Below are 72,089 nucleotides of genomic sequence, written 5' to 3'. Positions count from 1 at the left end.
AAATGTTACCTCATTGTTCTATTGCATTTAATATTTAAGCTTCATTAAAAACTGCTAACCACTGAAAAGTACACTATTATTCAGAAGAATTACATGGTAAATATTGGAAAATTATACCATAAGTCTGCATTATGAGGTGCCACCAAATTATAAATAAATAAATAACAGTGTGTCTGGTTATTTTTGTCAAATGAATACAAAGAAGAAGAAAACATTAGCCCGATTACAGTAACTAAAGTTATGTTTATTAAACAAATTAAACAACACAGAGCTTTTAAAATAAAGATCCTGAAAGCTTTTGTTTTATCACTGACTGAAATTAATACAAGATTAAAAAACTAAACTACTAATTAAAAATTAGACTACATAAAACTTCCATCCATCCGTTCTCTTCTGGTTATCCTTACCAGGATAGGGCGAGAGGCGGAGTACACCCTGGACAGGTGACCAATCTGACGCAGGGCTCACACAGAGAGGTAGACGTCCATTCTATGGGCAATGTAGAATCACCAATTACTAGTTAACCTGATCCCAGTTAACCTGATCCCACTCCTTCTTGCTGTGAGGCAACATTTCTAATCAAGATGCCACCAATTAATACAACACTTTGATTAAACTCTGAATGGTAGTGACCAGGATTAACTCCTGCCAAATAGATTAAACTAACCAATGGAATTAATTGCTTCATAATCATGGAAAATACAAAGCTGGAACGATCAAATGAGTCAAAAATGATCTTTTATTCATGCACAAATTTGATCTGTTTTTGCAAATAGCAACAAAAAAACAACTTTGACACAAAGCTTTGTTCATTTGTTTATTTATTTTTTTGGCCACGCGATTTGTTTGGCATTGAAACGAACCCACAAGCAGGAGAACTATGTTTATTAAAAATGAACAAGCACCGAACAAGTGACGGGCCATTAAGCCATTATTTCTAATTACTTTCATGCAAAATTTGTCACCAGTAATCAAAGATCTTTAATCATAGATCAATAGACATTAATATGCCCATTTAAGTCTCACCAAAACTAACATGAGACAATCAAAATCAGCTTGCAGAAAGGAAAGTGCAAGCACAAATAATATCCACTTTTGGCAAACTGTGTGTGAACGCAGGTCCTGTGTGTTGTATATGTGCAATATGTTAACAAGCACAAAGCATCCGAGGTCAGGATGAAAACAAAGATACACAGTCACAGCTGTTGGTTGATGTAGCATAAGGTCTGAGCAGAGCTGCTGCTTCTCTCAGTTCTGCCAGGCTAATAATATCCTGCTGAAGCTGCTGATTAGGAACACGAGGTGAGAGTACCTCACTGTCCACGCACGTCAGCGAGGTTTGCAGATTCTAAAAGTAGAAGAACTTTTCCCCAGATAGAAACACAGCCATGGGTTTTAAGTATTCTCGGCACAATAAAAAAAAAAACTCCCACGCATTTGCTAAAGTCGAAAAAGCAAATGCAGAAAGCAGTGACGTTAATAATGTATTTTTACAGCGTTTTTTATACCATAGCTGCTTACTGCTGTAAGTTGAAAATACTTAGATCTTGAGACATGCACTCTGACGTCATGACCACCATGGAGAAGTTTAAAAGAGAGGATATTATGTTCTCTTTTTTTCCCATGAGGATTTGTTTTTACAGTGGGACCAGATTTTCTGTACTAATCTTGGATTGATGGAAAAGAATCCCAGGCAGATCTGTAGTCCATTGCTTTCACTCAGATTTTAAGAGCTAATCCACATAATTTATACTGTCTGAACAGAAATCATAAGAAACACATCTAAAAGCATCATACACATCATCAGCCCATCCTCTGTTCTTTCTGTGAATTAATCAGGCCACCAAACTAACCACGAACTGTGAATTCAACAAGTAAAGGCACAGAAATCGGGAGGCGTACATTATAGACTGGAAACGATATTTGAAAAAAGCAGGAAGTGACTAATGCAAAAAAAAAAAAAAAATTTAAGGGTTTTTGCTCCATTAGGAAGAAAAGTTATTAACTCCCAGATTCAAAATGTCACGTCTAGTATTACATCCATTATTTCCTACATGCTCACTATCATTGAATGTGGCTTTAATGAACAAAGCAAGCACAGGTACCACATCATTGTCCTTCTCCACAAGCCTGGTGTGCGCATCAGTGTCGGGGTCTGCAGCAGTGCATCGTCTGTCAACACCAGGGTCTCCTATAGCTCAAAGACCCAGCTTACCCACGACCACTCATTTATCACTTCCCTCTTTCTCTGATAGCTTGCAGGTTCATTGAAGCTCCAGACGGGGCTCTCATCATGAGCTAACTCTCCTCTTTCTTTTAGTTATGAACTTGCAAAGCTCTGTCTCATTGGATTTTACACTGCTTCCTGTTTTCATCACTGGAAGCTGCCATATAAGATGTTTTAATCTCATTCACTAAGTACCCCAGCTCTTCCCTTTTATATTTGTACCTGTGTCAAACCTGAAATGCCATCATAGGTTTGACACAGGAGAACCTTCCTTCATGCAATAGTCTGTCATCTGTTGTTTGCCATCTCAGAAAGATCTGAGACATTTTGCCAGGTCTGCCCTCTGAGGCATTAGGCCACAGTGAGTGAGAAACCCAGTCAGGAAGTAATGACCTTTTCTCCACTGAGCAACGGGAAAGAGCAGAGAGCTGGGAAGCAAAGGGGTTTAATCGGATCAATGTGCCCTTTGTCATCTCACTGTCTGCCCTGTCAGTCTGTATGTCTGTCTACCCGTTTGTTGTTTGTTGGCTGAGTGTTTATATTTACTCTGCATGATCCATCTGCCTATCTGCTGGCTGTCTGTCTGCCCATCTTTCATTTTGCTTGATCTGTTTTGCTTGTGAAACCAGAACTATCAAAGCAGCCCCATTTCTACGGTATCTTAAAATGTTTTTTGTATCTCTGCTCTGAAATGAGTCAGCCAACATACAGCATTGTGCAAAGGTTTTAAGGATTTTAAATGGTTAGAGTCACATCCATCACATAATGCCACCAGGGAGATGTTAATTTCAAATTTATTCTGCAATGTGATAACGACCCTGTACATAGAGTCCAGCAACAGATGGTGTGGCCCTTTATCTAACAGAACTGTTGCTGTTTTAAAGGCACAGGGTAAACTCACAGAGTACTGATTTGATTTCCAGTTTTCAGTAAAATCTTAACTGCAGTTTATGTGAAGTGTCTACAACAAGAGTAGCAACTCTGTGAAGCTGCTTTGACCTTATACTACTGTCAGCATGCTCAGAATCACAATGAAACATCTAATGTTTGCTAATTAAGACGCAAATGTTTAATTTAGCCTGATAATGGTGCTCAATTAATAAAAATCAGAGGCTCAGCTATTGCAGTTCAGGCTAAGGGGATGCTTACTTACACTGGCTACCCTCTTCATTAGCTGCTTGTTAATGCAAATATCTCATCAGCCAATCACATGTCAGCAACTCAGTACATTTAGGCGTGTAGATGTGGTCAAGATGATGTGATGAAATTTCAAACTGAGCATCGGAATAGGGAAGAAAGGTGCTTTCAGTGGCTCTGCATGTGGCTGTTTGTGTCCGAGTGACTAGTTTAAGTGTTTCAGCTGATCAGCTGTGATTTTCCTACAACCATTTCCAATCTTTACAGAAAATGGTCTGAAAAAGAGAAAATATCCAAAGGGTGGGTGTTCCCCGAAAGAAAACAACTTGTTGATTCCAGAGGTCTGAGGAAAGTGGCCAGACTGCTTCAAGCTGATAGGAATGCAATGGGAACTTAATGTTCATGTTGAACCTTTAAGGAGATGGGCTGCAGCAGCATAAGACCCCACTGGGTGCCTCTCCTATGAGCTAAGTACAGAAAACTGAGGCTCCACCAAAATTGGACAATTGAAACCTGAAAAGAATCTTCTTTTCTACTTCAACACTCGCATGGTAGAGTCAGAATTTTATATAATTAACATAACAATATGAATCCATTCTGCCTCATATCTGTGATTGAGGCTCCTGGAGGCAATGTGGGATATTTATTTGGCACAGTTTGGGCCCCTCGGTACCAAACCAGAGCCTGCCTGACTACCCTGCTTACAGAAGGATAACACCACATGTCACAAAGCTCAAATCATTTCAAACCGTTGCCTTTAACGTAACAACTGGAGAGTCACATCATGAATGTCAACATATCTGCAGAAACTATGTGATGCCATCATGTCAGCATGGACCAAAATCTCTGAGGAATGTTTCCATCTGAATCTGTGCCACAAAGAGTTGAGGCACCTTGCTAGTGAGATGAGTCCATCTCTCATTAGTTTGCTTAAATTAAAAAATGTCAACCCCATGGTGGCACCACTGAAAACTTTTTTAAAACTAAGTTGAAAGACTTCAGACCCCAGGGGGTACCCTGCCTCTTGTCCTATGTCAGGTGGGAAGGGCTCCAGCTCCCCTGTGACCGCGAACTGGATGAATGAATAAATGGATTCAATGAGGAAATGATGGTTGGATACACTGATGTAACATGATAAAAGACTCTGTTTTTTAAAAGATTTTTTTTAACACAGTAAAAACACTGCTGTGGTTAGTGCATGCTTTGTCTACTACAAATATATCCAATTATGCAAGAAGCGTTTTTCATTTCTTTTTCAACAACAAGCCGTCTACATGCAGTGTAATGTGATATGTATGTTAACGTGTCATCTTGTGAGTGTTCTCTGTGTCATTTTAAATTCCTCTGTATCTGCTTTTCTCTCATGTTGTCTCTCCATCTGTCTCTGTTACAGGCATTAAATGATGGAAAGCTGCAGCACAGGGCAGACCGTGCTGTCTATGGGACAGACGGACTCTGTCTGGCACTTTGGCTTCACATTCAGTTTCACCAAGCTGCAGTAAATCACTGTTCTGTTCTGTGACACTGTTCTGTTGTTCCTGCAAAGGACAATTGTTCCTGACGTTCATAGTTTATAGAATAAACCATAGTGCGTTTGCAAATATGAAAAGGAAATCTGTTGTCAGCAGATAGGTAGTTATATCTTGACCTTGAAACTGACAACCTCAATATTTCTCTCTCCTTTTCTCTTTGCAAATAAATGCTGAAATTTGTCTGGGTAAACAGAGATGAACAGGCTTCTATCATTCATCGCTGAGCCTCTAGAAGGATAATGTGTAAGCCGGCCAAATCATTCATTTAACTGCCGTAAAGTCCACAACAACAGAACGACATACATTCATTCACGTATACCCCTATGCTACTGGAACTTATTTACATAACTCTTGCAAACTCTGCAGTTACGGTAAGTAAGTCTCCCTGGGGTTAGTGCTCTAAAAACTGGACTTAACACATGGATGGATAAAAGTGCATGGATAAATGGATGGTTGGAGTTGGGTGATCCGCTGACTTTTAAAGGGAAAAAAAACCCCATACCCGCTCCTACAGATGATACATCAACCTGTTGTCTTTTGTGATTACCCTAAAATATTTCAGTTTTCCCATGTTTTGCAGTCATATCCACAGGTCTACTCCACACCGTTTCTTCAACCTGCTTCTCCTTTACCTCTCAGAGAATCAAACCACTCTCTCCTCAGCCAACTGGAGAGCACAGGAATCTATTAAGCTCCATATGGGAAATATGTCACCGGAGAACCAGTGTTAGAAGTGATTTAGTAGAGAGGAAAGGGTGGAGAAGAGGAGAAATGGATGAGTAAGGTGTGCTGCAGTTCCAAGGTGAGACAAGGTGGAAATAGGCATGGGTGTCACGTAGGGAGAAGGACTTCCCACTTCTCTCTCTCTTGTATCTACACCACATATACAACCACACAAAGTGTAGTTGAATCTTAAGAGTCGACACGAATGCCATTATTCTCAGGGGTGATTCTGGACCAGTAATGAGATTGTAGGACTGCCCTGTTAGAGTTATATCACCCCTTACAACACCGTAAATCCCCCTGCTTACACTGCAACAGTCAGACTGAATAAAAGTGATCCATTTATTTTTCAACTGACTTGTCCACTGAAAATCCTGCAATTCTGTGCACGGGATTTAACAACATCTAAATCGCCATCGGATGAGAGTTGTGGGGTTGCTGATTATTCACAGGAAAATGCTGATCTTTCTGATGAAACCATAGCCATGCAGAGTTGTTGGAGGCGATAAACTGGCAAATAAAATGCATACCTTTATTGTTGCTACATGTTGGTTTTAGTGGCCTTCTCAGTTTCTGAGATTCAATTCAGTTTTATTTATATAGCGCCAAATCAGGGAGGGGACGAAGGCAAGACAAAAGTAATGCTGTAGGAGAAAGACAGAGATTAATAATAAGTTATGATTAAATGCAGAGCGGTGTATAAAGCATGGTGAGTAAAAAGGAAACAGTGCATCGTGGGGAGCCCCAAGCAGCCTAAACCTATTGCAGTATAGCTAAGGGAGGATTCAGGGTCACCTGATCCAGCCCTAAGTATAAGCTTTATCAAAAGGAACGTTTTAAGCCTAATTTTAAAAGTAGAGAGGGTGTCTGCCTACCAAATCTAAACTGTAAACTGGTTCCACAGAAGAGGGTCCTGAAAGCTGAAGGCTCTGCCTCCCATTCTACTTTTAAATACCCCAGAAACCAGAGCTAAGACAGCATGAAGTGCTCTATTGGGGTGATACAGTACTATGAGGTCCTAAAGATAAGGTTATCTGATTATTTAAGACCTTGTATGGAGGAGCAGAATTTTAAATTCGATTGAAAGCGTTTTATGAATGAGTGCATGTGGCTTGTACTGTAGTGTGGTCAGTAGGACTGGCAAAGTGGTACACGACTGCCAGTCAAAATGTATGAATTAACAGGCTGTCAAAGACCACTGCAGAGGAAGGTGTGACACTTTGACCTTCTAGCTGACGGAGCAATGCTCTGACACTTCTGAGCTTTGCAGTCTGAAAAAAAGAGAGTGCCTGTTTTAGTTCTGGAACACACAAATCAGAGGGTTGATAGTAATAGCAGCCTTAGTAAGATAAAGAGCCGCGCCATCACTGTCAACACCATCTAGAGCTGCGCTATGCAGTGCTCACACTGCTGCTAAAGTGATTCACTGTACCAAGAAAGAAGAAAGGAAGAAAATCTTTGTATGCAGCAAGTGTAGTGTCCACAGCATCTCTGAAACACTTAAAATCATGACTTGCCTGTAGGAATGGCAGCTATGACTGGTGCAAAATTCTCAATCCTGTCTCATTAGTAGGTGCGGGTGATGAGTAGCCTACTGACAAAACACATCGAGACCATAACTGACGGGTGGAGCATGATGTTTTAAATTTTGGCATTCCCTGTGTTGTGGTTCCTCACGTCATATGATTGAATAAAGGCCTTTAATCCTCCCCATCATATCCGGGATTCCATAGCTCATTTATTGCAGCAGTGTGAATGTCACAGGGGAGTGGGTGGATGATGTGTCCACGGGATTCCCGTTATGCATGGTGAATGCAATTACCATCCTGTGATGGAAGAGAAAGGACATTGAGAAATGGTGGGTGAGTCACTTGGAAAGAGACCACAGTTCGGCCCTCTAATGAAGCTCATGTCTACTGGTGATAGATAATAAGGGCTTGCCCTGACTCCCTGAGGAGGAAGTGGAGGGGGGCCTCTGTGTGTGACGCAAGCTCGCTTTTTGAGATGCTGTGTACACATGTAAGAACCTGATATACAGATCCCCTTTGTCAAAGCTAGTAAGAGTCTCTCTATCTTTTTATTTAATGTCTTATTTCATCAGTCAGTTTCATTTCCCCCACTGGTCCTATCTACCTCTATCTATTAAATTCCCGTCTCTCATCTGCCCATTTACTGTCCTCTATTTTAAAGCCTGTTCTCTTTTGTCTGTTTTTCTCCTTGGGCTCATTTAGGGTCAGCCATCTTTTTCCCAGACTCTGCCAAATGCTCTGTCTAGGTCATTCTGAACATTAGTATTCACAGCAGTCATTTTCCTCAGTTAGTTCTCCTTCAAGTCTGGATAGTGTCTGCTGTAAGCAGTATGAAGAGCTGCACAGACTTATTTTCTAAATTCAGGAAAAGAAAATTATTCACTATATGAGAACACTAATATCCAGAAATCTTATGTAACTTTATTTTTTTGCAGTTTTGGTGATCATTCATGTAAGTTTTTAGTAAGAAGTCATGTGTGTTTCTGGAATTTTGAGATTCAACTTTTTAAAGGAGATGCAATCACAGCATTTTAACTTGGTTACTAGAGGTGGGAATCACCATACATCCCATGATACGATATTATCACAATATTTAACGCACGATACGATATTATTGCAATTTTTTAAAATATTTTGCGATATTCAGATTCTGTACATAAAGGTAAACTTTATCAATATTCATTTTATCTAATATCAAAGTCTCGCACTCAGTCTTTCTCTCATTTCAGTCAGTTTTATTGTTGACAAACTGAACGGTTTGTATTACAGTCTAGTCCAACTTAACTGAATGCAACCATCTGGTACAATTATAGCTATTCTGAACTATGCAATTTGTGAAAACTACACTGAAAAAAATAATCAGTGGGATAAACATAAAAAAATTATTGTAAGCGGTTGCACGAAATTAAGTTATGTTTGGTTAACCTTAGTTTTTTATGTTATACCTGCACACATTTTTCTGGTAACACGAACATGACTTTTTTTATGTTGTTGTTATGTTTTTCATTCCGGTCAAATATTTATAGAAACCACTTGTTTATCAGACATGAACTTTTTGTGTTAATTGTATTGGACTACTATGTGTTATATTGACAAGATTATTTTATGGTAAGCTTATTTTATTTTATAACAAATTTCTAATATATAATATATAATCTAATATATAATTGAGTGTTCAATAAATAAAACTAAATTAAGGCTGATCTTACTGTATGTACTGTACACTTTCTCTCAATCAAAGAAATAAGCAAAACATTTTTGAACAATGACCTGTATTTTTGAAAATACTACACAGTTGTAAAAATGGACTTTCAATTCAGGCTTCCAAAATATACATGAGTCATATTTGTACAATGCATCTCTTGAAAAACATTCCACAACATTCCTCAAAGTTATCTGCTGGAACCTGAATTCAACATTGTGGGGCCTTGTGACATCGCACTTATGTAAAAAATAGTTTTTTAAATGTAAGAACCATAAGGTAAGGTAATATGGCAACAGGGGTGTAATTATTAAAATGACACAAAGAAGAGACTTAAAATAACATTATAACCCACAGGCACACAACCAAGAGACCTAAACTGATTAGTATTGGCTTGCTTCTATCACTAAACATCGCAATCACTAATACTACACGATGCAATCTGTTTGTAGTGGTGCACCTTGGGAAAAAAATTGCAAATTGGTGAAATTGGTGCAAGGCGCCATTTCCATTGAGAAAAATGGACAATCAAAGTTTGAATTTAAAAAAAAGAAACAACAACCATGGCTTGAAAAGTGAAAACTGCAGTAATAAAGGCCCCAAGTTGAAAAGTGCCAGAAAAATAAGTTTCACTATGTACTGCAACTTTACCAGTGCTGGCTTAAAAGAAAGGATGGTACATATTCGAAGAGGTAAACATGTTGTTCCCACATCATAACTGGAAAACTGTTCAATCGTACAGTCTGGTCCTGAGAACCTGGGCCTTCTTTGAAAGGCTGTTCCTTTTGAGCTCCATAACCAGTTTCTATAATACCTCGAAGGTATACTTTTCCAGTGGGTAGGTGAGGTTCAAAGTGTACATTAGTCCAAACAGCATTGCAGCTGCTAGGGTATAGTTATCCAAATCCTGCCAGACTCTCTAGCCTTCAAGGACTATCCCGATGTCCTCAGGGCTGCCATTGGCATCTCTTGACTTTATGATGTAAATTCCCATGGTTGTTTCCTTATTAGATCGTTGGATAATGGCTTCATCTGTGGCCTAGAAAATGCAGAATTCCAAAATTTAATTAAACAGAACACTGGTCAAAGAACATTATACCAAATCTTATTTTAATCTGTGTCACTATTCCAAAAAATGTTAACATTAACACATTAGGTGAACAAAAATGGATTCATTACAGCATGTGATTTGAGTCCTCAGAATGCTTAAAAAGGTAATGCATGAAGTGAAATCTCCATGCAAAGAAGCAGAATACTGTCAGAGCATAGAGAGGTGTTCAACTATGAACTCCACACATCGTTCTGATGCAGGTAAAAGAAAAAACAAAAACAAAAAACGCACCCATGGTAAATTGTGAAAATCCCAGGTGATTTTCAACATACTCCTGGCATAGAGTGACAAGCAGCATTTTGTTAAAATTATTATTTTCCCTAAAGTGTATACACAAATTATTTTTTTCTTACCTGGGCCGTGGGCTCCAGAATGTTCTGCAGTCTTCTTCCTATTTGTCCTCCTCGCCTTTTGAAGACCTTTATGAGTTTGTCAGATAGCACATCTATCTGCGAGAGTAATCTGGACTGCAGTGGCATGGTGGTAATGCGCTTAAACTCTGCATTTATCTAAAAAGACAAGTTGTCACATAAAAATGCTGTCAAAATCTCAAATCTCACAAGGTTACATCCACACAAAGTTGTTATTTTTTGTCATGTTACTATTTATTAGCTATGGGTCCCATGTTGCTGAGCAGTTCCATAGTTGCCCTTACTTCCATACCACCCAAAGCCTGTTTGCAATCACAGCAGTTGCCTCCTTCTGGCCATTTTGCAGTTCTGCCAAATGACCCAGAAACTACATCTATTATTGTCATATACACATCAAGGTCTTTCATTAATACTTAGTTAAATTAGTTAATTTGACCTTTCCAGAAAATTTACCTTACAGAATGTGAGATAACATATCGTTAGCTTCATAGCATAAGTGCCTAAGTCATTTTTTGGTCAAATTGAGATTTTTGCCTAACTTTACTCCCCTACCACTGCTGCATCATCCTGTCCGTCTGCCTATGTCATTGGCCAATCACAACACTCATAAGAGTCAAAAAACATACTTGCCTAAGTCATTCATTTGACTTAGGCAGTTTTACCATTGGACTTAGGCAGTTTTGCTACAATCAATTTGACTTAGGCAGTTTTGATGTATGCAAAATGGCTGATAAGAAGAAGAGGTTGACCGCAAGTGAAGCCCTTGCTCTTCTTTTTGATTCATTTACATCTGGTAAAAGTTCATATTTTTTTAGTTTTTTGGTCACTAAATGTATTTTCATTCAATCAAAGAGGTTATGACCATGTTAAAAGATTACTTTTTTGTTGCAAACAAAGTATGATGGCTAGCTAACATTAGCGTTAGTAGTGTAGCATTAGCATAGTAATGTAGTACAAGCTAGCAGCTAGCTAACAGCAGCATGCTACCAGAGTAAATCTTTGGCAATTTCAAAGGCAATTTGAGCATTTTCAGCAAGTTTGCAAATTATATTATGTTTCAAACATTTGCTTTTTATTAGGAGGAGAGTCTAAGGACGGGGGACGCCCTGGGTTCATTGTTAATTGTTAAATTGGACTTTATATTGACTGTGTTCAAATGACTGATACTGGTTGAACTCTATTGCCAGTAATATTCATGTAGCCCTTTGAGGCGACTGTTGTTGTGATTTTGGGCTATACAAAAATAAATTGATTTGATATTAATAGTACAAATTGATTTTTTTTTTTTTTTTTTACATAGCAGACATTTTGACTACACAAGTAGATTTAGATGTCATCTTGATTTACCATTTTAAGATACTCCAACAGCATTTTATTTTCTGTTGTATCATCAGGAAAGGAAGTTGATGTGAACTTAGAGGAGTTGGTGGATATAGATGAGGGAGAAGGAGGAAATTATGTTGATATGGGGCAACAGACTGATAAGCAGCCAGAGGAAGGAGAGGAAGATGAAGGAGAGGAAAAGAAAGGGGAAGGAGAGGAAGATGAAGGAGAAGAAAAGGAAGGGGAAGGAGAGGAAAAGGAAGGCGAAGGAGAGGAAGATGAAGGAGAGGAAAAGAAAGGGGAAGGAGACGAAGATGAAGGAGAAGAAAAGGAAGGGGAAGGAGAGGAAAAGGAAGGAGAAGGAGAGGAAGATGAAGGAGAGGAAAAGAAAGGGGAAGGAGACGAAGATGAAGGGGAGGAAGAGGAAGGAGGGGAGGTGGAAGCAGAGGAAGAGGAAGCCAGTCCAACCCCCAGCACTTCTGCTGTTCGTCACAAGCGTCCACTGCCCCATACGTGGAAGAAAAATGTCATCAAAGAAAAGCGTCTGAAGGGAGAGAATTACAAGAATACAATGGGACAGGAGAGACCACCAAAGGCCATGGGCCCACCATGCACATCACAGCACTGCTTCAAGTCAACGAAAAGAAGTTGTGAGCTACTGACTGAAGTTGAGAGAAGAGGAATCTTCAACAATTTCTGGTCCATGCCTTCCTGGGAGACACGCAAGGTGTATATCCAGACTGTTGTTGAAAATGTGCCCATAAAACAGAAGAAAGGTGGTGTTGATTCAAGGAGAACAACATCTCTGCTATACCACCTGCAACTCTCAGATAGATGCAAAATACCTGTGTGCAAAAATCTTTTCTGTTCCACACTTGGTATTGCCCTGAGAACCATTGGATCATGGTTAACTGCAGGCATGAAACCCAACACTCATACCCAGCCCAACCCCAAGATCAACAAGACTGGTCCTCATATGCCAATATCAGATGGAGACCAGGCCTTCCTGAAAGAGTGGCTCTCTGGAATACCTACAGTCCCATCCCATTACTGCCGCCAGGTTCCCTCTTATCAGAACAAGAAGTTCCTGGAGCCAGGAACAGTTTTGAGAGAGCTTCACAAGGAATACCAGAATGCTGCCAATGAGAATGGAAAGCGTGCTGTGAGTGAGACATACTTTCGGAAGGTTTTTGGAGAGCAGGATTACTCTGTGTTCATTCCAAAAAAAGACCAATGTGACATCTGTGTAAGCGCCAAGGTAGGAAATACAGATGAGGATGCTCTTGCTACACACTTGAGATTGAAGAGTCAGGCTCAAGCTGAAAAGGCTGCAGACAAAAATGAATCCAGTGACACACTTTCAGTGTGGACAATGGACCTTCAACGCGTTCTTCTTTGCCCCCAGACAAAAGCAAGTACAATGTACTACAAAACTAAATTACAGATGCACAACTTTACCTGCTTCAACATGAACAACAGAGATGGGTACTGTTATGCTTGGGAAGAACATGAAGGCTCCCTCAGCAGTGAGGTTTTTGCACATCTGCAGTCCAACCACTTTGAGTCTGTCCTACAGGCCAACAGAAACATTGAGAAAGTCATTGTCTGGAGTGATGGCTGCGGGTATCAGAACCGGTGTGCTACCATCAGCAACGCCTACCTTTACCTGGCCATGAAGCATGGTGTCAGCATTGAGCAGAAATTTCTAGTTGCAGGCCACACACAGATGGAGTGTGACTCCATGCACAGTCTAATTGAACGGCGCATTGTGCAAGACGTTTACACTCCACGAGATTACGTTGTCATCTTTGAGGCTGCACGCATTAATCCATCCCCATACAGGGTGACTCAACTATACCACAATGACTTCATGAAGTTATCTGGCACCTATGTCACCAATATTCGACCCGGCAAAAAAGTTGGGGACCCCACAGTCCATGACCTCCGGGCTTTGCAGTACTTGACTGATGGACGGATCAGGTACAAGCTGGATTTTGAATCTGACTGGGAAGACCTGCCTCGGCGCATCAGCATACCCGACAACAAGCCATTCAAGTGGATCCCACTCTTTCCTGCTCAGTTGCCCATCACCCTGAGGAAATACAGTGACTTACAGTCAATGAAAAATGTACTACCAAGAGTGGCCCACAAGTACTATGATGATCTTCCTCATCAGTAGTATACATAGCCTACCAAATAGTACACACACACACACACACACACACACACACACCCGCACACGAAGAGAAAGAGAGAGAAGAGAGAGACAAACACACACAGACAGATACAAACACACATAGACACACGCACACCTCTTTTATGAGCCTACAGGCCTCCTCTGCAAATTAATGGGTGGGTGAGGTGAAGTGAGTAAGTCTCCTTACTCTAGCTGCCATTTTGTGATTAAAATTGAAAAGTTACAGTGTGTTATGGTTACATTATAGTATGTCATGTTCATTTTATAGTTTGAAGAAAAACTGCCTAAGTCATAGGCATAATCTGCCTAAGTCACTTTTATTAGACAAAAGAAATGATGTTGGGTTTTGTTCTTTTTCCATACTTTTCCTCACATATACTTAAATGTTCTGTGAAAATATCAATTAAAAATATGCATGTGATATTTAGAAAATTAGTTTTTTCTTGTTTTCCGAAAACACAAAAAAATGACTTAGGAAATTATGCTATCAAGCTAACGATATGCAAATCTTCACCCCCCCCCCCCCCCAACAGAGCCCACCCCATGGCAAACTAGCTTATTTAACTGTTTAACTAAAACATTTTAGGTACAACCAGTTAACTAAATGGACACGAGTTTGTTAGGCTACGTTCACACTGCAGGTCTTAATGCTCAATTCCGATTTTTTGATCAAATCCGATTTTTTTGTCTCCTCGTTCACACTACAAATAAAATGCGACAGCAAACGCGCTCTAGTGTGAACGCTCAAAGCGGCCCGCATGCGCAAAAGAAGATGTCACAGACAACGCGCTCTGTTTAGACCAAGAACAAACAGTATTGTTTGACTGATGGCTGTTAATATAAAGACTTCGGACTTTACGTTTCCCAATTTTTGCTTTAAGTTATTTTGTTATTTACATAATAATGTAAATAACCTAATAATGATCCTTATTGCTGTTTAAGAGAGGAGCGGTGCTTCAAAGGATAGCTGCAGATTTCTGTCAGAATCTGCAGATTATACAGTACAAATAAAATGTTTACGTTGTCTTCCCAACAGTTTCACTGACATCTACACTGGATGGCTAGGAAGCGTTCGCGATGTCTTCTCGGGCGCTGATAATTGGCTTCAGTCTTGTGTCGGTGACGTAAAAGGCGGATTTAATGCGACTTGACCGTTCAAACAGCAGTCGCTTTCTAAAACATCGGATATGTATCGGATTCAGTACCACATACGAAAGTGACCCAGATCGGATTTGAAAATATCGGATTTGCGCCGTTCACACTGTCATAGCATGATCGGATATGGGTCGCATAGGGTCAAAAAAAATCGGATTTGATGCGCTTTCGCCTGCAGTGTGAACGTAGCCTAAGTCTGTATTCACTGAGAAAAAACAAGCGAATGTGACTGGGCACACACTGAAAAAAAGCTAATGCACATAATATTGTCCTGCAGCTTAAGCTAGCATTATCGTTAGTTAACTTAAGGAATGACTTGTTTTTTCCATTATGTTGCTCAACAGGAATTCATGAGAAAAACTTCCCCATATAATGGATGTTCTCTTCGTTTCCTCTCAAACATGTAGTTTTCAGTTTACCTCGACAAAGTAAAGCTCAGCACCAAACGTAAACGAAACAACGACAAAAAATGGCGGACCGCCACAGTGAATTTTCCCTCGCAGAACAGCCTAACATTGGCCTTTCATGGTTTTCGATAAACAGCCCACATACCTGTAAAATAACAACACCCCAGTAAAAGTCCACATATATAAAGGGTCTACACTCTTTCTCACTGGTGTGTTAGCTTTAAAATCCTATTTACCTTCAAGTGTAAAACTCCAGATGGTAGTAGATTTTCCAAAGCGAGAGACAAAAATGGCGGACAGTGCAGCCGATTTTTCCTTTCCAGGGGGCGGAGCTTGAGGATAAAACACGACTAACTTGTTTCTTTTCAACATGATTTGTTCTAAAAGAATGAATATTCTTAAAGAATAAATTAAAAGACAAAAATATGTTTAGATGTGAAATTTAAATTAGTCATGCTGGATATATGAAGTAATTCTATGCAGATTCAACAACCACCCTATTGCATTTTTTTCAGTGATGCAGCCCCTTCAGCAACTGAAGAATTTGAAAGTAAATTAAAACAAAATATAATTTTACATTAAATAAAAAAGTTTTAAACTTAATTAAAATAAAACATGTCTTAAATGAAAATAAGCAAACTGTCATGTTTATTGCTGCAATAAAAAAAGTTAAACACATTTGGACAGTGAAGGAATGTCAGGATTCTTGCTCAGAAAAAGGATCAACATGCTCTGAAGTCAGAGCATGTTCCAGTCCACAAAAACTTTTTTGTAACAAAATATCAATTTCTGCTGTCCCTGTATCGATACATTATTAGCAAACAAAATATCACGATACTACACAGTATCGATTTTTTCCCCCACCCCTATTGGTTACATGGTATCTCTGACTTGGTCAGCCAAAAAAGATGCATTTTCTTATTTTCATTTCCTTTTGTGTTTGCAGTTTCAGCCAGCCTCAAAGTGCAGAGATTGTCTGACCTGTCAGGTCCACACAAAAGTGATGTCAGACTGTGTTTCATGACTGTGCAATACAGAATGTAAAAATCACATACTTTATACCTATTCTGCTAGATGATTTAATATAAACAGTGTCCCACATCCTCACTTTAAATTGAACAACTTTTTTTTTTAAGCCATTAAGATAATTTACATACTTCAATTACTGCTACTGGCAGTTTTTTCTGTCTAGCATGCAAGGATAACGCACAGAAAAAGTGAAAATTCTTCTGCTTACACTGTGCGAAGCTGAGAAAGTGCTCATAGTGCTTTAATGTTTGCCATTATGATGTTCTCACATGTGCTTCTGTGGCAGACACAGAGGGGGGAAATTTAGGCAGTTTATTTGTCTATGTTAGTTGTAGACTGTTAGATGAAAACGGGTACAAAAATGAGATACTCTACCAGACAAAATGTGTGATTCAGAGTTTTTCCAGAAAGGCTGTGATGCCTGTTGTGTGGTGGAACAATATATCAGACTTGGGTGACAAATAGTTACTCCATGCTACAAGAGCATTTTTTTATATATGTGGAGGCTTCAGGATAAAATGTAACTGATTTTAAATACAACAGCACTTAATTTTAATAATAATAGTCAGACTGAACTGAGACCTGAGCTCTCAGTTTAACTTGATACACACACACACACACACACACACACACACACACACACACACACACACACACACACACACACACACACACACACACACACAAAGAGCAACGTCCCTGCCCACGGATTGCACTATCCATCATCTGCCCATGAAAATCTCTTCTCCTCCACGGCACACTTCATTTCTGTGCCACACTTCCTGTCATTTTACTGCTGCCATCCATCTCTCCTTATCCCCTCCCTTTATCAGGTGAGCAAGGTCCTCACTATCACAGATATATGCAGCAGCTTCTCCAATGCCCTAGACTAGGAAATGTGTAGACTAGAGAGAAAGAAAAAAATATCCGACACACATGTATTTATTAACCCTTTTGTTTTGTCTTATTAGTATCGTTCATGCAAATCATTGTAAGCATTGAGGCATCATTTTCTCCCTTTGCATTCCAGTGTGCTGTTACCTAAGCACCATCTTTATTTTTCCTTGACTCCAGACAGCCATCCTGCCTTCCTCAAGAGACAGGGCTTACTGTAAAAGCTTTTGGGGTTATTATGCCGAAAGATACAAAGTTTGTCTTCATAGAAGCATTGGCAAGATTTATGGGCGAGCCTATTAGCCTAAAGAGTTTTCAAAGGCATCTGCACCTTCCCCTAACAAAGAAACCCAAGGCAGCTCAGTCTATGCTAAACTGAGCGGTAGCAGCGATAATGGTGGTTTTAGCAGTATCATCATTTACATCTTTTTAATGTCCCATAATTCACCTGTTTACCAATTATTCTTCAAAGGAGTTAAACACCTTACATTCATGCTAGCTGCTCTGGAATACTGTAACTAGTGTCCCTTTGAAGTACAAGCTTACATCAGCATGCTTACACGCTCAGAATCACAATGCTAGCATGCTACATTTAGCTGGTTTTCAACATACTCTGCATGTTAAAATTGATGCTAACATCAGCAATAACTGACAACTGATTAGGTGGATGGAAACGGCAGTACTTTTGATTATACCTCCAAAGTGCTGGTATGCAAGGAGCTAGATGAAAATGCTAGATGGTAGAAATGCTAGAAGGAGCTAGATGGTTTTTCATTTCTGTCTGTCTTCACATATGTTGTTGGATATTTGGTGGTGATATAAAAAGGAAATGCAAACCTCACAGTGCTAGAGTAAATAGAATAGAGGATCCCTTTAATCTCTGATTCTAGTAATAAACAGGAGCAAAGTAGCGTGCCTACCAATATAACTATTCCGGTAATAATCTAAAAAATATCGGGGCTAGATGGCCGAATGGATGGATAGATGGACCTAACTAGTCCAAAATATTTTTTTTCTATTGATATGCTTATTTTTCTTAAATAAGTGCTCATAGATAAGCTGCTCTGAAGCACAGACCATATATGTTTGTACTAATCGATGTCTGTACCCATATGGAAAAGAAATAGTAAAAACTTATATGTGATTACTCATGAAAGTGGCCACTTTCTCATTACTTTCATAGATTGTTTTAGTAAGTATCCAAAACATACAAGTTTCATTATATAAATTTTCAAGGGATCTTATATCTGTTTTCACTCTTATATGCTTTTCATACAAGTTTCACACAAGACAGATACAAACTTTGTAAGATTTATATGTATCTTTTCCATATGGGTAATCTTCATAACTGTAGATATTTCAGTCTGAACCAAAGTAGGTGACAAACCAACTTCCCCATACCTAGAGCTTAATGTAGCAAAAAAGCATGCAAATACAGAAGTGATTCTAATGATAGGATAATGGTAGGGTTAGCTTGCAAAAGAAATAGGATTAGCTTTGTTGGTGATCAGTATTTCCTTCCTTCCTTTCTTCTTTGTAATTAAAAATGTCTTGAAAGTATAACTAAAATGCCTGTGTTTAAATATCTGGATATATAGTATAGAAAACTGAAACTGAACAAAAAAGATTAACGCATAGCGTTAGCAACAGGTTTAACATGTTCTGACTAAGATGGTGGCTCAGTGTTCAAACCTTTCCTCATCGCCTCATAAAGTCTCAGAAAGGAAACAAAAAGTAATATTGCCATTTTAAGAGTTGAAAAATCATTTCCATCTTTTTAACTGTTTATCCAGCTTGGGTTTTAAATAATGTAATGCTCAATACAAATTATTAATTTGTCAAGTGTGAAGGAAAAGTCTAAATTTTAGCTTTCACAGTTGTATTCTAGTGCACAGACAGCTGTGTTTTTACAATTTAACATTTATAAACAATCAGATGTAATTCAACTTACTTAGGACAGGAAATGGTGGGTGACACAAGCTGTGGACTACTTTGTCATAAGGGTTTGTGCACCTGTCCACTCTAATGAGCACATGACATAATTGAATACTGTAACCAAAATACACTATCAAAGTTCATTATGACTGGGCAATACTGTCCTTTAATGTGAACTTTACCCTCCTTTCTCCCTCTCCTCACCCCCAACCAGTCACCGTAGATGGCTGGCCCCTGCCCAAATCTGATTCTGTCAGCGCTTTCTTCTTGTTAAAAGGGAGTTTTTCCTTCCCACTGTCACCAAGTGTTTTCTCACTGGAATTTGTCTGATTGTACGGAATTTCTCTGTATTTTTGCAGGATCTTTAGCTTACAATATACATTACCTTGGCATGACTATTATGGTGATTTGGTGCATCATAAATAGAATAGAAGTGAATTGAATAAATGAAACAATGTATGTGAAGATATATGAATTTTACAAGTTATTAATTTTCCTCTGAGTGCAGATTAGCCTGCACCAAGCAATATATATTTGTATCAGACATAAGTCTGCAAGCCAAGTCTATTCCATGTATTTGATTTGAGTCCTACTGTACTGTCAAGGGGACATCCTGGTATTTCCATGTCATGGAATGGGATGGAAGAAGGCCAGACATTTGAGTTCGAAGGTGAATAACTCACAGGAGGACATATCAGCTTCTGAGGAAACTAAACAGGTACAAAGTGACAGCACCAACTTTCAATGTATAAGCTAGCTGAATTTTTTTTAATGTGTAGAAGAGGAATTAAGAGCATTTTCAGCTGAAATCATACACACACACACACACACACACACACACACACACACACACACACACACACACACACACACACACACACACACACAAATATATAAATATATAGAAAACATAATAAGTAAGAGTTTAATTTCTTAAACTTTTAACGCAGTTTTATTTATAATTAACATTAGATTTGCCAAAATTGCATTAAATCGTGCCTCTCTTTGTCTTTGTGAATTAACTTTAGCCCCACCTGCTGAACTTGGCTGAAGCTGTTTTGAACATGAAACATGAAAACAGGCTAGTGCGTCCCACAACCAGCGGGGTTGCAGGTGCTCTGATTACATCAAACATAAAATAGGTAACCGGGTTTTTAAAGATGTCAGAGCACATTAACCAGAGGCAGGTGCTCCACTCTGAAGGCAACCCTAAAACTGAAACCCTACCAGATCTGAGGACATTTTTCAGCTATCTGCTCATAGCATGACCCAGATACCCGTGGATACTGGGTCCTCGTAGAACCTTATCACTAGTTCAATAAGATTCTTGAAGATAGGTATGGTGAGATCTCTCTTAAACAGTGTGCGACCAGGCTGCCCCAATCTGCCAAGACTTGGACTCAAAAAAGTTTAATTGGGTGGTGGTGGGCGATATCACAAGATCACGTGAGATTTTAAACCACTGGGGTTATAAAGGCAGAAAAGCATACATACACCACCTATATGCTTTTGCCATTTATTGTTGCTTAATCTGTCAAGGACAAAAATGTAAAGAACATTTTGTAACAAACTGCGGTGGTTACTCTGTTGCCACCCAGCAAGAGTTCGATTCCACCAACTGGCCGGGGCCTTTCTGTCTGGAGTTTGCATGTTTTCCCTGTGTTTGTGTGTCTCTAGGTTAGGTTAACTGATGATTCTAACTATGTAAACAGGCAGAGGAAGTGTGAATGTGGGTGCAAATGGTTTTCTGTCTCCCTGCGATAGACCTGTCCAGGGTGTGCCCCACCTCTTGCCCTACGAAAGCTGCTCCAGGCTCCTTAGGCTCCTAGAAAGCTGGTATGTTGACCTTTCACCTGGCCATCCTAAAAAAAGTATGACTCCCTGTACACATTACTGAGCAAAATCCTTTCTCACTCAGCCTTCTGTCATACCACACATGGTCACGTGTGTGTGAAATGGATGGTGTGACCTATCAACTTAGCTTAAGGTGATAACCAACACATTAGATCACATCATCAAGGTAGACCCGACATCCACTGCAAGGGAAAGAAGATAAAAAAAAATAAAAGTAAGAGCTTTGATAAAAGAAATTGCTGTAGGATGTTTCTTTCATCCACAGTACCTACAGTTATCTAAAAGGGTCAAAATATCAACACACTTTTTCCCCCTGGGTCTTAGACGGTTAAAGCACATTTAGCTTTTAGAGTTTTAGTTCACTCTTAAGCTTTACTACATCACGCTATGCTGTCTACACATGCCTCCACCTTCACATCAAAATGTCCCCAGTGTCTCCAAAAATGGTGTATGCTTCACAATACTGATTTGAAATTTGCACCAAAGTATACAGAACATTGTATAGCATAACAAACTGCAGAGTTCGGTTCATTATCACTATTCAGACTTGCTCTATAGTCTTTGTAAATGATCCAACTGCTTTCCCTGTTGGTGTTTTTATCATCTGTTTTCCACACATTTCCTCACTGTCAGATGGACTGATAAAGTTTCAGTTAAAGGACTAATAGCATGTGACAGTTTAATGCGCTTGGACTGTGTAACTTTGATCATGATAAAATGAAGCGAAACCGAATTTTATTGCCTTTGAAAGCTTCTGTGATCCACCAGAATGTAACAAGACAACGAGCGTACAGTAATGCCGATGGCCCTCTGAGGCCACTCCCAGCACTTTTAGCGGGCATAAGTATATCCAGCTGACAATGCTAGTTGAGCAGCTGAAGCTGACTGGGATTTCATCATATAGGAGGTATTTAAATATAAAACAAGGTATTCTAAAAATGTATTTTTTGACCTATGGGTTGCACCACAGCTACTATAACTCAGTGTTGCATGTGTCAGAGCTGGCCTGTGAAGAAATGGAAAATATGGCCTCAAAGTGTGACTCATCATAAAATACATGCATCACTTTTTCTTGTATCTCATGGCCAGGTGCATGTGCATCATTAGCTGATGGCAGCAAAATGCACTTGAAGGGTGGAGAAGGACAACAGCTTGACGCTCTTGGCAGTTCTCCTTGGGAACACTTTGTTGACTTTCCTTTGACATTACCACCTATCTAATCCTAGCAGCTCCATACTGTGGTGGTTAACATTCACTTGACAAGATCAAGCATCTTTGGGATGTACGTGGAACAAAACAAGCTTGATCGATGGACTCCCCACCCTATCTAAAAGAAGAACACAAACCTAAAGGAGCTTTAGGCACACAGGACACCTTATGAGGTTGATGTCTTGAGGAGTTAGAGGTGTTTTCGAAGCAACGAGAGGAAATTCACAATATTAGAGAGATTCTTTTAATATTGTGGCTGTGGAATTGTATGTGCTGTTTTTCATGGGTACACACCATGTAGTTATATATATTTTACCATCAATCACAGTTATCAACTTTATGAAAGTGCTGGAGAGAATCAGCAAAGTCATTAAGATTCAACTTCTGTGACCCTGTGCAAAATTTCTTGTCAATCAATATAATAGTCATTGATCTATTTCAGTCAACTGAACTGAACGGCTGATATTGCCAGGCTGTTCTATTTAACAAAATGTGCACTTGTGAAAAATCTAATTTGAGACTGGAGCGTACGTTCAGCCCACACAAAGGGACTATCGGACCACTTGGCTGATTGCTGTTGTAAACATTGCAGACTCAAATATCGATCTGCTTTACAATCAATCAAACGGCGAGTGCTTGTCAGGGTCAGAGGAGACACTAATATCTTGCACAGATGTGGATTTATGGTTTGCGTGTCCCTCCCATCATTGATTTGTCGCCCCTCTCTTTTTTGTTTTTCAACATATTTGGTATCCCGCTGTGTTAGACTCATAGCTGCACCCCTTGGAAAATCCCTGCATCCATTTCCCATCGTCTTCTTACCACCTTTGCCATCTTTTTTCTGGTTTGTTCTTTTTTCATTCATTCACTCCGATAAATAAATGGCCTGTATTTGTATAGTGCTTTACTGGTCCCTAAGGACCCCAAAGCGCTTTACACATCCAGTCATCCATCCATTCATGATGGCAAGCTACATTGTAGCCACAGCCACCATGGGGCGCACTGACAGAGGCGAGGCTGCCGGACACAGGCGCCACCGGGCCCTCTGACCACTAGGCAACGGGTGAAGTGTCTTGCCCAAGGACACAACGACCGAGACTGCCCAAGCCAGGGCTCGAACCGGCAACCTTCCGATTACAAGGCGAACGCCCAACTCTTAAGCCACGATTGCCACCGTAAAGAAAAGCACCTCTTGAGGTGCTGTAGGCCATTAAGTAGTAAATAATCCCAGGCAGCGCTGACTCTTGGCGCTTATGTGGGACGACTGCAAATGACCATGAGAGACAGAGGAGTGAATGAATGAAAAAAAAAAAGAGTTTCTCATACAAATTGGTATGAGAAACTCCTTTGTTCCTTTGTTCTCTTTTCATTCATTCGTTCACTCATCTTTCTCTCATGGTCATTTGCAGTCGTCCCACATGAGCTCCAAGCCTGTCATTAGAGCTACCTGGAATTATTTGCTGCTTAATGCCTCAATGAATGAAAAGGGAGCAAAAGAACAAATGAGTTTCTCATACGTTTGTTCTTTTTTCATTCATTCACTCCTCTTTCTCTCATGGTCATTTGCAGTCTTCCCACATAAGCTCCAAGAGTCAGAGCTGCCTGGAATTATTTACTGCTTAATGGCCTACAGCAGCTCACACAAGCCCAGAGGTGCTTTCCTTTATTTATCGATTTTCATTCCTTTTGTCTTACTGTGTGCTGTTCCCGAGAGTGGTTGCGTGTGCTGTGTGCAGGACAAGTCCACAGCAAATAGATAAAAAGCCCAAGGACGTCCTGTACATCTGAGCTACTGGCGAAATGGCCCGTGGATTGAAAGATTGATTGAGTTGATGTTTGAAGGCTAATCGGCTGTTAGGCTGCTTGGTGATTCATCTGCTGCCTGTGCCTGTGCCTCTGCCTGTTTACGTAATTTACAGTATGCATGTGCCACACTATGCATGCATGTGTGCATACACTGTGACAAACTGCTGTAAGAAATACTCACAGTGCCATAGTGTGAGATAGGTATTTTCTACTCTGTTAAATATTTCCTGGTTCCCATATAATATTGCAACCTACTGTGAAAAGAATTGCATTCAGGAGGAGATGCCAGCTTGTTGGTCTTATATTGTTTGTCATCCTATTTATGTTGCACTGAACTGTTGCCATCCTACAATCATCTCACAGAAAGGAATCAGGATTGTGCAATTGTTTTCCACAAAGGTTGTTGTCCAGAGACCCTTACTCTATGTCTATGTGCTTTACAAATTAGACTAAGTTCAAGTCTATTTTCAGTTGATCTGCATATCAGTGAGACACAGATTTTTGTATGTTTCTCTCTCTTTGCATCTTAAACCTTGACTTCATTGCCATGTCATTATATCACAGGTTAACATTTAATAGTAGAATATTGTGTTTTTTAGACAGCTCTTAAAGATGGGCAAAAAGTCTCAGGGCTCTGTGTGTGGCAGGCGGAGGTGAGGATCCAAACGCAGGACTCGTGAAGCCAAATTTCAACAGAAAACCACAGCTTTATTGCTGGCAAAGCACAAAACATGAACAGACCAACAAACACTGAGAACCAGAAACACACAGGCACAATCTGATGGTACAACACAACAGAGAGCACAGGAACACACAGGGCTTATATACACAGGGAGGTAATCGGGGAATGAGAAACAGGAGGGAGACACAGCTGGGAGAAATTGGACTAACGAGACAGGGGAGCAGTAGAACTGAACACACTCACATGAGACACAGACCTTCACAATAAAACAGGAAATAAGAAACCACTAAACAAAGACGCAGACAGAGAGGCAGACAGAATATAACACATGCAACTCAAACAATACATGAAACAACAAATCCTTAAACACGGATAAACAGAAACAAGAAACTAATAATAATCTATCATCATCATCACCACAAGCACTACAAGAGAATAAGAAAACAATCCATAATGCAAAAACACACCAAAATAACTGAAACACAGATTTATCATAAAACCCAACAAAGCACCAGAGAAACATAAAGAACAATCCATCATTCAAAACTAAACCAAGACATAAAAAACTCAAAATACTGGGTCAAACTGACCCAGAACCATGACAAAAAGGCCAATAGTATATATGAACAAAGTAAGATTCTTAATTGCTGGTATATTATCAAATCTATACATTCTATATCTAATATTTCCATTCATCATGAGAGAAGCTACACCCTGTACACCTCAGACTTTCAGTGTAACTCCAGGTCAGAAATATGATAATATTCTGCAGTATTAGTGATGGATGGTGGTCTGGAAGGAATCATCTGCTTCTGAATGTGAATGAGACCAGAGACGAGACCAGAGACATGGTGATCATCTTCAGAAGGAAGACAACGGCTATCCTGGGAAAGCATGTTGATATGGTGAGGTAGTATGGCATCCACGTTGAACTGGAAGACCAACACAGTAAGTGAAGTGTATGCAAAAAAAGCAAGCTGACATCCATCAATGTCTACAGTAAATGATGGAGATTTTCAGTCACCCAGGACTTCAGGACTTGTAGCAAGTGCAGTGTACTTTGCTGTTGTCTGCCGTGGGAGCAGATAATATTATCATTATTATTTTTACTATTATTATTATTTCAACTGGTGTAACAAAAGAATTTCCCGAAAATGGGATAAATAAAGTATTTGGGGTATATACGAGTCCAATGGTCAACACAATTCAACTGCTGAATTTCAAAATCATCTAAATGTAAAAACAGAATAAGAAGAAATAGAACAAAGCACACGCTAAAGCTCCAGTGGTATTATTAATTGAAGAAATATTTACAGAGCGCTGCAGTGCCTCATCCTGTCTTTGGTTGAGTAGGAGCCAGTTACAGCGTTTGTGTATGTGTGTGTTAGAGGGGGTGGATGGGGCTTTCACCAAAATGACCGTTTATGTAACACCAGGAAATAAATAAGTAAAGATACAGAGATCACAGTCCCCAAAAAGGAGCATTAGATGAATGGCAGAGGTGGAGGTGGATGACACCACTGTTGCAGATACACGGCTCCCCGCCTCCACCTTTGCGAGCACGATGAGGACGATGGTGATATCGCCAACCCAACAATCCTCCCATTGCATTTTTTTTTTATCAATGAGAGAGAGAGAGAGAGAAAGGGGGAGGGAGAGAGAGAGAGAGAGGGGGTATTTTCAGCCTCACTCTGGCAGCTGTGCAGCTACCCCACGTACATGCTCATATCCGGAGAGAGACAGACAGAGTAAGAGAGAGAAAGAGAGAGAGAGAAGACTGACTTCCTTCTTTTTTGCTCTGCAGACGCGTGCGTGACCTATCTGCTCCCGGATTTCCCTGCAAATTTTTTATTTTTTCTTGCGATTTTTATACTGTTTTCATCGTCGCATTCCTCCTTCCTTTGGAATGAACTGTTTTCCTGCCTGCATCGTTTCCATGCCAGCATGGGAACTGCTGTGTCCAAGAGGAAGAATTTAAGAAACGATGCGATTTCTTCTGTGGCAGCAAAAGTTAGGTGAGTGACACTCGGAGCTCTCGGCTTATATCTCAGTGTTATAGTACCCTTAGGAAGTCTTGGCAGGTGTTTTAGCCTTCAGGTGCGAGCGACACGAAGTTCCCAGGTGTGACAGTTTTGCGTTTTGATGGATTACCACTGCGCTATCCTGGATATAGCCAGTCTGCCTTGTAATGCGCAGAGAGGCTCTTTGCGCTTTTGGTGGTTGCTGATTGTCCCGCGTCTAGCTCGGAACGTGCACTGGGGCAAATATCGATTAAAGATCTCCCAAAACTGAACCTGTTATCAGAAATTGATTACGTGATTAGGATGGCTTCATGCAATTTCCCCATATCTGTGTTTTATGTAATGTAAACCTGCTGCAAGATGTTTGCTCCTGGCGCGTCGGAGTGTTTCTGGATGTTGTGAATGAAGCATCATTGTATAACCAAAGTCATGCAGAGGCAAAATGGGACTGCCGTGACTCAGAGTGTCCCTGATACATTTTCCCAGTTTGCCACCTCTTATTAGCCGCTATTTAAAAAATAAAAAAAATCCTGCTATTTGATTGTTATTTCAGTTTAACCAAAAGCTGCTTTTCTGTCTGGCCGCAGAGAATCGAGAAAACAGTACAGCGATGAGACGGCAGCCTTCACTCCGGGGTGGGCAAATGAGCCAGCTGTCGATTAATCAGTCACGGCAATCGATTCTGTCGTTGCACTAATCACCTATCACGACCAGTCATTGGGTCAATCACAGAGGGCAGCACGGGAAACGTCCGTTAATTTTTGCAGGCTGGAAAAACAAGACTCAGACTGTTTGGCACGAGTCCAGCCCGTTAAAACCTATTAGGGACTCAGTCTGAGAGCCGTGCGTGTTTTAAACAGCCAGAACCGCATCCAGCTGTTGCAGCACTACGCAGAGGGAGTAAGGAGGCTGTATCAACGATGCTGCCTTCTTCCTCACATCTGCGAGGCTGCAGTTCGCTGGAAAGCACGTGTGCCTGTGTGTTTCATGTGTCCAGGCATCAAGCGCAGACAGGACGCTACAGTCCCACATGAGCTCGGAATACAAAGCAGCTCTCTGCTTCAGAGGGTGCCTCACAGCAGGGCCCAGTGTTTTTAATTCAGTCCGTGAATGACCTTGACTTGTTCAGACTATAGCGTTCACAGATGTGGGCTGATGTGTTGTTACGTCATTCTCTCAGGGTGTGTGTGCCTTCTTTACATTACACAACCATGCTTTTAGCGATGTTGCTTTTAGCGCAGTGTGTTTTTGTGTCTGTGTGCTGCCCTAAAATGAAGATGAGAATGTGATCCTCCTGCACGATTAGAAAATGGACCCAGAGGAGATCCTGAGCAGGTGTTCCACTGTGAGACCCTGTGTGCCCACCGCAGGGCTGCCACTCTTTTTCTTTCCCCCCTTTGCATCTACAAAGGGACTGCACAAACTGTTACATGTCTGACTCAACTGGTAGCCCCCCCCCCCCCCCCCCCCACACACACACACACCACACATGCTCCCCTCCTTCTTCACTCACATAAGCACAAACACTCAATTTCAGAGCTTATTTATTTATTTTGACTAATAGAAGAATCCACCTCGCCTCCAGTATATGGGAAACAGAGTTGATTCACATCCAATATTTATCAGCCTTTCACCTGCACATAACCTCATGCATGAGGAAGTGAGAATTTAAAAGAATTTAATAAAAGCGCCCCATTTCCATCTCTCTACTTGCACATGCACACGGTTGCATGGATCCCATGTGTGTCTCTTCATACAGCTTTTCTTTTTTTTTTGTTTGTTTGCTTGTCTGTTTTTAAGGTTATCTTTTGTGCATTTTGCGCTGATCTTGTATCATGTGCCATGCCAGAATAAGGGAAAGTTAAGCAGCGAGATGCAGATTTGTAACCGTGAGTGGGATTTAATACTTTCTCCCACTAAAATCTGTTTATTGTTAATTTATAGCAACGTGAAGGAAGGAGACTTTGCTTATACATTTTAAGTTACAGCAAATCAGACACGGTAACCTGGAGTTGGAGTCAACCATATGGCATGCCTTTATGTTCCTACATGCTGGAAATGATGCTAGTAGTGAGGCTAGGTCAGGGGTGGGCAACTCCAGGCCTCGAGTGCCGGTGTCCTGCAGGTTTTAGATCTCACCCTGAGTCAACACACCTGAATCAAATGATTAGTTCATTACCAGGCCTCTGGAGAACTTCAAGACATGTTGAGGTGTCATTTAGCCCTTTAAATCAGCTGTGTTGGATCAAGGACACATCTAAAACCTGCAGGACACCGGCCCTCGAGGCCTGGAGTTGCTCACCCCTGGGCTAGGTGCACTAACTGTTCTTATTTTTACCTTAAATCAAGTGATGCTGATCCTTTATGGTTTTCAGAAACTTATAGGCAAATGGCAATACATCTAAACTAAAGTCTGAGTCATTGGAAAAAGTAACTTTAAATATGCTTATTTTTAACTCTTTCTCCAACTCTTATACACTCCCCCACACATCTTTCTGAATTATAAATATCCCCCACTTTTCCTTTTACTATTTCCAAACCATCCCAGATGCCAGTCAGTCTATTTTGACTTCATTAAATGAAACTTCCAGGGGCCTTTTAAGAGCCAGGTATAAATGTCAAGCTTACTTAAACATCTAGCAAACTCACACACTTTTTGTAATACACATAATTATTTATTGTTTTTTATCCTTCCTTGCATACAGCATCAGCGTGATGGAAGAATATGAAATGCCACAAGCAGCGAAAGTTCTGGACTTTAACTTTAAGCTCACACTTGTTAACTAATAACAAGTGTGAGCTTGGTTGACAGTAAAACAATTCCCCACGGCCCCATTTATTAAAACCAAGAAAAGGATCTTTCTCTAACTTAATTATTTCTTCTTGGCAAAACCTGTCACTCTGCTAGTGCTTTACATTGTTCCCTTTAACTAGGAATGCCTTCCAAAGGACTGGCCAAATTAAAAGGTGACGTGGTGATAACAGAAGGACAAAAGAGTGATGACAAATGTTGCAAGGAACCACAATACAAATCATGTACAATATCCAAAATAAAAAACAAAAGAATCCATTGGCAGTGATACCTAAGTGGAGCTGATAATGTGTAACTATGGCGAAAGCTGTAATGCTTAAAGGTCAAATGTTATTTTCATGTTATTCATTCCTTATGACTTATGAACTCATTCGTGATTTTTGGAGAATCACATTGTGATAAAAACCTACAAATTTCAAACTCATAGCACCAGAAATCAGTTACAGTTATCCTTAACAAACAATAGATGTTTGCAGTGTGTTTCTTGGCAGTCAGTGCAACAGCTGTTAAGACATTTTAGTCTGTACCAAAGTGGTGGACAGACTGGCATCCGTGTCCTCACAGCCATGCCATTAGCATAGCTAAAAAGAAGAAAAATGTGGTGAGTTTTTAATCTGTTAATAGGTGTGCCTGATTGGAAAGCATGCACAAAGATATTTTCCTCAAGTGATCTCTTTTGTCTTGAGATATGAGGAGGCGTTAGAGGTCTGAATGCTACTGAAGAGACACTGGCTTCTTGTACCCGATGCTCGACGGTGCCTGTGTCATCTTGTGCATGCTTATGGATTTCTGTTATGAAACAGGTCACACTCTCCTCTCCAGCAGCTTCGGTGAGGTAGCTAGTGACAGAGAGTGAGGAGGGAAAGAGAGAGGGGGACAGATTACCTCCTATGTACACACCAGAATTCTGCGACACTGAGCGAGGAAGGAAATGCTTTGATCTGTCGATCAGCCTAAGAGGAAGGCTGTGCTGTGGTTCGGCTGAAGGGCAGTGGACAACAGCTTTCACAGAGCTCTGAGAGTGTGGAAAATGGACTGAAAGATGAAAGACTTTTTTTCTTTTTTTTCTTTTTTTTTTTTTCCAGACTGATGCAAATGAAACATTGTGTTTTAGTTTGTGGAGGACAGTCAGGTGGCCTGCAGTCACTCTGTTATTGGGGGCCAGCGATGTTACATAACTGTTAGAATTTTTTTTTTTTTGTAATTTCGATTTATTCAAACGCCATGGAAAGACTGCCTCCTAAATTTTATAAATCTGATTGTGTTTTGGGCAAAATCATGCTTCGTCGTGCTTTTGCTTATGTTTTTCTCATCCGCTATAAATTATGCACTCCGTGTTTTAAATGTATTCTTACTACTTTATTCATTCTCATTTGAGTGAAAGAAATCGCTATAATATCTACTGTATCTTAACCTCCTTTCCCTCCTGCTTTGTTCAATTTGTGTAATTTGTTCATTTAAAATGCTAAATGATTCACATTTTATTCATTACAGTCTGAATAATCATACACACTCCAGCAATGCTGTGTGATTGTTGGTCTGTGACTGCCATTCTGTATTTAATGTTTCTTAATGAATTAGGAAGCTTAATTTGCTTATTATGAAAGTTACAGGTTACAGGGGAATAGCACCAGAACAAGTTTGTACTGTAAATGGACCTCAAGTGAAAATTGTTCAGTATGCCAATAGATTGTAGTAGGGAATTGTGTTTGAGTATGCCTGCTTAATGTCATGCAATCTAGCACAGATTTCAACAGAATTTCCAGAAATTTTGTGAAAGAAAATGCAGTTTTATTTTGAAAAATTTGCCCCATTCTCAATGCTCTGCCTGTTCCAGAGCAGCTTATGTTAAAGATTTGGATTTCAAGCTTTTACTGTGCATACTTTGTCATGTGTTTGGGTCCTCTACTTCACTACTACTGAGTGAGGAACTCCGGTCTTATCCATCCCATGCTGTGGTGAACCTTTCTTTGAAAACATTTATATTTTTATTTTGGTTCACAGCTATTCTTGATCAATCCTTGTTTGGTGTTGGATGTATTCATGTAAGTGGAAGTTGGAAGAGAGGTGCCGTCAAATTAAACTATTTATGATCGATAGATTGCAGATAAACGAGATACAAATGGAACGTGCGTGAGCAAGGGTTTTTCTGTGCTCGATGTCTGTTATGAATAAGATGTAAATACACTGTTGGAGGTAATCATATGATTGATGTTCACGTGATAATCCTGGGACTATTTTATAAGAGACTTCTGATTTTGTCTTTTTTGCTTAGCAGAAGATGATTTTAGTTGAATTGTGATTATTTATTTACTTGTTTTTTTTCCCATTTCCGTTCAAGTTTCCTTTTAATGTCATGGCTAAATGAGATACCGAAACATAACATAAGCTTCTGGTGATGTTTTTTGTCTTTTTATTATTATACTTGGTTTTTCTACTGTCACAAGTGAAAATATACAGTGGGAATAAGCTCTCTGTGCCCGCTCTATAAAAAAGATCAGCGTTAAATATGTGTTAGCTGCTGCAGAAAAACACTGCTGTGTGGGAATCAGTGTCATCATTCAACACCGTATGTGGTTGTGGTGCTTCAGCCTCTAGTGTACTGACATTTTAATCAGATCCCTCCTCAATGCTTGGTTCCCACATGTCCCATAAAGCATTGCACCTTTAAGACTGCAATTAACATTCCCATGTCCCTATTGAAGGGACATGGGAGTGTGCAACAAGTTCCTCAACAGATTCTCATCACCTCGTGTGTGTGTGTGTGTGTGTGTGTGTGTGTGTGTGTGTGTGCGCGCTAACCTGCATGTGTGTTCTGTGAAACAATTCAATTAGTGCATCTGAGAGGAGGATATGATTAAGAGGCATTAAGGAATCTGTTTCCTTGGCAGCCGATTGCTTACGGTGGATGGAGAGACACCCAGAGGAGACATCAGCTCTGATGATATTCAGACCAGTGGGAACACTGCCAGAGGAGACCTTTCAGCCATGGCAGGGGATATGGTCACTGTGTTAAATGATATCAGAGTCCACAGAGGAACGAGGCACATTAGATATGGGTCAATAATATGAATGAAATGCTGCATCATTGCTGTAAAGAACAGTAAGCAAGTTCTTTAATCTCGTAGGTCCTTAGGGATCCATTTTATAGCCCTGCAGATAAAGGTCAGGTTTATAGCTTAAATATGAGAAAGAACACAATTGAAGGAAATTGTTTCGGTTAATGATCATAGATTTATTTTCTTCTATTTATCATCTTTGTTTTGGATTTTTATTGGTTGTATTAATTTAACCCTTCATATCGATGTCATTTCGAGATGGAAAAATGAGAAAAGCCATTTTATTAAAGAACAAAGCACATAAGAAGTGTAAGAAGGTTAGAGATATCTCTCAATATTCATTCTATCCTTCAAAGCATTAAATGAATCTCATTAAAAAGCTAGCATTATGTTTCTAAACGATTAATTGGACCATTTGAAAACAGTTTGTAACAAATATACAGTGGGGCAAAAAAGTATTTAGTCAGCCACCGATTGTGCAAGTTCCCCCACCTAAAATGATGACAGAGGTCAGTAATTTGCACCAGAGGTACACTTCAACTGTGAGAGACAGAATGTGAAAAATAAAATCCATGAATCCACATGGTAGGATTTGTAAAGAATTTATTCGTAAATCAGGGTGGAAAATAAGTATTTGGTCAATAACAAAAATACAACTCAATACTTTGTAACATAACCTTTGTTGGCACTAACAGAGGTCAAACGTTTACTATAGGTCTTTACCAGGTTTGCACACACAGTAGCTGGTATTTTGGCCCATTCCTCCATGCAGATCTTCTCGAGAGCAGTGATGTTTTGGGGCTGTCGCCGAGCAACACGGACTTTCAACTCCCGCCACAGATTTTCTATGGGGTTGAGGTCTGGAGACTGGCTAGGCCACTCCAGGACTTTCAAATGCTTCTTACGGAGCCACTCCTTTGTTGCCCGGGCGGTGTGTTTTGGATCATTGTCATGTTGGAAGACCCAGCCTCGTTTCATCTTCAAAGTTCTCACTGATGGAAGGAGGTTTTGGCTCAAAATCTCACGATACATGGCCCCATTCATTCTGTCCTTAACACGGATCAGTCGTCCTGTCCCCTTGGCAGAAAAACAGCCCCATAGCATGATGTTTCCACCCCCATGCTTCACAGTAGGTATGGTGTTCTTGGGATGCAACTCAGTATTCTTCTTCCTCCAAACACGACGAGTTGAGTTTATACCAAAAAGTTCGACTTTGGTTTCATCTGACCACATGACATTCTCCCAATCCTCTGCTGTATCATCCATGTGCTCTCTGGCAAACTTCAGACGGGCCTGGACATGCACTGGCTTCAGCAGCGGAACACGTCTGGCACTGCGGGATTTGATTCCCTGCCGTTGTAGTGTGTTACTGATGGTGACCTTTGTTACTTTGGTCCCAGCTCTCTGCAGGTCATTCACCAGGTCCCCCCGTGTGGTTCTGGGATCTTTGCTCACCGTTCTCATGATCATTTTGACCCCACGGGATGAGATCTTGCGTGGAGCCCCAGATCGAGGGAGATTATCAGTGGTCTTGTATGTCTTCCATTTTCTGATGATTGCTCCCACAGTTGATTTTTTCACACCAAGCTATTGTAGATTCACTCTTCCCAGTCTGGTGCATGTCTACAATACTTTTCCTGGTGTCCTTCGAAAGCTCTTTGGTCTTGGCCCTGGCGGAGTTTGGAGTCTGACTGTTTGAGGCTGTGGACAGGTGTCTTTTATACAGATGATGAGTTCAAACAGGTGCCATTCATACAGGTAACGAGTGGGGGACAGAAAAGCTTCTTCCAGAAGACGTTACAGGTCTGTGAGAGCCAGAGATTTTCCTTGTTTGAGGTGACCAAATACTTATTTTCCACCCTGATTTACGAATAAATTCTTTACAAATCCTACCATGTGAATTCATGGATTTTTTTTTCACATTCTGTCTCTCACAGTTGAAGTGTACCTCTGGTGCAGATTACTGACCTCTGTCATCATTTTAAGTGGGGGAACTTGCTAAATCGGTGGCTGACTAAATACTTTTTTGCCCCACTGTATGAAGACTCAGAAGTAGAGGACCCAAACACATGACAAAGTACGCACAGTAAAAGTCCAAAAGTCGAAATCCAAATATTTAATATAAGCTGAGATCACAAAAAATTGTCAGCAAAAAATAAAAAAATAGAAACAAGCGGAAACAAGAGGAATGCTAACTGGAGAACACTTAGTTACTACAGTAAGGCCAAAGCTGTGGTGTAGATAGTATACACAGGTGAGTAATTGGCTGATTGAGAACATGTATTTGGAAAAAACTCCCTAAGGATGGTAGTAATATCCAAAAGTCTGGGCCACCCCTCATTTTTTTTATATTTTGTTTCCAGGGAGCCAGACTTTTTCTGAATCCACAAAAATGGCAAGGATAACACATGTGACAGGCATAAAATAATATGTTTGAATCAGCAAGGTGATTCCCAATGAGCTCTTAGCTGAAAACTTGGTGTTTCTCAGCATGGTGTGCAGTGTGTCCTGCAACAAAACTGAGGAAGCTGGAACAATGTTGGATAAAAGAAAAAGTGATAGGCCTAAAAAAAAAAAGACCCACTGTTCATCTGTATCTGACAGTCAGATACAGAGTGATAGCATCTGAGAGTCATGTCCTCAAGAAGTAGAAAACAATCCACCAAACACCTGACACTGGACCTGAGTAATACATCTGTCGCTGTAGCTAATCCAGATATTGTTCATTGAAGCCTCATCAGAAATGGTCTAGATGCAAGGATACCTCTCTCCAGAAGCTATTCTTAAGGAAGGGAAACAGGGAGGAAAGGCTTAGGTATGCTGGGTTACACAAAAACTGGACTAAATCAGTGGCAACAGATGTTATAGTGAATCCAAATTTGGGATTTCTGATTCAAATTATCATCGAAATGTACAGAGGACGTCAGGAGAGAGGTACAACAGTCAGTGATACCGGGGATATTGTCAAAATTAAGAAGTGATCCACCATGAATTACCTCCTAGAAAGCATCTGATTGCCAAAGGCTACTTTTTTCTGCATGCCAGTGATCCCAGACACACTGCCAACCCAGTATGATCACATTGACACACTATCAGTCATGGATTGGCCTCCCCAGAGCCCAGACCTGAACGTTATTGAAGCAGTGTAGCGTCATTTTCAAAGATAACGAAGCAAGAGGCAGCCAACATCCAAAGAAGTGTTTGGAATGTCCTTCAAGAAGCCTGCAGAACTATTCTTCAAGATTGCTTGAAGAAATTAGAAGAAAGGTTGCCTTAGAAAATTCATGCTGTGTTGAAGAATAAAGGTGGTCATACGAAATATTGACTTTCAAGCTCATTAGCGCTGTACAGACTCAATTTGTCTCTTCTATACTGTATATCCATGTATGCTTGCACACGTTTTAACAAATTTCTGCACCTTTTTCCCATTTTCCTAGTAAAATATAGAAAAATAGGGGTGACTCAAGAGTTTTGCACCGCACTCTAATGTAACACTGTTTTTGCAAGTGTTACATTAGAGATGACAAAAACTCTCTGTTCCACACAATCTGTTTATTTAATTATATTACTGAAATACAGCCAGTTACTTGGAAGAGTGTGGATTGCTTGTTTGGCGCCTATCCAAGAGTGAGTGGACATTTTAACTATTGACAGGAGGAACCGAAGCAGGAAAACATTTGACTGACAGCCTTCATCACGTAGGTGTAAGTGCACCCTGAACAAAAAGAAACAAGCCGAGAAAAGAAAAGTCAAACAACAAGTGGATAACGTAGGACTAATATAGGCAGTACTGCTCCTCCAGCTGCACCCATTAGTAAGTGATTACACATTGTTCTCTCTAGATCCATGAAAAGTGCTGAGGTGTATCTTCCTGTTGTTGAGAGTCCTTTTATGTGCCTGAAGTGGTTAGTGGAGTTTCTGACAAAATGTATTCAAGAAGTGGAGTGTGTGTAAGTGGTGTCTGACTCATTCATCTGGTGTAATAAGTACACTACACACGACCTGCTTAGTTCTAGACACAAAGTACAAAAAAAAATGCTCAGATTCACTCTGACCTGCTCACTCAGAAGAAATTGAAAAGATGACCAGATAATATGGAGCACCTTAAGGTTTCATGTTGTACCCACAGAAGTTTACATAACAGGAATAAAGCTGCTCTTGGAATTGTGTCTTTTTTAATTCAGAAAATGGCCCCAAAAAGTCCTTACAACAGCCTCCCTAAGTCATTAAGGGTGCATATGAAAGAGATTTTGATGAATGGATCACCAAAATGTCAGTCAGACCTTAACAAAGGAGATTACCGTTTGCCTCTCATTCCCTACGTAATGTTACAGGAACCATGACAACAAATGTCCCCTTTTCTCACCATAGTAGTAATTTTAACCCAAACCAACATGTTTAAACAATCCAAGCTAAGTATTTATTTTTAGTGCGGTTGCATTATGAAAAAGATTTATTGTTCTACTGAACAGAAGAATTGAATAATGAGATCAGAGTACTGGTGGGGTGCAAACAAGGCGATTTAGTCATTTACAATTGAGGACAGCTGAAGACAGGAGTTGGTGTCGTGTTCAAGGATGCATCATCATCTTATTAAACATAATTTGACCTTTGAAAATGCTGTTTCCAACATCATCTTTCAAACAACATGGACAACAAGTACTTAAAGAGCTGAAAATATTGAACAGACACAAAAGAATGGCCCATTAGTCCAGGCGATGCTGCATTTTCACGTATCTAGATTCAGTGTATGACAGTCAGTCATAGCTGACTGACGGGTGCTGCTTTCTGGTGTCATTTCGGCTTGCAGTGTGCCCCTTGATTTCTCTAGCCTGGTGTGAGGGGGCAGCCACACGGCCTGATTGGTGACATGATTGTATGAGTGGGTCAATCTTTGTAGCTGTTTCGGTGATACAATAGTGCAGGAGCACAGAGATTTGCAGGTGGTACTGAGAGGAATACTGCAACAGGCTGAAGATATAAGAGATTCAGTAGAAAACTTTGAAGAAAATCTCTGCAATCACTTTGATTTCTGTTTCAATTTTTGCTATTCCCACCCAAGTAATGATTTCTTTCTCTGAGTTGCCAGTCAATGGTTACAGGGTTGTCTTGGTGTGATAATTCGGACAAACAATTCCAAGTGCATCAACCATAATCACAGCTTAAGGTACCAAACGGTGATGTGCACAATCATAAATATGCAAGACATGGTTGATGCAACAGGGAAAACGGACACAAGTGATGCTTTTTGCTTACTTTTCAGCATTGCAGCTCACCAAGTAGGCAACAACATAGCAGGATGTCAACCGTTTTCATGTTGTTGTCTCCTAAGCTGCAGAGTCAATGAAAACAGATGCTCTGACGCTTACCTTAAGCATCTGTACTAATAAACAGTAGCGTACTACATTAGTTAGTATGACAATTGTTGAAATTTAAAGAGTTTTATTGTAAATTAAAAAAAACACTGATGTCCTTTTTCTATCCACCTGTCTTTCCTCAGGTTTAGTCTTCTTTCATTTTTAATATGGTCAAATTTTTCTACACTGCTCTTCCTCTCAGCTGTAATCACTTCCCTGCTCCTCAGAATCTCCCCTCCCTAACTTGTCTCTTTCCCCAAACCCCGGTCACATGGCTGAGAGCACGCAGGACGAATTTCATATCTAACTGTCAAGCTCTTCCTTTCCCTTCCCTTCATCATTTTTCACCGGAGACTATTTATCAGTTGCTACCTCACTGCCCCCGTGCTGTGCTCACGTATCACATATGAAGCTGGTGCAAAACTGTGAATATAAGACGGCACTGTAGAGAGAAAGGTTTTGTGTAGTGGATGATTGAGAGACGGTCTGCTCTATCCATTTCCAGCTCTGTTTCCTCTCATGTATAATGGATGATGCGTGCCTCTTGCACCATTGTTTGCTGATTCTAATCAGAGTGCCCAGCCTGTTGAATTATAAAACAGGTGGGCCAAATGAAAATGTATCAGAGGTTCTGAGGGACACCTGCTGATTAAAGTATAGACTACATTTATCACAAGTGTCCTTAATTGTGATTATTGTTACTGCAGGCACACACAAACTAAAACATTTCTTTTTCTTAATGCCCTTAAGTACCATTAGACTCACATGTCCGTATGCAAGCACATGCACACGCAGCTTTATGCCCATTACAACTGAAGAAGTCGGGGGTTTCTGAGAAGAAGTTGCTGTAGCAGAACTGCAGCGGCATGGTGAGCTATTTTTAGAAATGTGGTGAAAGGAGCTGGTTGGTGACACAGCACGTGCAGAGCCTTAGTCCTCAACAACACCCCCAAACTCTCAAAGGTTTGGTTTACATTAGCTGCAGTCTTAACCATTGACAGTGAACAGTGTAGAAGCCAAAAGACTCTGCGGTCACACAAGAAACATTTAAAATTACCGGTTAATTTGTTCTGTGTGAGGTTTTTGTTTTGCAGTAAAAACTTGTTGAACTGAGGTCTGTTCATCTATCCATTCATTTTCTTCCATTTATGCAATTCAGGGTTTTGGTTTGTGCTAGAGCTTATCCCAGCTGTCATAGTGCAGACCAGCACGTGGCACAGGGAGAACACAGAAACTACAAACAGCTGGATTCAAATACAGTGCTAACAACCGCACCACCTTTCTGCAAATCCCCAGCGTGGAAAGGTTGGGTCAGAGGCATACACATACTACTGAGCCCTCATTGAGCTGAGAAAAAGTTCACGCTTCAAAATGTTTTTAGCAGTGAACAATACAAAAACATCTAGTGTGAATTTAATTGAGATAAAGATCAGCACTACAGCATCTGCAAACTCTTATCATATAAATTACCTGACCCTGAGACAGCCCTCAGTTATGCTGGAATAGGCCTAGGCTGCTGGAGGTTACCCATGATGCGCTGACTGTTTCTTCTTCACTTAACTCTTTTCAGTCTCTGTGTGTTTATACACCACTCTGCATTAAATTAAAACGAGTTCTTATTCATCTCTGGCTCTCTTCCACAGCATGACCTAGTCCTGTCTTCCTCCCCTCACCATCCCTGAGCCTGGTTCTGCTGGAGGTTTCTTCCTGTTAAAAGGGAGTTTTTCCTTCCCACTGTCGCCAAAGTGCTTGGTCACAGGGGGTCATATGATTGTTGGGCTTTTCTCTGTTGTCTTTGTATTATTGTAGGGTCTTTACCTTACAATATACGACACCTTGAGGCAACTGTTGTGATTTGACATTATATAAATAAAACTGAACTGATTTTATTTTAAAATTGTTAGTTATTATTAATCTCTGACTCTCTTCCACAGTGTGTGGAAGCCCGAGGTTTGTTCCTGTTGAAGGGGAGTTTTTCCTTCCAACTGTCACCAAGTGCTTGTTCATAGAGGGTTGTCTGATTGTTAGACCTAAACAGTATAAAGTGCCTTGATGTTGAATTAAATTGAATTGAATTAACTTCAATTAAATTTACTTACATTTACTTTTGGTCCATGCTCACCTTTAGTGGCTGAATGTCACATTAGTAGGGGCTGCCTCCAATATTCTTATATCATAAGATAAATATATGAAATAATGATGATATAATATATTTAAACATTTTCTCACATTAACACTCAGAAACCTATGCAATTCCAAATAGTGTACTACTTACATTTGGTTCAAAAAAGAGGCTCAGCATTAAAACATGTCTGTTTTTCTTATATGTTACCAGCACAGAAGAGGATTTAGTTCGTAGCACCCAAGGACCAAGGAGATAAGTGATCTATTTGAAAGACAATATCCCAGTACAGGGGATTGGGCTAAACATAACCATTAGGAAGATAACTTATGTCACTTTGGTTAAAGATGGGATTATATGTTGTTTTCTGCTCCCAGTTTTTTAATTGAGGCTCCCAATCTTGTGCTGATCAATGAGTAATGAGGTAATGAACACAAATGTTGTATTTCCCTTCTATCATGTGAAGTTTGGCCATTTAATGACACAATCTTCTTCTTTTGCATGGTTCTATTAGCAATATAATAGAGTACTATCAAAACCCACTGTATGTGGAAAATGTGCATTAATTTGTACAACCACGCTTTATATTTCTTTATTTATTCCAGTATTTGTACATCACAGCAATGGAAGGAGGCTGAAGGGACGTGGATCAGAACACATATTATCACAATTATATGGTTCTATGCTCGGGTCAAACTTAAGGACAAAATTGTTTTATAGTTTTTAAGGTTTACAGATATCTAGAGGTGAGAATATGTACAGGAATATTAACTTCTCTTACTGGACTGCTAGTTATTTCACTTACATTGCTTACATTTCAGTATGGCACATATGACAGGTTGTAGAATATGCCTATATGGACTGCTATAAACAGGTCAGGTTTTATCATTAAATGGAAAAGTCAGGTTTGTCAGTCAGGTTTGTCAGTCAGGTTTGTTTTTGTGCATTGTCTCAAGAGGAGCCTTGAGGGTTAAAGGGGTGAAAGAGCACAGAGTGCACTAAGAATACAGAGCTGTGTCTCAATAAGAAACTGTGTGAGAGAAGTGTTTTCACTGCACTCCGGCTCTTTCTGTGATGGAGATGGTGTGAGTCAGTTTGTGTATGTGTGTGTATGCTTACTGTGCTGGACAGGCTTTAATAATTGACGGTGGTGCCGGGCGGAGGTGTACACCCACAGATTCTCCTGCATACAAGGGATTCTTCAGCACAGATACGTCAGCAGTTAGCTGTATTGGGAAAGCATAACCACTAGGAGCATTTGGGCTGCGGTGTTCAATTAGTACTAGTGTAACTAGTATGTTAGTATAACTGATATTGATATTGTGAACACATCAGATTATTATTAAAAATAAATATAATATGCATAATGCTTCCATTTTAGAGATAAACTCAGCATTTAAAGTCTGCATACAGTCAGCTGACAGTGTTCAAGTAAAATTAATACATTAAAAACATTAAGTGTTAAAATGGGCTGAATTATAGATCCCTTAATAGAGCAGTAGGTGGTTTCTTTTTCATCGAGCTTGCTGTTGGAAAGTTGAAACTATAAACAGCATATTTCAAGAGCTTAGCCGGTGGTTTGCTTGTATGGTAAAAACTACTACAGTGGTATTTTCTTCTTACACAGTAACTCATTGTAAGCATACAGTGTTTAACTCACTTCTCATGTCCTCTCCTCTGTCATTCCTTGTAGTTATCACTGCAGTACATTTCTCCAGAGTACCTATACTGACACTGAAAGAACATCTTTGTCTCTCTCATCCCTTTTCCATTACACAGAATCACTAGAGGAACATTAGCAGGTCAGTGTCAATCAACCGTGAGATCTGGGACTATTATTTTTAAAGGAGAAGCCCTCCTTGGTATTTAATTTTTGCTATATGTGGCTAAATGTGTATCTGTAAAGTGTTGTAACCTGCAAAGAGTTGTGAGTAAAAGATTAACCTGTTAGCATCTATTTTTGCTTCTACCAGCACATTAACAATCTTGGTCTGTTGCTGTCAAGGTCAAGTATTCACAGATATAGTAAGTGCAGCCACAAAACAAAAAAATCCCAGCACACCCACAGTCTGCCATCTGCAATTACACCTATCAATGCAAACTGAGGACCCACTGAGAAATTAAGTCGCCCTAAAACAATCCTTCACTCTATCGCCTCCTGTTGTCTCAAACTCTGTCTCCCTCAGGCTGGGGTTGTCTGGAGCGAGGAGATAAAACGGCTCCATCTTAATCTGTGGGTGGCACAAGCCTACAAAGAAGGCAATTAGGATTATAATTTACAATTCCCTTGCCCTTCTCTCCTCTCTCTCCCCTTTCTCTTCTTTCCCACTCATACCTCCTTTCCACCCATGATTTAATGTCTTTATGTGTGTCGTGTATGTGTGTGTGTGTGTGTGTGTGTGTGTGTGTGTGTGTGTGTGTGTGTGTGTGTGTGTGTGTGTGTGTGTCCCCACAGAGCAGCGCGAGCATTTGGAGAGTACCTGTCCCACACACACCCTGAAAACCGAAACGGATCAGGTCAGCGTCTCTGCCATCCTGTCATTTGTCCATCCCTCTATCTCCCCTGTGTGTGTTCCTTTATGCTTTTAGTTCTTTTCTCACCTCATCCTCTGCTGAAATGCCAGGAAGCACTCATTGGTGTGTCACGATGACAGCTGATAACCGAAGAAAGATGATTATCCACTGTGCCAGCTTGTCATTTTTTTCCCACTCTTTCTGTTTTCTTGCTCTTTAGCACCTTGGTATATTTCTCATTCTTTAGCACTTTTAGTTGTCTTTATAACCATCTTCGTTTTTCAAATTCTAGCTCATCTTCTGTGTGAAACCTTGGTGGGTCCTGACCCGGAGTCGCCAAGTGACACATTTGGCCCCAACAACAACAACCACCTCCATCCCTGTTCTGAAACTAAGGGCTGTGAGGACAAACAGGAGACCAGCCTAGTGACACAGCCACTGGGCTTACTCCAGCCAACCCCATCTTCTATCACACTTTCTAACAAGGCACCAGCACGATTGTCCCTCGAACGCAGCTTCTCAGTGGAGGAAGACCAGCAGAAGTGTGTGGAGTGTACACTGCAGCCTTCACGTGTGTACACCATCACCACCCAGCACGGTATGCTGATGAGCGCCGGCCAGGGCAGCAAGGAGAGCCTCGAACTGGACGTCCTAAAGGAGAAGTCGGGGAGCAGTGGGGTAGGATCTAGGGGTGGCTCGATCCAGCCTTCCAATTCCCCTTCCTCCGCCTCATCGTCTCCAACCCAGTACCATCGCGTAAGCAGTGGCCGTGGCACCAGCAGCTGTGGCAGCCACCATCACAGCAACCATCACCATAGTATGCACCATCATGGAAACCACCACCACCACAATGTCTCGAGCATGAATCCACCTTCCAGCAGCGGAGGAAGTAGCGCGGCAAGTGGAAGCAGCAGTAGCAACCAGCAGCCGCAGCTAACCGCTGCAGGCTCTCACTCTCATCATGCATCACACCACCACACCCACCATCATCATCACCTGTCTCAGCCTCCACTGCAGACCTCGGTCAGCGCCCACAACATTCGTAGCTGGGGCGAAGGTGGAAAAGGGGAGGCGGAGTGTAGCGGGTTGGCTTGTGAGTCGTGCAGTACTGCTCCCTCTCGAAGCCAGGGTTCCCTGGACCTGGAGAGTGCATCGAGAGAGGCAGGCAAGCAGCACCGACGCCTAGAGCGGATGTGGAGTGTGGACCGGATGACTGGGCTGGAGAGAGGTGAGAGGGTTCAGGACACAAAGGAAGGTAGAGGCTCAAAAGGCACAAACAAGTGGGGGGGGAGGGTAGTGTAAGGTTCTCCATAAAGCCCTGTGGCTGGAATGGGTATGGGACCAGAGATGAAATAGATTTTGATCTTTTTTCAGTTTTATGTAGTTATTTCTAAATAAATTAAATACACTTTTAATTTGACATACGATGTATATAATTAAGTCAAACTAACAGAATCAATAGAAGAGTATATTTTCTCTGTGAAGCAAATAATTATAATGGTAATTATTAATATTTTACATTTTTAGTAAACTTTAACAGTGATGATGTTTTGTATATAAACCAATAAGAATAGCTACTTAAACATTCACTTCAATTCAATACAGTTTTATTTGTATAGCACCAAATCACAACAACAGTTGCTTCAAGGCACTTTATGCTGAAAGTTAAAGCCTCTTTATTAGTACAAAGAAGCAGAAAAAATAATAGAAAATGGCAAAAAGAAACTACAGTACAGTGCAAAACTCTTGAGCCACTCCTCATTCCTTAATATTTTGTTAGGGAAAATATAAAATTGGTGCAACAAGTTATAGAAACATGTGCAAACATACATGGCAATACTGTAGATAAGGCAAAAATGTTTGTACAATTCTTGATATGACCGCCTTTATTCTTCAACGTAACCTGAACTCTCTTGGGAAAGCCTTCTTTGAATTCTTTAAGCAGTCTTCAGGAATAGTTCTCCAAGTTTCTTGAAAGACATTCAAAGCTCTTCTTTGGATGTCGGCTGCCTTTTGTTCCGTTCTCTGTCAAGATGATCCCACTGTGTGTCAGTAATGTTGAGGTCCGGGCTCCGGGGGGCAATCCATGACTGATAGTGTTTCATTGTGTGCTTTTCTATCCAGACATTCAGGTATACAGTTTGCAGGGTGTTGGCAGTGTGCTTGGGATCACTGTCATGCGGAACAATGAGGCCAATGCCAATTAGCTTTCCAGATGGTATTGCACTGTGGCTAAAAATGGACTGGATTTCAGAATTCCATCAATTTTGATAAGATCTCCAACACTGGCTGAAATGAAGCCCCAAACCATGACAGAGCCCCCACCGTGTTTTGCAGATGGCTGTAGACACTCCTCTTCTGTCTGATTTTAACTTTTTTCCCCTGCCTGTTTCCATGACTTTAAAATACTGTTGATCTGATTTAGATAGGGCTTTTCTTTTTTTTTTTTTTAGGCCTCCTATTGCCTATGATGTTCTCCACTTGTCCAGTTTCTTAAATTTTCAATGACACGCTGCAAATTTTCAACAAATTACACTTGTCTCGGTGTACAAAATACTATTTGTAGATCCAATGAAAGAAATGGAAACCAACATGGTCTTTTTGGCAGGCTTCTTGTAATAAAGTGCCTAAAGATTGAAGTTAAAGTTATCTGAATAAAATTGTCTGTTATGTGCAGCTCTGGTTCATTACTTAGGTGCCTTTTAATGTTGGGGTGATAAATAGATCAATGTTAAGTGGCTTAACAAACAACAATAAAGCATTCCTCTGAAATGATCAGGTATATGCACTGGACTGAAACAAGAGAGAACTATTGTTCAAGACCGCTCTAAAAATTACAATGAATTCTTGGAAGCAAAACATAAAGAAAATGAGGATTGGCTTGAGACTTCTCCACAAAAATTCATCTTTTTAATTCATGACGTTTAAAGGACGGCACAGTGGTGCAGCGGTTAGCACTGTGGCCTCACAGTAAGAAGCTTCTTGTCTTCCCTTTCATGTAGAGACTTGATGTTCCCCCTGTGCCTACATGGGTTTGTATCCAAAGTCCAAAGACATGCTTGTTAAGTTAATTGGTTATTTCAGCTTGGTGTGTGGTTTGATGAATAGTTAAGAAAATGGACGAGTGAATGAAGGATGTTATAGTGATGAAAAATAGTGCAAATGTAGGTTATAAAATCACTAGTAAAACACACCTTTGGTAGTTTTCACGAAAATCTTCTCCATCAGATTACTTTTTTTTAAACTTAAGATTCCATATAAACTCTATTTATAATACCTGAGTATAAAACAAGTAACAAATAAGCCCTTCATAAAATGTCAAGAAATAACACTTATTGCTATCAGTGTTTATCAGTCTAAGGAAACAAAACAAAAATAACGGATGCCTGCATTAAAATAAGCTAATATTATATTTATTACTTCAAATCTATTTCTTCTCAGGTCTGGAGGGGATCGAGAGTTTGATGTTGTAACGTGGTGATCTGTATTTTTGACTCTTCGTCTGCCCGTCTCTTTCCTCTGCTGTCTCTTCCTTTGTGTCTCCCTCTCTCCATTTGTGGAGTGCTGGACTGTGAAGTGCTGGTGCTGGTTTTGTGATTTCATATTTCCAATAAATTTACTACGACATTTGCCAATATGGTCTATTTTTCTCTGTCTATTAAACTCGGAAACCTCATTTTTCTCTCTAATTGCAGAAGACACCAACTGGTTCCCCAAGGAAAATATGTTCACCTTTCAAACTGCTACAACAACCATGCAGGCGTGAGTGTCCAGTTCCTGTGCACACACGTACACAAACATGCACAGTCACAATTATGCCAGATCTGCTGTTTGAAAGGTCAGAGTAAACGTACCATGGCAATGTCTTATACAACTGCCTAGAAACAGACCATTACTGGCATACTTAACATTAAGGATTTTCTAATTGATTTATTATCTTCTAGGCTGCCATTGACTTCCCCGTGAGCAAGTTTAAAAATCAACTTGCAAACTATTATAAGTTTTGCTTAAGGAGGACATCCATCATAGTGACTATTTTGTTAATTCTCACATTTCCTTTTGGTTAAAATGTAATCAGCTGCAAGTTTTTCTTCAAAGAAGAATAAAAGAAATGCTTAGACTGATCACTCTCATCTCATATGCATCATCATATTTATCGTTGTCCATATTACTAGTCTACACGAAAACCTGAAAACACCCCTTTTGAGGGCCGTAAAATCAATGCTGCATGTGCATTCGAGCTGGAATATTAGTCAGCACGTTTGAATAAAAACGCGTGCACCTATTTGTGTAAGTGCATGAATTTATCTCTCAAAAACACCTGCAGTTGCAGAATATTTCTACTGTCACAACTTCTGATTAAAATATGCAGAATCTCCCACCGTTTCCAGCAAACTGTTTCTCCCCTTCACTGTCATTTTACCTCTTTTTAAGTCATTCACTTTGTGTTTTCGCCTTTCACCTTGTATTAGATGCTTGTTGCACCATCTGTTGAGCCCAAAGTCACACTCAACCACATATCCCGCAAAAGCTGTTTGATTCTATAATTAAATGCAAACCTACGGCACTAATATGGCTTTACTTTATTAGTTTTTACACATGGAGATTAAACATAAACTTCCTCTGTCTCATTCTGATGCTGTTCTTTGCCTCTCTGAGACTCAGTGCTCTCTGGTGCCTTAACTGTTTCTTCTTCTTTCTTGCTTCTCTTCTTGCATGCTAATTAATCTTGGGACCATCAAACAGGATCTCGTGAGTATTGTTCCCTGCCTGATTTCTTTTTTCCTCATCTAAATCCCTCGTCCTTAACTGCTGTTCCTTAACTTAGATGCTATCATTTAACCTTCATCATCGGGCTGCTTGTTGCGCTGAGTTAAAGAAAATAAATCATTACAAGAGAGAACCAAGCAGGATGTAGCGCAGTGCTCTCAAATAATATGAAAACTGAAATACATTTAATATTGCGTGTTTAGCTCTCTGAACAACTATAAAGCGCAGTCAGCACAAATAATGTTAATTCATGTAAAAATGTGACAGAAGGGAAGTCCGGTGTAATCCAGTGCTGCTGAGTAAGCCTGCCAAGCTCAAGTACAGAAAATGTCTGTGCGTTGGCTGACCTAAACCCTGGCAGCTCACATGCGCCCTGCAGTTTTACCAGTTTGGCACGCACACACTCGTCTAGGTCACAGCAATAGAGGGACTTTGGCCATTTAAGATATTTGTGTTAGTTATGTTGGTGCTCTAATCCTTCTTCACAGCCTTCCTAATTATCACTAAATCTGTGCTGGCTGACTTCAGCCATGTTTGGAACTAAATGTGTCTGAGAGATTTCATAAGTACAAGAACAAGTATTTATAGTGCAAAAATTCAATCCAAGTGTCTTCCAGTAAAATGCAACTTTTGGCTGTATTCAGTAAGTTCCATAAAACTTTGATAGATAAATAGCCTGTAAGAAATGTGCTGTGTGCAAAAGCTTCCTAACTAGCTTCAGCGATAAGATAAATGCTAACATATTAACACTGCTTAACCAAGCCAGAACCTTAACATTTCATACTACATACCCCTTCCTGCTGCAACACACTGTGACTAACTAAGCCCAGCTAACCCGAGCTGCTACTTAACACTGAAAACATGTCAGGTTTTTATTAAACAGTCCACTCTTCAGTTGTAAGCACAAAGGTATTCAGTCCTGATGTCAGTATTTGTTATAAAAATATAAAAACCCCAAATTAACTGATTGTACTAAACAGTATGTATGATTAAATATATCATCATTTGAGAGAGCAAGTTTTCAAAGATATCTGTGTAGTCTATGAAAATCTATGTACACCCTTACTGTTTCCATAGAAATCAAGGAGGTAAGTAGCAGGAAAGTGCTGTTAATCACAATTAGATTAATCAGTTAATTAGACTTGTTAGCGTGTTACATGTCAAAGTTCATGAAAGTACAATTAGAAAAAGATTGAACTAGTATGGCTTGTTGGAAGAGTTGCCATGGCAGCAGGCCTAGGTTTGACTCTTGAGATGTTTTGCCATAATGCACAGTGGCACGTGGCACATGTTGGTGAAAACCAAACACAACATACCAGCAAAAACACCTCATAGCAACTGTCAAGCATGGTGGTGCAGGGAAGATGATTTTTGCAACAGGACCTGGGCATCTTGCACTCACTGAGTTGACCATGAACTCATCAGTAAACCAGTGTTCTAGATGTTAGGCCACGTGTCCTAGAGCTAAACCTTAGCCAAATTTAGTTCATGCAACAAGATAATCATCCCAGGCAAAGTAAGTAGCAATGTTGTGGTAGCACTTTAGAGAGCTGTGCAAAAACAAATGGCTGGTAACCATAACGAACTAAAGCAACCTCGCAAAGAAGAATGGGCCAAAATTCCTCCACAACTCCTTTGAGTCATTGGGGTGTACTTAGCTTTTAAAAGGGCAGCATAGAGACCTTTGAAAACTTTCATTTTCATGTGACTCTGTGCTATTTCTAAAAACCTGTAAATAACATATCCAAGATCAACTCTGTTGTTTTGTATTATCAATACTTGACTAGGTAAACTAGCTAAAATTGGAGATACTTCTGACCAGTTTTATGGCTGAGGTGCCATGAAGTGCCAGTCTGGTGGAAGTGGATTAACACAATATTGTTTTGGGGTTTGTTTTTTTGTTTTCTTAAAATGGGATTTCTTTCCCAAACATAGAAAGTAAAGCCACACCTCTTCATTAAATGGGCATGTTATTTGAGGGGGATTTTACTCATTCATTTTTATTTACTCGAGCAGAATGTGAAGTGCCCACAGTGGGGTATCACTGGTTAAAGGTAGTCTAGCTAAAACTCTGATTTGGACAAATGTTAATCAGTTTCACAGAATTGTTGGGTCACACTTTCAAATGACAATTAAGACTGTTGAAGACATAATCGCACATTGAAAGTGGTACATTTCACACCACGTTTGTACTTTGACACATGGAAGTCCAGTGTGAGCCCAGTGGTATGACTTTCTGCTAGTCAGAACACACTCAAGTTTCTCAGTAGTTCATATGAACGAATGGCATGCCTCCACAAAAAGAAAAATCCTTCTTTTCTAAGAGGTCTTGCTAGGGGAAGATAGTTTTAATGTCAAGAAATGTTTCCATTAAAAATTGATGTACCTCATGTTGTGAATAAATACCCAAAGTACTGAAGAACGTGCATGTATTTGAGTGTAGCTGCTTTTTGAGTTCACATACCTGCAAGAGCTGATTTAAGTATAGTGTATACTCCAAACTCAACATAACATTAAAATGCAAAGAAGGGTGCACTAGAAGCAAAGCGGAACTGATTCTGGGATGGTACAAAAAGTAAAAAAGTATAAAATTCCCCCCAAAACAAACTATTTCTTTAAGAATTGAAAAGTGTAACACTTGAAAAGTCACTTAAGGTGACAAGATACTCATTTCTATGGGATGATGGATTATTATAGATGCAAACTGGCACATGGGGTTATTTACCTTGCTGGTCTTTTTAGTCAAAGCTATCTGCTGTCTACCTACAACAGCATCCTCTTTATAGCCCAAAAACCCCTGCAGCTCAAAGCCGTGGCATCAGCCTCCCTGCACTGTCCTACCCCTCACTATGCCAGCACTCTCCCTCTCTCATCCCTTTAATACTGTGCCACATCATGGCAGGGCTTTCCGGGGATTTGTGCAGAGAAAAAGGAGAGAGAGGGAGCAGGAGTCAGCAGAAGTCATCCAGAGGTACGAAGCACCCCACCCCCCCCTCCTCAGGCACAGTTTTTGGCGCTCATTTCTGGCTATGGTTCTGTTATTGCTTATTTACAGCCATATCTAATCTGTGTAAGCCAAATAGTTGGAACATGGCACACGAGGTGTGAGGACATCAGGTTTTAAAAGAACCAGAAAAGGATCGCCTCACAATGCCCCAATTTCAAAGCCAGAATGAATCAAACTTTTATTCCAGTGTAAGGCTGGAAAATTGAAGATATGCTACATGGACAACTTATTTTTGTTTTTGTAGATAAGTTGTATGCAATTTGTCTGAATTAATTTGAGAAATATTTTGTATAGTTGCAAGCACCTAAGCATTTAAATCTGTAGTACACCGCAGGCTGCTTTATTAGAGCTACATTTTAAATATGATGATATTGTTTTTATAAATATGTGTTTATTTACCTCAAAAATTTTGATTCTGCAACATGGAGAAATGACTTTAGTTGCAAGTTCAGAACCTGTTTCACCCGGGCCCTGATACTCTGTCACACAGGGGCAGATGGCGTCTGCGACACGAGGCAGTACATCTCGATTCCTTTGACATCTGAGTGTTATCCATCTGCAGTGCCAATGTCATTAAAGCTGCGTGTTGTTTCATCGAAATGTGTGATTTGAGCACAAGGGAAAATAAACTGCAGAACAAACTTTTGGGGGCAGTTTACCTCTAAAACACACAAAAATCCATCCTGTGTCTGTCTCAAAGTGTTATTCTAAAAATATGGATTTTAGCACATTGAGGCTTTCTTTACCCTAAGGCTGTCAAAATATTAAAATGCATGTTTATTTTTCTTTCTCCATTGTGGCTTTTTATCCACTCTAACTGGGTATTTGAACAACAAAAACAGATCAAAAACAAAACCAACCTCAAAGTGAATGCATTAGAAAATGCCTGCTTTGTGGACAGGGAACATTATATATTTTATAAATGAGACATGAAATCTCTTGATGACACAATACTCTTTGTGATTGACTTTGTTCTTCATCATTTCCTTTCTGTAACTCTGAAACAGCTCAGTGAAAGCTTCTGTATGGAGATGTTGCAGTGGTGCTGGCTTAAGAATGGGATTTATTGTATTTTCTTGCCCACGGTGAACTCTAAATAATCATCCATATCACAGTCTGCTGATATAAACAGAATTTAAAAATGTATTCACATTAGGGTAAATCTGGTCTCTACCACAGCACAAAAGAATTATTCGTATAACAAGGCAATTTTCATGCAGGGTTTCTGTTAAAAACCAGTGAAAGCAGTGGATTCAATGCAAATTTTTCCACTTTGTTTGTTATATTATGAGATAATAATAATGAAGATAAAACTATAAACAAAAGCAAGGAAAAGTGAAGGAACCATTTCAATGCCTAATCACTCCAATTTTTACTTTCACTCTTGAATTCTCTGAGTTATTACAGCTGCTTTGTGGCTTGTTTACGTGGGCTTTTTTATACCGTTCCTTATTTTCTCTATATTTTTTGTTTCGTTAAGCAGACAGATCGATAGATAGACATCTGAGACGGTTCTAAACGCTCTGTTTTCTTTCTACTACTAGCTCTGAATATGTGTATAACATGGCCACACAGCCACAGGTGTCTGAGCAGAGCAGTCTGACCCATCTTCTTTTTATAAGAGACAGCGAATCTGATTTTTATTGCGTGAAATTCTCCACATTCACTTTCACTATTAACTGAACTAAAACTGCATCATTATTATGTGTTATAGCAAAAATATCAAAAATATATAGACGTTAAAAATGCCATAAGAGTCTAGTGTTACTTCCAAAACACAGGGAAAAACAAAGCCAGGAAGTCCTTTCCATAATCATTACTAAAAAAAGTGTTCACTTTATATCTGTGATTTTCATCCCTGTTGTCTGCACAAAATTAAGACACTGCAGGTGTGATAGCATCTATTCATTTTCCACTTATTTAACTAGGTGGTGTGATTATGTTTCTGCTCATTTAATCAGCAATTTAGTCTGCAAATTTTACAGTTTACTACTGCAATAATGAACCACATATCATTTTAATAATCTAGGACTAAAGGAAACAAAATAGTTTTTCTGTGATAAGTATATGCACTATATTTAATTTCTAATTTAGACCATGTTACACTAGATCTAGATGATGAAGTTAGCTGTACAAACATGCAAAATCAAACCATGAATAAGTTATTCTCCTGACATTATTAAAGAAGTAAATCAAGGGAAAGAAGACTCTAAAGACTTCTTTCCCCTTTCTGCTGCTTCTATATTTATAGGCTTTACCAACAGACAATCACGCATATATTTCCCCACACACAACCACACGCTGAGACCATTAATAATGAGTGTTGACTGGTAGCTTAGTGAATCAACACTGAGTGTAGAGGGGACATGGGAGGAGCTCAGAAAGATAAAAGGATGTTTATCTGGGACTCTTGCATAGAACATTATGTCAGGATCAGGCAGCAAGTCACCCACAAAGTCTACACAAACCATAATACTTTGCTGCTATTAAGAAGATTAAACGCTTCCAAACAGTGCATGGTAATGCAACATCTCCAATATTTACTTACTCATAGGCTAGTATGAACGTTTATGTGTGTATGATCTGGTTTTAGATGGGTCAAAACCAACACCAGTCACACATTATGTTTCAGTGTACAAGACAGTTTAAATATCAAATATGTGTATCTCTGGTTATTTAATATGACATTTGATTGACAACTCATTTGGCAAATTCTTTGAAAGCCACACTCTGACTCATACCACAGTTTTTATAATATATAAAGCACGCGTTTATGTCCTTTATCTATAGTTTCATGAAAGTATGTACCTTTTTAAGCATTTTATGGTGAACCTTTTAAAATAGATGCATAACTATCATCCTTCTTTCTTTTCAGTGTTAGGATTAGCAATGTCCCTGCTGTGTGTACTATGCAAGTGTGTTGCCCATTTAGTTCAGTATTACCTGAAATATCTGAGTTTCTTGTCTTTTCATGTGCTATAATTTTAGTCTGATTTGTGTTTTTATTTATTTGATTTTTTGCTTTAAACTTGTTAACAAACTCCACCACTAATATTGATAAACCGGACTGAGTAAAAACCATTTTTGCACCAATCACACACTGGTTGCAGAGGAGGAGTATTTCCTAAAGACTTTTAGACATGGTCAATATATGTCATGGACATTATTCCATAAATTGTTCACTAGGTCTATGCTAACTTGACCAAAAAAAGCTACTTCTGAAGCTTTAATGTCTTGTTCAGATGAGAGCTGAGCAGGGTTTCCCTTCTGGCTGCTGTTGCATTATAATCTTGTGCGTTTCAACAATCTAAAAAAAAAAAAGCATAAAAAGAGGTATTGTCACCATGTGGTAGCCCACATTACTCCCACAGCACTGTTTTGACCACTCACGCTGACAAGTAAATGAATATATATTTACCTAATTAGCTCTTTTTTCAAACCTCTGTTATAAATAGATGCGTGACACTAATGTGTGTGTTTTTGTGTGTTGCCTGACTTTTTTTCTCCCCACCCACCGCTTCCCCTTTCTCTTCTTTACATTTTGGTCCTTCCTCTGTCCTCTGTTATCCCTCCTCCGCTTTGATTTTGCTACCCACAGGAACTTCCGGAAGCATCTTCGGATGGTGGGCAGCAGAAGGCTTAAAGCACAGAGTGAGTCAGATGTGTGTGGTTGATATGTTTGCTCAAATTGACTGTGATGTTCTTCACCCCGCCATCACAAGTGTTTTGTTTTCCTGTTTATTTTGGCGTGTTCTCGCCTGTGTGTGTGGCACCAAGCACTGCTGCTGCTTTGCTGGGATTTTTTTTTTTTTTAAATCAGCATATTGTCTCTCTTTGAAGATTATATATTGATCAGTGTGTGTTTGATAAGTCAGCGATATGACTGTGCATGTGTATTTATGTGTGTGTGTGTCTCTGTGCACAGTACGTGCTTTCTAGTTGCAGCACTTTAAATGTTTGTTTTTTTGGTTGTTTTTGTCGTAAAGCACACACAAAAATAAATTACATACTTTTAAAAAGGCAAAAAATGAGGCAATGGGTTGCGGTGATTGAAAAGTGTGTGTTTTTCTTTTTAAAAATAGTGAGCGGGGCATCACTGAGACGGGTCTGTGAGACAAATGAGATCTTAGAGTCCTGTGACTGCAACCTTTCAAGAAACTTGATAGATTGGATTGACTCATCCAGAGTTTTATTGTCTTTTATGATTTTAGAAAATATGGAAGTACAAAGAAAACATGTACAGTGTGCTCTGCTAAAAATGGTGATCTTTTTATTTCTGTCAGCGCTCATAAATCCATGTGAACGTTCAAAATTAATACAGCCATCTTTCTTAAATGAAAATCAAAGAATCTTTAAAGTCTCTGTTGAAGCCATTACTAAAACCTAAACATGACACCATCTCCTGATTCTTTCACTGTAGAAATATATGACATCCCCAAATCTTGATGCTGATGTCTGTAAGGGAAAGTGATCTCACATTCCTACAGTACTGTGCAAAAGTCTTGAGCTATCCCTCATTTCTTTATATTTTGCTCAGAAAATAGGAAAAAGGCGCAACGATTTATTGAAATATGTGCAAATATGTTTCCATTTATATATAAGGCAAAAACAGAGTATTTGGTGTGACCACCTTTATTCTTCAACACATAGTGAGCTGCTTAGGAAAACTTTCTTGTAATTTCTTTAAGTAGTCTTCAGGAATAGTTCTCCAGCTTTCGTAAAGGACATTCAAAGCTTTTCTTTGGATGTTGGTTTGCTTTTGTTCCATTCTCTATCAAGTTGATCCCACACTGCTTCAATAACGTTGACATCCGGGCTGATACTATTCCACTGTGTGTGTTTTTCTAACTAGTTATGCTTTTACCGCACTGGCAGTGTGTTTTAGATCGCTATCATGCTGAAAAATGAAGCTGTTGCCAGTGAGATGCTTCCCGGATTGTACTCCATGTTGGCTCAAAATCTGATCATCATACTTTTCGGTGTTCATAGCTCCATCAATTTTCCCCAACAACCCCTCACCTCCTTCACACAGATTGACAATGGAAGCAAAAAATAAATAAATGTAGGGTGGCTCAAGTTCTCTCTCTTCATGGACACATGAGCGTTTTGTTAGGGCCAAGCTAACCTGAGTATAGTTAGTTAACCTGCAGTTTGGTTCTGACTTAAAAAATACACAAAGCTGTATTTGTTGTGCTAAGAATATAGAATAGGACACGTTTAAATCATTACATCAAAAAAGTTGAGCCTCTGAATTTCCTTATAAAAGAAAAGATGAAGACGTTGATGTGAGAAGCAACGTGAACAAAGTCAGGATTAGGGATGGGTATCGTTTAGGTTTTATCCGATACCGGTGCCAAACCAGTACTTTTGAAACGGTGCCGTTTGTTAGCCTTTTCTGCAGCTATGGGGCATATATGATATCATTCTTGGCTGGAAGCAGTGCTTAAACAATGGAAAAACCACAAACTTTGTCCAAACACCTCTCATGTTTAACTGTTTTCCACTTTTTCTTTGGTCATTTTAGCCTTTTTGGCAGGGTGAAGGGAGTATCTGCCATCAAACAAGAGGACAGCCGCATGTAGCTATGATGATGTTTGCTAGTTCAGCTTACATGCATTAATGTAATAACGTGGTTAGCCTACTCAACGTAAATTAGCTACTCATGCAGAGAAGAACTGCTGCTGCTGCCATCATCATCCGTCATCATTTCTGCTACACTGGCAGGGCTAGGGGCCAGGACTCTACTCCTCCAGTTTTTGGGGGATGTTGCTAACTCCGGTCCGAGGCACCACACCCGCAGTAGATGTGCACAGCGTGAGGTCTTGCAGCAAGCTATCAAATACGGCACATTTCTCGGCTTTTTAAAAAAACGCTATGCGTCGCCAGGTGTTTCATCGGATTTGAGGTGTTACCTCCTTTGAGAGTTTCACAGTATCACAGTATCAGCTTAAAGCACTTGTTGCAGGCTGCTGAGTTTGCATATTTTGCTGTGAAGTACAGCCAGACTTTTGACCGCTTCGCCTTGGGTATTTTTAATCTGTAGCTCTGCTCTAACAGAACGTACGTACCTGGGCCCGCCTACTATCCTCGGAAATCTAAAATGATTGGCGAGAATCTAAAGTGTATCACAGCTCAGGAAAGAAAAGCACCGAAATAAAGCACTGAAATGTGCGCTGCTTTTCGGTCTGGTTACTACCGTTTATGTCAGAACCGATACCGGTACCCATCCCTAGTCAGGACCCATCGTCCTGAAAATCCACACAAGCCAAAAAATATGATGCCCTGAGGACCACTGTTGATTAACTGTATCAAACACTTTCAAGTAGTCTAAAAATATTCTAAGAGCACAGTGATTACTGTTCAAAGCAGAACAGATTTTATTGCAGAGTAGCTCAGTGAAGCTGGTAGGATATAGAAACTGGAGCGAGGAGAGGATGACTGTTTGTCTACTTTACAGTACGTGTTTGTTCGTTTGTACATGTAGGCAGTTTGTGCAGAGGAGAGATGCCATCGTATTTACACTACATTTGTGCACTTCCTCCATCCATCTTTGCGCTTTCATGTGTTGAAGATGGTGAGTGTATAGCAGAAACAGCCAGTTTGCAGGTTTCTCTCTCCCCGCCTGCACTAGCATTCGCTGAACGTAGATCGAAGAGTTTCAGCCGTTCCTGGAGTGATCCCACCCCTGTCAAGAATGACTCTCCTCATGAACCCAGAGAGAGTGAGTTTACGCAGTCTCACACATGTGCACACAACGACAAACAAACAGACACCAACAAAGAGTTGCTGACAGCTGCAGGGAGCAAACGCAAATAGTTAGAGAGAAAATGTTGTTTTTCAAGCTAACCAGATTACAAACACTTAAATAGGGAGGTTTTAACATTCTCTCATCGGGCTTCCAGAGTCAAGTTTTTTAACATATAAGGAAATCTGTGCTAAAATTACTTACCCCACCTTGATAATGGGGGGGGGGGGGACCTTTGCAAACCAACCTTTCAGCGTAGCTTCAAGTCTGACCCTTTGGGTCACAGAGATTACTTCTGCATATACTACATTTAAGCAACATTTAATATGGACATCCACCTTGTAGTTGGATAAGAAAAATAAGGACAAACCTAATAGGTGACTTTTAATTTGTATGTAGCAAAATTTGCAGTCGTGAATGTTGGGACGTTGACATAAAACTTTGCATTTAAGCAAAGTGAGATGAGCACAAAAACATTCCCTTTTAAAAAGGTTTTAAACCTCGTAGACAAATATTATTAGCACATGCTTGCAAGCAGCGAATGTTTTGCTTGATAAATTTCGTCAGTTTCTATTTCTAGCATTTACAAAACAAAACAAAAAAAGCCTGACCTGGTTCTGTAAGAGTCCATATTTTAAATTAAGTCACGCTGCTTCCCAGCACCATCAGCTGGCAACAACATAAATTAAATATCAACCTGACATCCATATGCAAGAGTGTCTATTACAGATGTTAACCACAAATTAAGTCTGACAGGACAACAGAAATGAAAATTGTGAGAATAAATTTCGGTCAGTGCATTACGTGTGCGGTCAGAAATCATCCATGCGTCCCTTTGAGCAATCACATTTTGACTGTCAGATTGATTACAGCTTGAGTTGGCTTCGTGCCCTGTCATTAATGAATTTCCACACTCAGGTGACTCACAAGAAGTTGAAAGCCACTTAGCATTTCTCATGAAACACTAAAGGTCTGCTATTCAACACTTTGACATAAGAGTATGAGTTGACTGAGGCTAAATCAGACGTATCCTTGTGTTACTTGTATTTTATTAGGAAGTCGCATTGAGATCACAATCTCTCAACCCAAAACATCTAAATAATAATTCTACAAATAAAACATAAAATATAAATCCACAACATTGTCCATAATGTCAAAATACCCATAACATAAAACATTAAATGGCTTCTCAAAAGAAACGCCCACAAGTCTTCTTCACTGCTTTCCTTATTATGTTTTTGAATGCATCAATAGGTAGTGGCATGTTAAATGGAGGTCTTTCTGTAAAGTATTCCCTGTACAAGGTGCATAGGAACGAAACGCTGTTTTCCCAGATCTGCCAGATCTCATCAAAAAGCAAGCATCTAAAGGAGAGTAGCTGCTATTTAATAGCAGTGAAAGTTCTCTTTCTGTCGAGTGTGACTACACATTTAATCCCTGGATATTAAAATGAATTTTCAACAGTATGTCTCAGTTTCTCTACATGATAAAGAAGTGCTGTATAGGAAAGAGTAAATCAGAATAAATCAAAGTAATCCATCAGCACTACTCTTTGGGCTTAAGTTGTAAAGAAAATAAATGTGTAAATTTGAGGGGTGTAATTATAAAACAGAAGAAAGAAAGGTAAAAAAAAAAAACAGTTTTTCCTTTACTCAGTTACTTTGATGTAGTATGAATGTTGTAAAAGCTGTAAAAACAAAGAAAATACAATTGTAAGTCCATGCGATGGGCCAAATTGGAGCTTTTGCTGGGCCAATTCTAGGCCCTTTGCCTTATGTTTGACACACCGATATAGAACTAAAACAGCTTTAACAGAAAATAAACTAGCGCTGCTTTCTTTGAGTGGTCAGTGATGGCCAACCCACCAAATCCTTAAGAATGCAGTCAGAGACTTTGCATTTGCAATAAAATGTAGAGAAATAAATAAATAAGACCCTACTAAATGATATTACAGTATTAAAGTCTTTATAAAAATCCCCAAATAATCATTTTTACCACAATCATCTCAAGATTTCCAGTATTCAGAACTGAAAAGCGACCTAATAAGATCCACATAAGGTTATCATTGTTTCATTGTTTGTAGTCAGTTGAAAATGAAAGTCACATTTCATGGACAGTACGTGTCACAGTGCTGTCGCGCTCTCTCTCTCTCCCTTGAAATAAGATGACATTTTGTTGCTGCAGTCTTACAGCTCACTTCCTGATTTTGGCAGTTCAAGGCCAACTAACACAGGAAAATCAAATCTGTGGACACTCGTAGAATCGCACGTTCACACGTACAAACTGACTGTCTCTGCTGTCGACTCTGACCCTGTTCATCTGTCTGTGTATGGCCGTGGGTCTTTTTCAACTTTGTGATGCTCTCTCTTTCTGTGAGTACGTCCTCAAAAATGGTGTGTGTCTTAAGTCAAGCCCTGTCAGCTGTCATACGCCTACAACTGTTGTAGGCGTATGTGTCTCAGTGTTTCTGGAAGGCTTTGAATCATTCTAAACTGCATTCATCGTCTTTCTGTCTTCCATAGTCTAATGAAAGATTAACGAGTTGTTTATTGCAGCTTAAAAGTGTGGTTGAGCCCATATTTTTCGCTTTTTTTTTGTTGTGGGGAAGAGTGGTGTTAAATCACAGGCGGTTTCCTGGAGACTTTGATGTCAGTCTTGTTTATCATTTCCTCAGTTTTCACGCTGTTTCATTTCAATAGTCTCATACCATACCAACTGGTCACACATCAAAGAAACACGGCTCAGGAGCGAGCATATTCGTGTCTCTCATTAGTGCAGTTAACGTAAATTTCACATCAAACCATGTCAACAAAACAACAAGCAACATAGACAAAACACACACAAGCCTGACTTGATGTCCAACAAATGTCCACTGGTACAAAAATCTCAGATGTAATAAACCAAGCCAAATATTGGGACCTACAAAGGTTTCAGCCACAACATGGGTGGATCAGTGTGAACGAGCCTAAGTGTTTCTGTATTAATAAATATGGAAGATTTTAACCTTCCGAGAAAAGATGTGAGTGAGCATCATTACAGTTATTAACTATTAACCCCTTGTTACTATAGTATAATCTGAAATCACATAAATAAATCCCTCTGTTTGTGAACAGGCAGGTAATTATTTGGCCAACAAACATTACAGCATTGCATTATTCAATACTGTGTTTCACATTTCAGTGGTAACACAGGTCCAATATAGAATTTAATAGAATGAAAGGTTAATATGCTCATTTTTGGACATTGATCAGAAGAGACATGTAACAGCACTGGCCACCAAACATTTGTACGTGGATATTTAGTCAACAATTTTAGAACTAATTAAACATATGGATAATTATTGTACTCGATATGTGTCCTGTAACATGTCCCTGCTTTACAATAACCGGTCTCCAGACTAAGTTTGATTTTTCTAGCCCATTTTTTGTAGTTGACACCTGAAATCTTGCTGCTATGCTTCCCATCAGTCATTTTCTTTTTTTTCCCCATTGTTTTTGCTACTCTCTGCTTTTTCCTATTCCACCTGTCATTTTTGTATGCCATTGCCATCATTAACAGCTCCATCCTTTCTCTCTCCCCCGCACTCACCTTGCTTCACTTCCTGGACACATCCATCCTTCATTCCCCGAGTTTCTCTTTCTCTGTCACCTTTCTTGCCTCTCACCCAACTTCCAACAACTTGCTTACACTCTATTATCTCAGACCTTCTTTATCTTACATTTTCTCCAGGTGGAGACCTGCAGACCTCTTGTGGCACTCTGGATGAAGGAGGTCTCGACGACAATATAGACTGGGAGGAGGAAAGGGAGATGGAGAGGCTGGCATGTGAGGGAGATGACTTTATACCTCCCAAAATCATGGTAAGAGATCCATAAGGGAACGTTATATGGGTGCATCATCCTTGGTTATTGTTTTCTGTCCTGTTGGTTTTGTTCACAAGGAACTGAATTAGTTATTTTAACCATGTAACTGCCTACATGCTTATTGGTACTGAAACAACAAGCCGTTCGAAACTTTTCTTTGATAGCTTGATCAGTGTTGACATGATCACATCACAATGTTGCTGTAGATTGAATGGCTGCACATCTTTGATGCAAATCTCCCATATCACCACCACATCCCAAATGTGCTTATTTGGGTTGATGATTTTTGGCTGTGGAGGCCATTTGAGTGAAATGAAGTCACTGCCCTGTTCAAGAAACCAGCTTGAGATGATTTGAGCTGTAGCCATCATCAACATGAGTACGCCTTGGTCATAAAGTGATGGCTATGGTCAGCAACAATAATCGGATAGGCTGATTGGCCTGCCTTGTGATTGGCTGATTAGAAACAATTGAAGAGGAATACAAAGTAGCCAGTGAGTGTACATTAAAATTATTATAATCATTCTTGTTTTGTTTTTATTCTCTAGTAATTAAGACATATACAAAATCTACATCTTTATTACATCTGTAGAATATTACCTAGGGCATAGTTGTAATAAAATATAAGCGTACGATAAGAAATTCTGCCTTTTCCTCTTTTCTCTTTGTATTAATTCTTGTACTTTTCCATCTTACATCGAAACTAACAAGTTTCCGCTCCTCTGCTGTTTCTGCTTCATGTTTAGCTGATCTCTTCTAAGGTCCCCAAGGCCGAGTACATTCCCACCATAATCCGTAGGGACGACCCCTCCATCATTCCCATCCTCTATGTGAGTGGAATGCACCGAAACATACAGTAGACAAGAACTACAGAAAGTCACACTAAAATATACACATATATCAACCATGCAAACTGCCTTTGCTAAGATGTTTTGTGTAATTTTCATTTTCTTCAGGACCATGAACATGCAACTTTTGATGATATTTTGGGTGAGTATTTCTGTGGGGTGCGTGTTCTTCTCTGCCATTTTCACCTTCACTATTTCTTCTTTATTATTTTTTAATTCTCACTTTCTTTCTACAATCAAAACTTCACTAATGGAATATAAAACTATGTGTATGAAATACATCTACTGCCAAACATTTTTGAGCCTGAAAGTAAATGTTTAACAAGTGACATGATGAATAATGAAATTTGTATAGATACAAAAGACTTACATAACATCCTGTCAGAATAAACAGAATAAAACATGAGGTCAATTCCTTCCTGTGAAATAGAAAACAGGCATCTTTACTTTATAGTGTTGCCTGTGGAGTTAAAGGTCACACAAATATCTTGTGGATAAACCTTACTTGCTTTCAAATCTCTAGAAATTAACTTAGATTTGGCTAATGTGGCTTATTTATTTAGAAACTGTTTAGTGCTGCAATGGATTTCTCCCCTCTGAACACTGAGGCATTTACAGTCACATTCTCCAGAGTTTCCTAATGTAATAATGATCTCTGCATTGATTAGAGCTCTCATATAGAAGGTACAAGGATGCCCATGGATGTTTTTACAGATACATACAGATTTTCATTTGAAATTCATCGAGCTGTTTTATTTTACGATGACACTTTCTGACGCCTGAAGAACACAGTGTTGAGTTCAATTTAAATTACATCTTCTGTTTGTGTCTCCGCTGTCTATTACTACACCTGTAGTTGAACTCGACCTCCTGGGATTTTCTTTGTGTTCTTCCTCTCTTCCTACATTCTTACACGTCGCTTCGCTTTTCTTTTTTCTCTCCCTCTCTCGGTCCCTGTCATTCACATCAATCCCTCCCTTTCCCCCTCTTGCTCACAGAGGAAATAGACAAGAAGCTCACAGCTTACAGGAGAGGAAGCAAGTTCTGGAGGATGCTCATCTTTTGTCAAGTGAGGAACAAGAATTTTATTCCTATTAAAATTGAATATTTTACTTATTAACTGTCCTACCCTAAAGCACGCATTTATGTATTGTACATAGTGTATTTTTCCACAACGATATCCCTTTTTGAATGAAATTATTTCTGAAAATGAATTTCATGGATAGTAAAGGGACGATGAATAATATGCATGTATTTGGTTTAGCTTGGCTTCGGTTTGAGGATCTATAACATACTGTATACTTTTTTTGCAGGGAGGCCCTGGTCATCTGTATTTACTGAAGAATAAAGTGGCAACGTTTGCTAAGGTGGAAAAAGAGGAGGACATGAGCCAGTAAGCTAGTTCTGGACATTAGGGTCCATCTCTCCTTAATGAATATTAGTTTATGCCACAGTAATGTAGAATAGTGCAACAATTCCTATTTATTTACCACATCTTATAAAGCATGGCCATAAGCCAGTGCATGCTTTTTTCTTTTAACCTTTATTTAATGGTTAAATACATTTTATCTCCATAAATTGTTGAACAAAGGAACAGTTTCTTTAGTTTTGCCTCTGTACACGACAACAATTAAGTGCAGACTATCAGTTTTAATTCAGGAGTTTTTACCCAAAAAACGTATTAAATTTTTTAGGAATTTGTTCTCCGTTTTCAGAGGATCAAAATTAACGGGACAAACCAACATAAGTTCTAATATAAGGATTGTTTTCAGTACTTTGACGGGAAGTCATTGATTGTCTCTCGTCTGATTGTTCTGTTACTTGTTGCATGTTTGTGGGTCTCTTTGCCTTCAGGTTTGTATCTTATAACTGAAAACCTGCTATTGAGTAGAGATCAGGTGACTGATTTGGCCATTGAAGAATATCTGATAGCTTTGGGAAACTTTTGCGTTGCCTTTGCAGTATATTTTGGGTCATTATCCATTTGCAATGTGAAGCACCATCTGATCAGTTTTGCAGCATTTGGCTGAATCTGAGCAGAGAGTATAGGCCTGTATACTTCAGAATTTATCCCGCTGCTTCTGTCAGCAGTCACATCATCAATAAACACTATTGGCCCGGCTCCACTGGCAGCCATATATGCCATATAATTGCCTCCTCCATGTTTGACAGATAATGTGGTATGCTCTGGATCATAAGTTATTCCTTGCTTCTACATACTTTTCACTTCCCATCATTCTGCTAGAAGTTAATCTTGTTTTTAATCCGTCCAAAGAATTTTTTCACCACTGTGCGAGCTCTTTCCAGAGGTTTCTGGCCAAAACCAGCTCTTGAATGTAACCAGTAGTTGACACCTTGTGTAAACCCTCTGTATTTCCATTCATGAAGGCAGTGACAAGTGCTGGCTATGAAACTGGTTGTCAATTAATTTTCCAATTAATGTTGAGCCTCTGAAAATGGAGGCACTGTGTATAAAAATGACTGTAATTTCTAAATAGTTAATGCAATACATTTGTAAAAACCCTTAAATTAAAGCTGTAAAGTTTGTACTTCAATTACATTGACTGTTTGATTTAAAATTGTACTCCACTGAATACAGTGGCAAAACTATAATGACTGTTCCAACAAATGATGGGCCTAACTGCACTTACATAAATACAGAAAACATGACAAACAGCTAACCATTGCCATTGCTCTTAAGCAATGCAAATGAAAAAAGCACATAGAGCTCATGATAAGTTAATAACTTTCATTGTGTGTTTAAGGTTCATATAACAAGTATATGTAAATGCTCTTTTAATACTCTTTCTTTGAATGCTCTCCCACTTGACCAAATCAGCGATGTTCCTCTGGGACCATGCAGCACTATCTCTACAATTTTTTGCATTTATGTGCACCATCTATTGTTATTCTTCTTGTACAGGGGAACATTTTGACTTGATCACATTTGTTTGTTATACAAATCATGTCTTGAATCTGGCTTGTCTGAATGTTGCATTTGATTTTAAATGCTTGCCCATTTTACTTTGCATTTTTCAGCCTGTCTGTGTTCTTTATTAAAGCATTATCCCATGTAACTGTACTCTTTGAATTTGTTCAGATTCTGGAGGAGACTCAGTCGCTTCATGAGTAAAGTCAATCCAGAACCAAACCTGATCCACATAATGGGATGCTATGTCCTGGGTAACCCCAATGGCGAGAAGGTATTTAGATCACTACTACACAAACTCACAGCAAAATGAGTGCAGTAATTGTAGAAACAAATCAATATTATCCATGCTTTCCTCACTTCTAATTAGCAGGTTTACTCGTATAGGCTAGAATACTGTAGAAACGCCCAAATATTCATCTAATACTCAGTCACAGTTTTAATCATTTGTATTGGAATCCATCACAACAGCTCTTACAAATGTATCATTTAAATTTATGTGAATGTAAATGTAAATTACATTTATTTGAATATGTAAAATTTTACTATTGAGCGATAGCAATCTACACTGACAATGCTGATTTTTAGAAGAACAGAGGATTGGAGACGCTATTGGAGGAAGTCCATCAGCTCTCCAGCAACATTAACTTTTATTGAACTTTGGTCAGGTGGTTTTCTTTATGATTTACAGACAGTAGATAGTAGATAAGAATGTTGAATAAATTAATATTTCACATTGTTACTTATTGAGTGAATAGTCTTGCTAGTAGCAGGTAGTTAGTACCGGTAGTCTTACTAGTCAGCTTAAAGTTTTACTGAAATAACGTGAAATTCTTGCTCCTTAAAGCACATGGGTTGTTAGCTTAGTAACTAATGTCTAATGTGATCAAACAGTTAGTTGTACAAAAAGCACCTTAAAAAACATAACATTACTTAGTCACTAATATGTGAGGTCTAGTCCTTTTGTGTATTTAAATACATGCCAAGAGTATTGAAGGAGTCTGTGAAGATAAAGTGAAAGTTCTAAGAACTAGTTCAGCCCAATCACCACTTGTCGACATCAAGGATGTTGCAGAATTCCTTCAGGTATAAGATAAAAACTATGCAACAACGACACTCATCGCATGATTGCAACATCAGTAAAAATCGGCAAACAGCAAATATCGGACGATATATCAGTCAGCTCTGTTATATATAGCTATCAAGCTATTAATGTTATCAATATACGAATGATGTGATAATGCACAACGCTTCTGTTGGTGTGAATTTTGGTGAAAAGAAATGCGTAAGATGCAGTGCTCATCAGTAAATCCCAGGCACATCGTGTTAAAGTAGAACCGATCATAGTTATATATATAGAAATGAGTTCTATATATAAATAGCACTGATTTCATAACTTGGGATGGTTTGTTTCTTACCATTACAGTCACTCCTGCCCAATCTTGTCTCTTCTCCCTCTCTCTGTACTCATTTTCTGTTTGCCGCCCACTGCTTTCATATCTGCTCCTTGTGTCTGTTTATATGCCTCTTTGTCTGATCAGTGTGCAGCCCCGCTGGCTTTCTTGTTTTCTCCTCATCTCCTCTTCCACCTGTGCAGCTATTATCTCATTCTGAGTAATGTTAATGGATAGAGCTGAATAACACAAATGCTGAATGATACCGCACCCCTCTAGCTGATGTGAACAACTAAGACACAAAGCCAGCCATATACACACATATCTCCTCCTCCCTAATAAATAATCACATAAATAATTATTTACACACACACACACACAAATAGACACACACACATACACAAATACAAACATGATGGCATGCACAGATGCAGACACAGATATAAACTCTAACCAGCGGTGTTAGTCTGACCTAACTGTCTGTTCCAGTCATGTCTGCCAAAATGCTTAGTGGATCTCTCCAGTGTTGGACAGTCTGCACAGCGGTGAAATATACACCCTGACAAACAAACAGACAAATATGAACATTGCTTTCACCAGTGTGTGAATTCAAAACAACACAAAGTCCTTTTTTCCAGGGGTTTGGTATAGTTTTGAGATCTGCATTTGCTTCCTGTCTCAGTGTTTCTCTGTTTAAACACTGCCAACATCAGTTGAACACTTTTATTCATTATGCTCTATGATGCTATGAGAGCCTCCAACCTAGCAGCATGGATTTGCTGACACAAAAACATTGATGAGGCTGGGCAGTGATGATGGTTGATGGGAAGGTGGTCAGGTTTTTCCACACAAAACTGTTCATATGTTTGGCAAATCAGAATTAACATCTCATTTACTGTTTTCTGTTCTGTAGCCACTGAACAGCACATCATCCATGCTGCCTGTTTATCCAAAGTTTTAATGGAATTATCTTGGCTCCCGTTTCAGTCCCTTTGTAAACAGCTACATATTTTCCTAGATGCTTCACTCCAGACTGCACAACGCAAACACTTAGAAAAAAACAGAAGTATTTGTAACACATAAATACACCGCATGGCTTCAGTTAGCCACAACACAGGATTTGCACGACAAAATCACATGATAAAGTGATAACACATCATAAAGTGGAAAAGAAATGCTTTTCTTGCTCTTTAAGTTTCTTGCCTGAATTTGGTCATGAAGGATCTCCCGTGTTAGAAAAAGAGAGATTCTCTTTTTCTGAAACAGACAGCAGCACATTGGTGCTATAAGGTAATTAAGGTGGCGACTAGTGATTGTTTTCTTGTTCAGTAATCCATCAGTTGTGATCAAAAATTCAAAAATCTCGTGTAAATTTAAAGCTGGGAATTGATGTTTGTCTTTCTGAGTGTGCATTTGTGTCTTTGGCCATATGAAGCTGAATTTATTGCAATCCTCCTGTTGTTTTTCTGTGTTTGTGAGCTTGTCAGGCGATGCAGACGACCCCTCTGCAAGTGTAGTCAAGTGAAATGCGATTAATTGGTGTTTGCTCTCTTATCTCAACTCAACAGCTGTTCCAGAAGCTGAAGAATCTGATGAGGCCTTATTCTGTTGAGTTCGAGTCACCGCTGGAGCTGTCTGCACAGGGTAGGTCCACACAAACATCCCAACGCACTCAAACGTGTGCTGTAGAGGGACTTGCGCACACACAGAAGTGTGCGATACGTCTGGTAAATATGAAATGATACGGACACGTGCCATCTGTCCTGCTTTAACAACTGCACAAGGAATTTACTCAAACAGCTGTTCCCTCATTTTAAAAATCTGATTTATTTTCACAGTCATCTCCTTTTTGTTTAATTTCTTCTTTAATAATCACTTGCGTTTTATTTATAATCTTCCTCTTCTGTTAGGGTGGCTTCTTGATGTTTTGGTGTTAAAGTGATGTTTAATGCAACTCATTTTTTTAGATTTCCTACTCCAAACTTTGCACAGCACCCAGTCCAGTGCTGTTACTGAGCACTTGGAGACCTGCACATCTCCTTTCTAGCCTCATGTGGGAGTACGGATGTACAGTATTCAGTATCACAATCAGTATTAAAAACAAGCCTGTTCTCATCTCCAGGAACATTTAGAGCGTTTTACTTACACCCAGTTCCAGATTTCCTTTACATTTGTTCTAAAAAGGCATCAGCATCGGCATATACAAATGTAGAGTACCCTAAAGCAAAGACAAAGAAATGGTTCTACAGCAGAAATCAAAGTTGTGTCCTTGATTGCATTTTGATTATTAGCAAACTCTTAAACTCCAAGTTTTAATGTCTAAGAGCAGCAAATTCTTTTCAGATTGTTGTTTACCACAATTACTGATAGCAAGAAAATCAGCAACAAACAAAGGCTGAGATATAGATTCTCTTTATCTAAACAAATCAAAAACAATGAAAGCATCTGTCATTACACTTCTCCTGCCTCCTTAAAGCCCACTACTCTGAAAATCCACACCTCTCATTTATCAACCAGGATTTGCTTTTCTGGCTAAGGTTCATTTTTATAGTACCGGTAGTATAATGCTGTGTAGAAGTCGTGAGCTTTCCCTCATTTCCTCCTATTTTACTTCCAAGGAGCCAGACTTTCTTGTCATTTTTAAAGTGGCCCTGAGCAATAATTCTCGAGAGACATCTCTGGCTCTTCAGTTATTCCTACTATTTGCAAAAACCTTATTAGAAGTGGCTTAATGGAAGTGAGACTGCCAAGAAGCCATACTTAAAGAAGGAGGAACAATACAAAAGATTGAAGTATGCAAAATTACACAAGCACTGGATCGAAAAGTCAGTGGAGTGATGAATCCAAATGTGAAATTTTTGTTTCAGATTGTCATTAACAGTAAAGAGGAGGTTAGACGAGGTACAACAGTGAGCGTCTACAGCTATCTATAAAAACACGGTGGAGGCACCGTCATGGTTTGAACTGACTTTTCAGCCACTGCTGTTGGGGATTTTGTCATAATTGATAGAATTATGAATGGAAAAAGGTAGCATTTGTAGAAAGGGTATGAACGGCAGCAGCTTCCTTTCTCAGCATGACCGTGGCCCCGCACACACTGCAGATACTGTCAAAGCATACCTGGCTAGAGAAACACGCAATCCACCTATTTCCTATTTTCATAGGAAACCCAAACCTTATTCTATCCAGATGGACCCCATAAAGATACCTGGCACCCAGTTTTCTAACCCCAAAACAGATATCTTTCTTATAGTATGTTAAACTTCATGTCTTTGTTTTAATGATCCTATCCTATCTACTCAGGCAAAGAGATGATCGAGGCGTACTTTGACTTCCGCCTCTACCGCCTTTGGAAGACGAGGCAACACTCCAAGCTGTTGGACTATGAGGATTTTTTGTGACAAAGACATCTGGATCAATGGTGCAGCGGAGCCCTCCAGTGCCACGAGGAACCTGTTAAAACTGATCCAGCATTTGAACATTGCTCAGCTGTAGTGCTCGGCCCGCCGACTCGACACAAACAGTCATACCCGCGTTCACCCTTGAGAGGCTGGGAGAAGAGGGAAGGCAATAGTAGACCAAGGGGCTGAAGATGAATTAAATTATGCTGTGCCTCCGCTCTTCCTCGTTTTCAAAAAGAAAGGTCACCGACTAACAGGGAAAAAAAGGCCAAATCAACATAAAAGGGGGGGGGGGGGGAGCGAGAGAGAGCTGGATTTGTTTGCATCATGGCAAACAAATCTGTCTGCCTCTTGAGTTTGAAAGCAAAATCCATATGTCAAATGTGTACAAAAGAAATACCATTAGAGTCACACTCCTCTGTTGCAAGGACTTCATTTTTGAAGCTGATGATGCGCGTCAGAAAACTTCCTGAAATTCATTCTGTCATACTGTGGTTCTGTGTTTTGACTGGACCTCCCAAATAATCTCAGACCCCAGAGTAAAATACTAAATAAACCATACGTTGATGTGTGTATATATCACATTAATATATTAGCATAGCTTCAGTCATGCAAATTACTCTATTACAAGAGAAATAATGCATCATTTATTTTTGATGTGCATTGTTGTGCAATTTCATATGGAAATACTTTGGAATAACTCAGGTTTTAGCCATGAAGTAATTAACCTGTTTGTCTATCAAGATATTGTAATCTTCATCGCCATTGCTTGGAATGAATGTATTATCTCTCCAGAGATGCGTCTTTGGTTTGAGGAACTATTCTCATTGGGGGGAAAGTACAATGTTCGAACATCGTGTGGGTGTGTGGGTGTTTTCCTTGTAAAACAAAAAAAACAACAAAACAAAACAAAAAAACATGCGTGTGTATTTTCTCTTACTGTTCATCCGGTAAAGGAAAAAATATCATTCCCTCAATTATCTTTCTGTCACATACATCCAAACACAAAGACAGTCTAGTATCCTTCATGATGTCAAGAGGGATGTAAGAGCCATGCAAGTGCTCCTACCGCTGTAGTGTAGGAGTTTTCCTATTGATCCTTCCTGCTCATTTGCAGAAGGTCCGGGCCACTTAGCGGGCCCTTGTCAACAGTGCTGGCTGCACTCGCTATCTGCCAAACACACTTGGCTTCTCTTAATGGCAGCCAACCAGGCTTCCGCTGCCTCTCGCTTCGCTGGGCTGTGATCCAGTCCGAGGACCGGAGCTTTCCCGAATTTGCCAGGAGTTTAAATTGTTAACATCTATTTGCTTCTCCTTCCAGGTGCCAGTGAGTTTCTAAGGCTGGCCCAAGTGACCTGAGCAGTCTCAAACAGATTAAGGAGGGTCAAAGCACTCACACAAAAATACAGTACACACACACACACACACACACACACACACAAATGCTAGGGCTGGGACAGTAGTTTAAGAAACCATTAAATCAGGACTAAGTTAAAAAGCCATTTCACAGATACAGTACCACATCTGAAGGTCAGCTCGCTCGTAATGAGGAGGAGTGCTCCTGTGAAAATATTTTATAATGTCTTCTGTGGCTCAGGGGGAACATTTTTAGAAAGAAGCTTATATGAGAGAGCTTGCATTACAAACTGGTGCTGCTGTGTTTGAGGGCTGTGGGAGTTTGTATAGAGAGGAAAGCTGCATTAGGGGAAGTGTAGGATTCAGGGTGTTTGGGCATGAATGAAGATCAAACACATGTTTGAAGTAATCAGTTCAGAAGTCGTGGTCACTCCAAAGGTTGACAGACTTTAAAAATGTATTAAAAACAGCTGATTTAATCTCAGTCTGTTAAGTGCCCAAGTCCCTAAAATCTACGTTTCCCATAGCAGCTTTACATAATAAAAAGCAGCAACTCTTGCAAAGCACAAAAATCTCAATTCCCAATTTTTATTTTTATTTTTTGCCATTTAAAGCAGGTAGATTTTGCAAAAGGCTCAGAATATTGAGGTTTTGTGCTTCCTGAGTGCTGCATCAGAGGAAGCGATTGTTGCGAATGTGTTCACGATCTCGAAGGTGCTACACGATGTGCCGTCAAGTCACAGGTCGCCGTTCAGCTCCAGTACGGCGAGAATTCAAAGTGATCGAAACAGTGGAACTTCAAGACTGGTTGCTGAGTGTAGGTGCAGAAAAACTGCAGTCAGCACGGTGAAACCCTTCGGCTTAGAGTGGTCAAGTGGTCCTAGCCCTGCGTAACACAGACACATGCAAATAAACACACGCCAGGCAAAGCTTTTCTACATCAGTGTGTGGTAAATACTTTTCCATTTGTCATTTATTTGCGTTAATATTTGAGCATTGTGAGCAGAACTTTTTTTTTTTTTTTTTGTGTGTGTTAAACTCAACCAATCTCACTGGAGTGCTTTTTAC

The 72,089-nt window shown here is 39.7% G+C and overlaps 1 protein-coding gene across 4 annotated transcripts; it reads left to right on the top strand.

Moving 5' to 3' along the window:
- Nucleotides 1-26,485: 26,485 nt before the first annotated feature.
- Nucleotides 26,486-70,642, top strand: nsmfa (NMDA receptor synaptonuclear signaling and neuronal migration factor a). Of its 4 annotated transcripts, none has more exons than XM_026174080.1 (15): nucleotides 26,486-26,838; nucleotides 42,650-42,711; nucleotides 43,001-43,936; nucleotides 46,404-46,470; nucleotides 47,455-47,460; nucleotides 50,381-50,449; nucleotides 54,084-54,136; nucleotides 60,960-61,090; nucleotides 61,840-61,923; nucleotides 62,050-62,083; nucleotides 62,940-63,010; nucleotides 63,255-63,334; nucleotides 65,042-65,144; nucleotides 67,833-67,908; nucleotides 69,568-70,642. In XM_026174080.1, the coding sequence occupies exons 1-15, from the start codon at nucleotides 26,768-26,770 to the stop codon at nucleotides 69,663-69,665; spliced, it is 1,941 nt and encodes a 646-aa protein (XP_026029865.1). In that variant the 5' UTR covers nucleotides 26,486-26,767; the 3' UTR covers nucleotides 69,666-70,642. The 4 variants fall into 4 exon arrangements, with proteins under 4 accessions (XP_026029865.1, XP_026029867.1, XP_026029868.1 ...); XM_026174082.1 differs by having other exon boundaries at nucleotides 26,487-26,838; nucleotides 43,001-43,873; XM_026174083.1 differs by lacking the exon at nucleotides 50,381-50,449 and having other exon boundaries at nucleotides 26,489-26,838.
- Nucleotides 70,643-72,089: the final 1,447 nt, after the last annotated feature.

Source organism: Astatotilapia calliptera, chromosome 7 (assembly GCF_900246225.1).
Source record: "Astatotilapia calliptera chromosome 7, fAstCal1.2, whole genome shotgun sequence".
Taxonomy (NCBI): Eukaryota; Metazoa; Chordata; class Actinopteri; order Cichliformes; family Cichlidae; genus Astatotilapia; species Astatotilapia calliptera.
Note: the sequence above shows the minus strand (reverse complement) of the source record. Positions and strands in the feature narration are given on the sequence as shown.

Excerpts from the sequence above, each read along its gene's own strand:
- nsmfa (XM_026174080.1), top strand. The coding sequence starts at position 26,768 with ATGGGAACTGCTGTGTCCAAGAGGAAGAATTTAAGAAACGATGCGATT. Across the intron at positions 42,712-43,000 it reads TGAAAACCGAAACGGATCAG|CTCATCTTCTGTGTGAAACC; the intron begins GTCAGCGTCTCT and ends TTCAAATTCTAG. Across the intron at positions 54,137-60,959 it reads CAGAAGGCTTAAAGCACAGA|GTGGAGACCTGCAGACCTCT; the intron begins GTGAGTCAGATG and ends CATTTTCTCCAG.